Raw genomic sequence first — 72,089 nt, 5'->3', positions numbered from 1 at the left:
CCAGACGACCCCCGCACGCACGAATCCGCGCCGGTTCTTCCACTCCCCACGACGCCACGCACACCTTGCAACCGCGCAGGCAGTTGCCGCCCTCGCTTCAGAGCAGAAGAGAGCGGACTGGGCGAGAGAGAGCGGGGCATGGGGGAGAAATAGGAGCGGGGGCGTGCGCCGGTTACTCCAGCACGAGGGCAGGGGACAGGGGCGGAGAAATCGGGGGGAGTTGGAGGCGAGGAAGGCAGCAAAGCGACGGAGAGGGGGGAGAGAGCGAGCGACAAGGGGAGAGGAGTTTTCTGACAGGTGGTGGCGAGGGAGATGGTCACTTAATGCCTCTCTGTCATGGGACTTGCAGCGCCACTGAATTTACAGTTTTACCCCCCAACAGCTAAGATAGTAAATACATGTGTAGATAAATAAATGCACCATTTGAATGCATCTATTATAATGAGATAAGATCACAAAACAGCACAGCTGATATCCTCAAAACCAAAAATAGATGGCAAATACACTACTAAAGGAAGAAACATACATACATAAATATGCCCCTAAAAACAAGAGAAAAGAAGTTCGAAAAATAAAGAACAGAAGTTCAAGTACTCTAATAAAAGAAGTAAAGGAATAAGAATAAATAAACCATAAAGAAACAAAAAGAAGAAGTTCAAGTACAAAAACAGATGAAGTTCATATCTAACCCTAAAAACCCTAAGATAGATAGTGGGGTCACGGATGTGACGGACTCGCCTCCGCATGTGACGACGCGGCACGCCGCGTCGTCGCCTGCTCCGGATCGTTCCTGTCTCGGCCTCGCAGGGGGAGGGGAGGGAGGTCCCGACCCCCTCCCCCCTGCTCGGCCTCGCGCTACCGCATTGCTGCGCGCTAGGATTTGACAGGATGCAATGCGGTTATTCTGTTTCCACCCCCACCGCACGCACCCTAAACCCTAAAAACCCTAAGATAGATAGTGGGGTCACGGATGTGACGGACTCGCCTCCGCATGCGACGACGCGGCATGCCGCGTCGTCGCCTGCTTCGGCTCGTTCCTGTCTCGGCCCATACTTGGGCTAATCCCATGATTTCTCACGAGACAAAAGTCTAAAAAACATCTGGAATATTAAAATTACAAAGAAAACCAAACAAAGAAAATATAGAGCATCATGCACCTTCGCCTTCCAATGTGGAGTGAAATCTACAAAACCAGAAGTTCAACCATTAATAAAAAAGAAGTCCAGATCCTATTGAAGATAGTGCCTGTGGTCCAGCTCCACACTTACACACTAGTTACAACAAATTGCAGAAGAAATCTACTAAGGGTTTTTGATTTCTGGAATGTAATATGTCTTGGAATATCAATGTCAAAAAGATGAACCCGCATTCAAGAAAAGTTTTGCTGTGACATAAAAAACCAAGAAAGAAGCACCTGAGGAATAATAATGTTTAGTGTCGAAGAAACAAAATGCACAAGCTGTAAGTTAACTAATCAAATGTTCTAAATAAAGGTAAGTTCAAGTTGTAAAAACACAGAAGTTCGGCGTTTTCAAAAAACATCAAATGAACATGTAGAAAGACAAATTACACAGAAGCAAAAATCTTGTAAGTTTACGTTAAACACAAACTGAAGTTCTACCACTGTTTGAAGTATGCAAACATGTTACAAAAAAATAAGTAAGGTATGCATGCATATTTGGGAATAATCCCATAATTGCCACGGAACAAACTAAAACCCAAATTAGAAAATTGAAAATTACAAAAAAAGAAAAAAAATAGAGCGCAATGTTGCACCACCTTGCAATGTGGAAATCAGGAAGTTCAATCACTGGTACCATAGAAGTCCAATTACTACCACAGAATGTGGATGGTCCAAAAAACTAGTCCCCAAGAAAGAATAAATATAAAAAGGATGATTTGTGTATCTATGGACCAGCTCCACATTTACGTATATGAGTACTCTGAAAAACAAAAAAACGTACACAAAATTTTTATAACAACACCAACCGAACAGATCGTATTGCAGCATCACCCAAAAAACATGCATTAAAACGAGGGAAGTTCAAGCACAAAAGGTGCAGAAGTCCAACTCTGTAACATAGACAGTAGAATCACTGAAAAAACGCATTATCGAATTTGCTTTTCAGATTTAATCACTTGGGTGACTACACCTTCTCAGTCCGCGACCTCGAACGATATCCTATTGCACCCTGACATCAAAACGATAAATCAACCAAGCTGGCTCATTGAAGAACCGAAAACCAGCACGGGTCGACACAAGATCCAATCACCCAATTTCAGGGGTGTATTTGCCTTCCCGATCGAATTAACAACGCATGAACGGTCCAATCTCACTACTGCAATCAAATCCGCCCTCTATATTCAAATAAAAATAACAAATCCACAGAAGCCGCGGAACCACTCCCGCGGACGAAGAACACAGAGCCTGAAATTAAATCCATTGAAATTAACGATAAATTGCCCATGAAACTCGTACTTAAACCAAATTACCATCATGTTAGAGGTTCCAGAACTTCCAGTGAATGCATTAAACTTATAAACAGACACGAGTTCATCCGCCCCGAGAGTGAATCCGCGAAAATGCAAAATTATGAATCAAAACGAGCATTTAGATGCAGGTATGAGTATCTGATTACAGTCACATCCCAGACAACACTACCGACCGAAATAATTCGCGGGGGAAGCCACGGTTGCGAAGATAGCCCGAAGGTCGGGTTCGTACACAGGGAAGTTCAGGCGCGTTATATGGGAAGTTCAGGTTGTGATCAGAATATTTTTCATTAAACAATACTTATGGTACGTTTATATTTTTATTAGATATAATAGCCCGCGTGTGTGTATATTTTCATTAGGTCTAATACATCAACATAATATTTGGAAATGGATTATTGCTAGGAAATCAACATAATATATAGTGTTACTATTCATCACTCAGGGTGTAGAATAATTTATTCTTCACCCGAGGTAATCTTACGATCATTTCATAATTAAATTACGTTTGGAATTCAAATAGTTACATTTCTATTGATTCACTACGTAAAATTTGACATAACAAAATAAAAATATAGGTCATAAGACAAGAAAATTTACAGTTATGTGTATTTTAGACTATGTTTTACGTTTGTAATTTTACATAACATAAAATATTTTGTACGGCGATTATATATTTTCTTACGGTCTCTTTTTGCGTCGGAAATAAGACAAAACTTATGGAACGTAAAATTACGGTGTATTGATGGTAAAATAGAGGGGGTGAAGAATAACTATTCCTCACCCAGGGTGACGAATAGCGCGACCCTTATATATATAGCCGGTCTATTCTGATAATATTATCAGAATAGTTATTCTGATAACACTTCCGCACTGCATGCTTAGTGCAAGTGCACGTCATTGTTTGAACCAAGTGTGCTGCAGTACTCACACGAGTGAACTTCGTGCCAAAAAAAACTGCACGCAGTGTTTTTCCGGTGCTGTTTTCGCTCTAATTTTTTAACCGTTTATCGGAACAAGGTGTATAATATACCATTGAAAAGCTATTGATTAGGCGCAACTTCGCCATGTTGAACACTTTCGAGATTTCTCTCGGTTTAAGAGCAGTTTCAAAAATGGTGCGGCGGATGACAAGTGGCAGCAAGTGTTTTTTCGTGATTTTTTCTAAACCGCTCATCGGAATAAGGCAAATGATACGCCGTTGGAAAGATATCGTCGAGGCGCATCTTTTTCATATCTATTATTTTCTCTAATTCGTTACGGTTTAGGAGCAGTTTCGAATTTACTAAATCGCGGAATTCTGTTTTTTTGAAATTTTTGCAATTTTTGGTACTGTTTTTGCTCTAGTTTTTGAATCGTTTGTTGAAACGAGGCGTGTAATACGTCGTTGGAAATCTATGGACAAGGCGCAATTTTCATATGTAGAAATGGTTTTGAGATACCTTACAGTTTTAAGTTAATTTTGAAAATCGTGCGACGGGCGACGAGTGGCAGCGGCCGTTTTTCGCGAAAATTGTCCAAACCGGTTGTCGAAATCATTCAAATGATATGTCGTTGGAAAGATATCGACGAAACGCAACTTTTTCATGTAGAACAATCTCTCTAATTCCTTACAGTTTAAGAGCAATTTTAAAATTAATGAAATGCGGACACTCTGCTTTCGCGACACCTAAATCGACGTGGGTACGTCATCCGACTGAAAACCGCACTACATCGGACAAAAAGCCGCACTGCATCAGACAGGTAAGAGAACTACATGGTTTTTTTATTCAAATATAATTTTTTTAAGGACGAGAAAGTAGAGTGCACTTCACATCGGGTGTAAATGAAACACAACACTATCAAGAAGTGAACCGCATTACTTTTTTTAGCTTCTGTAACAATTTTTTGCACTTACGAGATGAACAACATCACACGGCCGACCGCACTGCTTCAGAATGAAGACCGCACTGCATCGGACGGGTAAGCGAGCTGCATAATTTCTTTTGTTGGACGTTATTTTTCTCATATGAGTTTTTGTTGTATTTTTTTACCTTTTTATGAACGAGAGTGTACCGCAGAGATGGGCAAGTGAACCGTGACATATATCGAAGTGACCCGCATTATTATCTTGTTGATTCGCTAAATTTTTTCGCACTTTCATGTTGGGAGCAAGTGAACAGCATCACTCTCAAAAGTAAACCACATCTGAGGACAAAAGGCATTGCAAGTGATGTTAATAGAGCTCAAATTAAACTTTTCTATTTAGTAGTCTAGGCTGCATGAAAGGTGCGAGTGGACTGCATTCAACAATTTTTCCCACGGCCGATGCCACGCCAAGAAACTTGGCCCATTCTTTTTATTCGAGAGTGAACTAAGTAAACAAGTTAGTGAGCTTAAAAAAATCTAATGAACCACAACAGTTGACTGCATATCCAAAATCCAAAATCTGACGAGTAGTGAACCACATGATGAGGAAGTAAACCGCTTGTGGCTCGCCTAGGGTAAAACGAACCTTTAGACACAAACAATAGAACTTCAAAAAAGAAGTACATCCAGCAACCACACATCACATGGCACATCAAAATCGGAAGAAGAAAAATGCAACCCCCACAAAATTTACATGCCAAGCTGCACTCACACATGTGTCGAACTGCACGGGACATGATCGGAGTACTGCATGGTCAACGCCACTCGCCATCGTTCTCGTCGAGCACTGCAGGTCCTCCTAGCGGGGCTTCGGTGCACACGGGCAAAACCGCACGCCGGCAGCAGCCGGACTGCATCGGCGTGCCCCGTACCTGGGAACCGCACGCCAGCAGCAGCTGGGCTGCATCGCCGTGCCCCACGCCTGGGAACCGCACGCACGCAGCAGCCGGAGTACATCCCGTCCGACAAGGAATGAATCCCGCAGTATTGTGAGGCAAACCTTTTCCTGCCCCATTCTGGACTACAAAACAACAAATATGAGGGAATGAAGCAAACTACAATCTTACAAAAAAAAAGAGAAAATAAACAACAAAGATGAGGGCACGCAAACGCTGCATGCCGCGCTACCGAGAGCCTCCAACACAGAGAACAAAATGTGATTCACACAATCATGTCCGGCTTACTGTGGGGACATCTCTAGACATGAGGTTGAGAATACAGTGTTTTTTAAGAAGTATGCTTAGTCTAAACAAAAGAGCGGGGTTTGGCCACAACCAAGTTAGCCAACACATTCACGTGCCCACCCCATGGCCCCAGAAGTCCAATTGACTAGCAGCATAGCAGTGCATGCACGTGACCATTATATAGGCTAGGGTTCAACATCTTTTTGTGAGAATTTTATTTGAATCGTTGATGTGGCTGTAACTGAATCAATATTATAAACTGAGCAACTACCCATCATGTTCGTTTTTAGTCTGAACTTCCCCCCGCAAAAAAAGTATTTAGTCTGAACTCCCATCGCCTTTTCTCAGGTGAAAACACTACCCGGTCTAATGAACTTGTATTATTACCTCTTTCCGGCAATAAGATGCAATCGGTTCCATTATTTCTAGTCTAGCTGTAGAAAACATATTATGATTTTTTTGGATGATGGCGTTAACATAGTATGTTAGCATCAAATCTGACCAAACTAAAGATAGTAATTCAGGCAAGGAACGAAACAGGGGAAATGTCCAAGGAGCTTACCGGAGACCAAGCTTTTGCTGCCGTCGTTGCCGAATACACTTGATAACTACTGGAGACACAAGCACCGGGTGTGGCCGTGTACTGCTTCCCGCGCTAAAGGAACCGCGTGTAATGAGCTAGCGAGCTGCATGTTCAAACCCATCTTTAGAACTTCTTAATCTCCAGATAACCAAAAGCCATCAATTAGTACTACTTTGTACAACATATACTAAAAAAGTGTCAATGTCATCAACTAACAGACATATATCTCATTTTTTTCACATCACAAATGCCTGAACCACTTTGTACATAACATTTACTAGTAGCACAACTTTGCAGAATTAAATATCCTAATAATTGTTTAACAGGGTAGCCATTTTCTTTGTAACTGAAACAAAAACAAAGCTGAACCAAAGCTGGCCATGTTAGCGAATCCTAGTTTGTGCTAATACAAGTTAATGACTGCAAAAGAAAAGGCACTGTGTCCTCGGCCGAGACCATGTCAAAAGACAAACAAAAAAGGAAATAGTGGACTGCATGCCCTTGCTGCTCCAACCGCTAGCGGATTGTCGGCGAACTGCAAGTCCACACTGGTGCATAAATCTTTGCCGCCGAGCAGTAGTGAACGCTGCGGCTGCCTCGTCGTCAGCCTCCTGGTGGCCCTCAACCCTCCGCCGACTGAACTGCAAGTGGGTGTGCTGCAGAAACGTCTTGGTGTGGTCCTCCTGTCGGGAACGGGTGAGCATGTCTGAAAAATAAAATCAAACACCACGCATCACAGTAGCGAACTGCATGACATCAGTAGAGAGTAAGAGATGGCTGAATCCCCGAACTGCGTTAAGGAATCTACTGCACTGAGTACACCGAAATCGAAAGCAAAAAATGCACCATTGTTCTAAACTGTAAAGCGCCGCTACTGTTCTTCCGTGGGGTATCGGTGCCCCCATTTGACTCCCCTCGCATGCATCCAGGGAATGCGCCGGCAAACTGCACATCGCCTCCAACGCAAACGCCGCCGATGCGTCCCCCGTCGCTGACAAGCTCCCTTTTCTTGCCGTAGCGCACTGCACTGCAACGCACATGCGCATTGCACGGGAGCTTCGAAAGAGACGCACTGGACGTGCGGGACGAACTTCATGGTTTTCTTTCAGCGCGCTTTGGGATGCCGTCGGTGTGGGAACCCCTCGTCTATGGAGGGATCATAGGTGAGGTGGAGGCCGGAGGCCAGCTCGTCTTCCACGGTGACCAGATAAGAGGGAGAGAAGGCCTGGTGGTTGGTCGGGGGTGGTCCGAGTCCCACGCGAGGCAGAGCTCGCCATGTAAGGGGACAGTGGATCTCCCCGGCAGCTGAGGTTGGTGCTGGCGCGATCTGCGACCAACCACCGAGGGCGTTTCCGGCGGTGAGGCCTCCGCCGGCTGCGAGACAAAGGTTCCGGCGCGGAGGCGGGGTGGGAAGGAGGATCTGACCGCCGTGGATGCAAATCCGGGTTGGGGAGGGGAAGGCAGAGGATCAACTACACCGGGACCGGGTGTGGTGGCACCATGAACAAGGGGAGGAAGAGAAGCTGGGCGCGGGAAGGCCGTGGCCGGGCAGCGGCGACACCAGCGGGGGAAGAAGCGGGATGGGGGTGGGGCGGCGCCGGCGGGGGAAGAAGCGGGTTGGGGTGGGGCGGCGTCGGTGGGGGGAACTCAGTTGGGATGGGGCGGCGCGCCCTGGCAGAGCAGAAGGTGGATCGGGGGAGGGGAATCGTGGCAGAGGAGGAGGGAGGTGGGGGTGCGTGGGTGGGTTCGGTTTTAGGAGTCTGGCCAGGTGTTAGCAGAATAAGACTTAAAGAGGTGTTATTAGAATAGACCCACTATATATATATATATAAAATTTATTTTCTATATTTTTAAGAGTATGTATTTTCATCTTCAATATACCTCGTCTATGCATTGATTATACCCCTTATCATTCTCAATATACTTCATTAAATATTCTAAGATACCTTAATACAAGTTTTGTTGAAAAAATATCATTTACGACCAACTTTTCACAATATACCTTTTTCACGTACAAACAAATCAGTATATACGTAAACCTTTGAAAATATGAGGCACACATGATTTTTTTCATGAAATCCATTTTAGGGTATCTAGTAATTATTAATGAAGTATATTAAAAATAATAATAAGCTGTAAAAGATTCATCTATGTGGTATATGAGGAGCGAGAGTACGTACTCCCAGGAGTATATAACCATATACCTACTATTAAAGCAAGGTGTGTTTCGTTGATTTTTTCATCGGTTCACCCATAGTATTTTTGAAGACTTTTCTTCTATCCAAGGTGGTACTATTTTTTTCATCCGTCCATCCAATTTAACGAAACAAATTTTGTTGTGCTACGTCGTGCACCTGGGCCTTAGCCTGCCACGGCCCGACTGCAGCGGCGGCCCTGGCAATGAAAAATAAAAATTGCCAATGAGGGAATCGAACTCCCGACCTACCTTGCAGAAGCGTAGGAGTCGTTCCACCGAGCAAAGTCATCAATGAGTCCAGAAGAAAGGGTTCGTTTATTTGTTTAATAGTCCCTCCTCGCTCCGTTACAATCCATTGCACCAGTTTATATTCGTCTTTGGTTTTAAATCTGCAAGCCACCTCAAATTTGAATTGCGTTGCATGAGTGGCACAAGTGGAAGGTGAGTAAATTTCGGAAGATTTAATTGCGTGGCATGGGTGAGAGCAGTGGTAGGTGAGCAAATTACGGACTCGCAGCTCTGCATGCTGCATCAGATTGGGGAATGACAAATGTGGAGGTTGAATCGGATTGTCAAGTTCTGGTAAAGCCGCTACGAGGTATTGAATCGGACCGTGCACCTGAAGGTTTGCTATTTAAGGAGATTCGTCAGTTTGCCTATCTAAATTTTACTAGTATTTCTTTCGTTTTTGCCCCACGGGCATGTAATAATCTTGCGCACGCTCTAGCGGGCTACGGTGCTAGTCATTAGCCTGTCTCGCATGTGTGGTCTGAGGACCTACCTGGCGATGTAAATGTTCGACGGGCCAGCAGATTAGCTGAGCCAGTTTAAGTATGGAATCGATGTGTTCCATTTCAAAAAAAAAAATTACGGAAGAATTAACCGCGGGAATAATTAACAATGTTGCATGTGTGACAAAAGTGGAAGGTGAGTAAATAAATTATGGACGCATGGGAATCAGTTTGTGCTAATTAAACGGGGATTATGTTAATGAACAGAAAAGGTGTACCTTCGTTGACCTTGTTAACAATAATAGCAAAAAAATTAATAGCATGAGTGATGGCTTATATATGACCACAGCAATGTCATTAAAAAAAGTGCTACAGCCAGTTTGTAGAGAGCACCATGTTCACATACAAACAAACTTTGGATTGAGTAGTGTGTTATAATTACTGTAGCTTATTTAGGATCTCTTTTTGCCGCTTTGTCTCATAATTTCTAGGCAAGAGGGTAGAAATGATCTCTCTATATATCTCTTTGTATGCCAAGTGTTTGCTCTTATGTCTGAATGGTTTTTTTTCAAGATGCCCTCTTCAAGTCATCACTACCACTGTCAGTGCAATCGTTGGTTGTGTCGACCAGCTGCTTGGCTCCACCAATTAGCAGCAAACATATTTTTTACAAGAAAAATATGAATTTATGCCTCAATAACAGTATGCTAATACAAACTCAAATACACTGCTTGGAACCTGACTCAGCTAACAAGTGATGCTACCTCTAGAACAATCAATATTAGCTAGACTATGACCAACTCTGTTTTGATTATGATCAATTTTTCAATGAAACATACCCATGCAGATCGAGGAGCATCTTCGTCTCCACAGTAAGATGTCCATAACGGAACAAACATATGTTTCCTAACCCCGGTTGCTCTTTTGCTTGTGAGCTTTTGGAGGCCCCCTATGACATGGATGTAGGTGATCAAGCGGAGTTCAGGGAAGCCATCTCAGGTTCTTTCAGAAAATTAAATGTAATTTTGCCACCTGAAACTTGGTTAGGGAACATACAATGCGGGCACAAGGTATAAAATTCTGGCAATTGTCACATCGTCTCTGCTATTTTCACGGCGTCTACAAATAACCTAGAGTCAGACACTATAAAATTCTGGCAATTGTCGCATCGTCTCTGCTATTTGCCTAGGATTCTATACACTCTTGCATTGGATCCCGTCTTAGAGTGACATTTTTAATCGTGTCATATGCTTGCCAGGAAATAACCTAGGTCGTTAGCTATTAATTATATCCATGTGTGTGTCACGCCTGATGGCATGGACCCCAGCAACAGTACTAGAGGGCGGCCCATTGACAGCGAGCCAGAGAAAAGTGGCTAGGGAGGAGCCAATCTGAGACGTGCAAGAGGGTCGTGTGCGTGTGTGATGGTGAGAATTATATAGTAGGTGGCGTGGTGTGGGGAGAAACTATCATGTATTACCTGAATAATTCTGGACGGTGAGGAGCTGATCTCCCACGACTCTTTCCCCTTCCTCTTACCAACTCCCTCCCAGATCTCGTTGATTTCCCATCTCCGTCTCCTTCCTTCCCAAATTATCAGAGTAGATCGGGGTACGTAACAATCTGGTATCAGAGGTCAGCGACCTGGAGACTGCCTACCCAAAACCGCGGTACCAAACCAAGCAGGCGAAGCAGGCGGCGGCGATGGAAGAGCAGCTTGCAGCGCTAGCAAAGGCCATCAGCGATGGGCAAGTCGCCAACGAGGCGAGGTTGGAGGCCATCCAGACCTCTCTGGAGCTCTGGCGTCCCGCCGTCACGCACATCCAGCAGCAGGTGGATGAGCTGCGTAGCCAAGTCGGCCGCATCGCTCTGCACCCGGCGCTGGCGGCGCCCGCGGATCCAGATCCGGGTTCCAGCGAAGAGGGCGCGGTGGGGCACAAGGCGCCGGCGACGTCCAAAGACGCCCTGGTGCACCACGGGCCAAGTGGCCACGGCGAGCTCTACGATTCCGGGGGTCTGGCACGCGGGGTGGTCACCACCCTGGCGCCGCCTCCGGTCAACGGTGCGTGCCCATCTACTTCTGCAGTTCCACCACGTCGTAGTGTCGATTGGGGAGGATATGATCACGGGGGTGAGTCGAGGCCACATCATTTTGCTCACTGGGCTTTACCGAAGGTGGATTTCCCACTGTTCGATGGGGACAACCCACAATTTTGGAAGATGAGATGTCAGAAGTACTTTGATGTTTATAATGTTCCACGAGAGTTATGGGTTCGGTTAGCTACGTTGCATTTCACGGGTAATGCTGCACGGTGGCTGCAAATGTTGGAGTCTCAAAACACCACCCTCACATGGGATCAGTTATGCACAAGCCTGTGTGACAAATTCGGGCGTGAGCAGTACCAGGCTCACATCCGTCAGTTTCATACCTTGCGACAGACGAGCACTGTATATGAATACATGTCTAGGTTTGAGGAGTTGATGCATCAGATTTTAGCACATAACTCAGGGTTTGATCCAGTTTACTTTACCACACAATTCCTAGAAGGGTTGAAGCATGAAATTCGTGCTGGTGTGATGCTCCATCAACCAAAAACATTGTACTCTGCGTTTTCCTTGGCTTTGATGCAGGAGGAATTGTTGGAAGCGCTTCCGCGGCGAGAGCACCGGCGTCAGGACGGGGCATACCAACGGGCGCCCCCTCGGCCTCTTCTGGCACAAGGCGTGCCCCCACCGCGACAAGTGCTGCCCGGACCGCCGGCTGCGGCGGATGATCGGCGCGGACTGGATGCAGCCAGGGCACCAGACCGGGGCGCGCGGGCTGATGGTCGCGTCGCGGCCTTGCGTAACTATCGACGTGCCCGCGGCCTGTGTTTCACCTGTGGTGAGCGCTGGGGGGCGGGCCATCAGTGCGCCGCTACTGTTCAACTCCATGTGGTTGAAGAACTACTGGAACTTCTTCAAGCAGAACAATATGAGCAACCGTTGCAGCAAGATGGCGCGGACGAGGAAGTGCTGATGTCGATCTCCAAGCTGGCCACCACGGGACAAACAACACCGCGCACGGTGCGCTTGATTGGCAAAGTAGCAGATGTGGAAGTGCTTATCCTGGTGGATTCAGGGAGTTCACATAGTTTCGTCAGTGAAGCCATTGCAGGCAGACTAACTGATCAAGTGCAACAAGTACCTCCAACTTCGGTCAAGATTGCTGATGGTGGGGTATTGATATGCTCAGGGGTCATTCCAGCTTGTGCTTGGCAGAGCCAAGGACACACATTCTTAACTGATTTGCGAGTGCTTCCACTTGGTTGTTATGATATGGTGGTCGGGATGGATTGGTTGGAGCAATGCGGTCCTATGTGGATTGATTGGGCAGCTAAGCGATTGCAGTTTCAGCATCAAGGGCAGACTATCTTACTCACTGGAGTTCAGAGTGTTACATCCAAAGTGGATCCAATCTCCTTTGACCAGTTGCAAATGTTGGAACAGAACAACTCTGTGGCCCATGTGGTAGTCCTGAGTGTCTTGGAGGACAGGGAAGGTGACCAAACAGAACAGACTGGAGTTCCAGTGGAGGTTGAGGAGTTGCTGAGTCGTTTTCACTTGGTGTTTGAAGAACCGCAGGGGTTGCCCCCACACAGACCTTGGGACCATAAAATTCCCTTGATTCCAGGAGCCAAGCCAGTGAACATTAGACCTTACCGTTACACTCCGGAGCAAAAATCTGAAATTGAGCAGCAAGTGAAAGAAATGTTGCGAGCAGGGCTCATTGTGCCCAGCATTAGCCCATTCTCATCACCGGTCTTACTCATCAAGAAGAAAGACCAGACTTGGCGGTTTTGCGTTGATTTCCGCCACTTGAATGCCATTACAATCAAGAACACATATCCCCTGCCTGTCATTGAGGAGTTGCTGGACGAATTGAGTGGTTCCACTTGGTTTTCAAAACTTGATCTAAAGGCCGGGTACCATCAGATACGGTTGGTGGAAGAGGACGAGGAGAAAACAGCCTTTAAGACCCACCAAGGGCACTTCCAGTTCCGGGTTTTGCCGTACGGAGTAACAGGAGGTCCACCAACATTCCAAGGGGGAATGAACACCGTGTTAGTGCCTCTCCTTCGGCACGGAGTTCTCGTCTTCATGGATGATATCTTGGTGCACTCGAGCTCGTATCCCAGCCATCTCAGTTTGTTGGAGCAGTTACTCCAGTTACTTCAGGACAATCAGTTGCATGCAAAGCAATCGAAGTGCTCATTTGCACAATGACACATCAGTTACTTGGGCCATCGCATCAGTGACAAAGGTGTGGCCACGCTGGATGAACACATCCAGACGATCAAAACTTGGAAGCAACCTCAGACGGTGAAACAACTGCGAGGTTTTTTGGGGCTGGCGGGATACTATCGCAAGTTTGTGCGCAATTTCAGCACCATTTCTAGACCATTGAATGATCTTTTGAGAAAGAATACGCTGTTTGTTTGGACACCCACCACCGAGGCAGCATTCCAGTCGCTCAAGCAAGCTCTCATGGAAGCCCCAGTGCTCGCGTTGCCTAACTTCAAGAAACAATTTGTTGTTGAGACCGACGCAAGTGCCACCGGTGTCGGGGCGGTACTGATGCAAGATTCCCACCCTGTTGCTTACCTCAGCAAGGCGTTGGCACCAAAGAACTTGGGACTGTCGGCGTACGAAAAGGAGTGTTTAGCACTGCTTCTTGCGGTAGATCATTGGCGTCCGTATCTTCAACACTCTGAATTTGTGATTCATACGGATCAGCGGAGTCTACTCAATTTAACAGATCAGCGACTCAATACCCCCATCCAACAGCGCGCTTTTACCAAATTGGTGGGTCTCCAGTTTCAAATACAGTATAAGGCAGGCACGGCAAATAGAGCAGCGGATGCTCTGTCCAGGCGAGCACATGAACAAGGCGGAGAGCTCGGGGCAGTTCCGGTCTGTCGCCCGATGTGGCTGGAGGCAATCCTCAGGAGCTATCAAGAAGATGCAGCAGCACAGCAGCGAATCGCCAAACTGGCGCTCGCCCCTGACAGTGAGGAAGGCTATACCTTACAAGATGGGGTTGTACGCTTTCAGGGGCGCATTTGGATCGGACAAGATGAAGACACCCAGCATGCGTTAATCAAGGCGTTGCACGATAGCGCGACGGGGGGGCACTCCGAATTCCATGCGACTTACAACCGGGTCCGTCGCCTATTTGCTTGGAAGGGCCTTAAGGAAATGGTGTTGCAATTTGTTCGGACCTGTCAAGTTTGTCAGTGGGCAAAGACGGAGAGGATCTCACCGGCCGGGCTCCTCCAGCCATTGCCAGTTCCAAAAAAACCTTGGGCTGTGGTCTCGCTCGACTTCATCGAGGGGTTGCCGAAATCTGGAGGATATGATGTTATCTTGGTGGTGGTGGATAAGTTCTCCAAATACGCTCATTTCATACCGATGAAACACCCGTTCACAGCTCTGACGGTAGCCACAGTGTTCATGCAAAATATCTTCAGACTCCACGGCCTGCCAGCGGCCTTAATTTCGGACCGCGATCACATTTTCATGAGTGCCTTGTGGCAAGAGCTGTTTAGACTTTCCAAGACAGAAATGCGCATGAGCTCCTCTTACCATCCCCAGACGGACGGCCAGATGGAACGAGTGAATCAGTGCCTTGAGACTTATCTCCGATGTTCAGTTCATGCTTGCCCCGGGAATTGGTTCAAGTGGCTTTTCTTGGCAGAATACTGGTATAACACCACCTCCCACTCCACTTCAGGAAGAACTCCGTATGAAGTCATCTATGGTACCCTGCCCAGAGAGTTTGGCGTGCTTCAAGTGGATGAGTGTTCTGTACCCGACCTGATGGCATGGCTCAAGGAACGTGAAGTAATGCGTGAACTGCTGCAACAACAACTGAAGAAAGCGCAGGATCGGATGAAACACCAAGCAGACAAGCATCGGACAGACAGAGAATTTCAGGTGGGCGACCTTGTCTTTCTCCGGTTGCAACCGTTCATTCAGACCTCTGTTGCTCAGCGCCCCTACCAAAAGTTGGCTTTCCGCTACTACGGGCCATACAAGATCGAGGCACGAGTCGGTAAGGTCGCGTACAAGTTGCAGCTGCCGGTGACAAGCAAAATCCATCCAGTTGTGCATGTGTCTCAGTTGAAAAAGGCCCTCGGAGTAGACACACCAGTGGAAGAAGCGCTACCACCAGCTAATGCAGTTTTGCAGGCAATGCAGGTACCTCTCTACACTCTCAACAGTCGGCAAGTGATGGTCAAGGGCGCTCCTGTAGAACGTCTCTTGATCCAGTGGCGCGACTGGCCGCCATCTCTGGATACCTGGGAGGATCCTGAAGACCTGCAACTTCGCTTTCCAACCACGCCGGCTTGGGGTCAAGCCAGACTCCAAGGAAGGGAGAATGTCACGCCTGATGGCATGGACCCCAGCAACAGTACTAGAGGGCGGCCCATTGACAGCGAGCCAGAGCAAAGTGGCTAGGGAGGAGCCAATCTGAGACGTGCAAGAGGGTCGTGTGCGTGTGTGATGGTGAGAATTATATAGTAGGTGGCGTGGTGTGGGGAGAAACTATCATGTATTACCTGAATAATTCTGGACCGTGAGGAGCTGATCTCCCACGACTCTTTCCCCTTCCTCTTACCAACTCCCTCCCAGATCTCGCTGATTTCCCATCTCCGTCTCCTTCCTTCCCAAATTATCAGAGTAGATTGGGGTACGTAACAGTGTGGTCACTAATTCCACATGAGCTTTCTAGGCAATGCTAGCTTACATTAATAGTGTGTTATGTGCTAGATCAACTCATCATTTTGGGATTGATCACATTTTTGTGCATTGCGATCACCCAGACATCACAACTATCGTGGGCAAGTGTGGGGAACACAATAAACAACAAATTGGCTAGGCGTGTGATATTGATTTTAACCCGTTGTAACGCATTATTCTGTTTCGTGTAACAGAATATTATTCTGTTACCCTACTTGAACTGATGGTTTCAGGCGGTTGTACTGATGATTTTTATCTTGTCGAACTGATCGTCCTGTCATCGGAATGGAGTGTGTAATATATCGTTGGAAAGCTCTTGACAACTACATTACAAATGTATAAGATTTTTTACAAAACTATCACGGTTTAAGAGCAGTTTTGAAAAAACCGTTTTTTTCAAAACCGAAAACGCGAATCGTATTCCGGACTCAATTTTCAAACGGTTTCTCGGAATTGAGCAAATAAGATGGCATTGGAAAGCTGGTCAAAATCCTCTTCTTTCATATATCTATTCTTTTTTCAAATTCTATACAATTTAAAAGTAATTTGAAAACGGTAAAATTTTGGGCGAAATGTATTTTTGTGCTTTTTTGAAAACGGTTTGTCGGATTGACGCAAATGATACAGCGTTGGAAATATATGGAAAATGCACAACTTTTTCATATAAAAATGTTTTTCTAATTCCTTACGGTTTAAACTCGAATTCGAATACGGTCAAATTTGATTTGGAACGCGATTTTTCTAAAAAAATTGTCGAAATGGGGCAAATAATATACCGTTGGATAGCTATCGAAAAAGCGAAACTTAGTCATGTTGAACGTTTTTTCTACTTCACAACCGTTTAAGAGTAATTTTGAATAAGGTGAAACCCATCGTGTTGTTTTTACCTGTCTAAAAAACAGAGTACTCGTTGTTTTTACCTGTCTAAAAAACAGAGTACTCGTATTGATGTATGACTATGTTTGTACTGAGGTATTTTTCACAGAGTAGTTTTGAATACGGTGATGCCGGTTGTGCTTTTTTTTCTGTTTCGGAAACATAGTACTCGAACTGATCTCCGTATGAGTTTGTAGTTTGTGTTGAACGTGTGCTTTCACAGACTCGACTTTACTATGTTTTTGTTAGAGTTTTGCTCGTAACTTCTCAACGGTTACTATATGATCGTCCCCGAACTTGCATGGTTTATAACGTTGAACTGAATGATATTTTTAGTCATCAGTTTACTGCCCATTTTTTCATCACTGTCCATTTTTTTCATCACTTGAGAGTCATTAATAGTTTACTTACTGGGCAATAACACATGAACTCCTCACGCAGTAATACATGTACTACTAGGAACATAAATTTTCAACAAGCACTTAAAAACATAAAACATTACACAAAGAGAAGCACTGAACAGTGAATGTAAAAATAACTCCCACATCCATCATATACTAGGAGCTTCCACTTGAATAGGAAATTTGTTTAGCTCTCACAAATCAATAACACTTGGCCACCAAAAACGCTTGCTTTAAAAAGTACTAAAAATGCTTGCTTTTACAAATGGACCATACTTGCTTTAAAAAGTACTAAAAAGATTCATTTAGAAACAATACTACAAGATTTGTGAACAAAAGGTCGTACAGAAGTTGTATTGATCCACGGAAATATTTGCTACTTGGAAGAAAATAAATATGAACTCTATCTTGGAGATTTGACATATGTTCCATGTATTACATTCAACTCATGTATGTACTGAAGAAACAAAATGCAAGTCCACCATTTAGTAGTTCATGGCTGAGTAGCTAAACTTCACAAAATGGCATATTTCAAACTTAGCCGAGTAATAACTTTTCTCAAATTAATGTTTGAAATTGTAGAAGCAACAACACACTTTGTCTGCCCCGTAGACTCCCATCCCAATCTTCTCAGAAGAAGGATGAGAGAAATTATTCTCTTTTTTCAGTTGAAAAATTAAACACAACAAAAAATCAGTTATTTGGGCTCACAACCTCCTTTATATATTTTTCGAGCTGATGTTCTTTTCTCACTGAACTGATGTATCTTTTGTATCTGAAACGTTGTCATATACGTAGTTGCACTTTTCTCTGTAATTGAAGGGGAAAACCACATAAGCAAACACAACCATGTTTTTAAACCTCTTTTAGTGCTTTTTTTGGGAGGAACTCGATTCAACAAAACATATGCAAACATTTTGGCTTCAAACACCTCTATTTTGCTTTGAGCTTACCTCTCTCAAGATTTATAATGATTTGTGTTAGAAGTACACGAACAACTCCCGAATGAGCTGATGTTAGTACATGTGAAAAAGATGACCAAGTTCATGTATATTAACCGGAGAAGTTCAAAAAGGAACTTCATCTTCACCATACTGACTAGTCCAATACTGAAAAACTGAAGTACGAGAGGGAGACCAGCCTAAGTTCAAACTACACAAAATATAAGCTGCAAGGAGTGAAAGAACCTAGGTGGAAGAAAGTTGAAGCTTACAACCATGTACTGCTGCTCGCGACGAACTCGACCTCCCTAATGCCATGGGGTTGGACTGAACAAATCTCGGCTGTGCATGCAGAGACTACAATATACACACCCATTCCTCGGATTGCAATAAATAGTTCCATATTACATCTAGGTGATATCTCTGCACTTACAAAGTTATTGAAGGTGAACTATAGCAAATTTTTATAGTGCACATGTCTATATAGATATTATCTCTATACTTACAAAGTTATTGCAGGTGAGTTATAGCAAATGTTTACATCTAGGTGATATCTCTGTACTTACAAAGTTTTTGAAGGTGAACTATAGCAAATGTTTACATCTAGGTCATATCTCTGTACTTACAAAGTTTTTGAAGGTGAACTATAGCAAATGTTTATAGTCCACATAAAAGTTTAAATAATGTACTGCTCCACAACAAATGTTTATAGTCCACATGTCCATAAAAATTAGCTTTTACTTAACAACAAAGAAACATCACAAAAGATTATTTCAGTTCTTCTAGGCATATCAACAAACATCTTGCGAGCAACAGGAATAGAATAAGTTCTCCCGTGCAAACTGAACAAGTTCTCCAAGCATAAGAATAAACAACTAAACTCCCGTCGTGGACCCTTAAAGATGAAATACACATATGCATGCTTTTACTGGAATGATATGTTACCGTAGGTCCCCATTTACTGGAATCAAGCTATAAAAAACATTATGCTTTTACTGGAATGAAGTGATCCACAATTTTGCATACTGACACCTCACTTCTATGTTTTTGCACAAATTTTGTGTAATATAAAAATATGAATGAAAATTACTGGAATGATTGTTATGCTACCTTAGTTCCTCTTCAGACTTGTCCTCGTAGCCACAACCTATGACATGGAGAGCTTTTTTCAAAAGAGATGCTAGAGTGAAGTACCGAGGAACACCACCATATTCCATCAGAGTGAAGGCAACAAATGTTGCTGACTGGCTAAATCTCTTCTCTAAAATCATTTGGGTCTATTCTAATAACACCTTTTAAAACCTTATTCTAATAACACTATTGCCTTATTTTGATAACACCTCTCCAACAAAACGAACTGAGCGCAGACCCACCGCCCCTCTTGCCCACCTTCTTCCCCACCACCACCACCCGGCGCCCCACCAACCATCCCTCCAGCGCCGCACTGCCCCCAATTCCCGCGGCCCCCACCATCCCCACCACCCCGGCGCGCCACCACCTCCCACCCCCGCGTCGCCCAACCAACCCACCCCTCCGACGCGTCGCCGGCGTCGGATCCGCGCGTCGCCGTTCCTGCCAACCACCGGGTCGAGGGGTGCTGGATCTGCCCCATCGCCGTCCTCCCGCGTCTTCCCGACGACGGATGCGCCTAGCGGGGCCGGTGAGCTCGGGGGTCGCCGGTGGCTCTCTCCTCCTCGTTCCTCTACCTCCTCCCTCCCATCCCGCTGCATCCAGCCCGGGCTTCTTCCTCTCCGACCACGGCCCAAAGTCCCTGATCCCGCCTCTGCTCCTCTCCCCCGCTCAGCCACAGCCCCCCCTCGTCTTCTCCGGTTGCCGTGGAAGACGAGCTGACAGTCGGGGCCTAGCACGCGACCACGATGTGCCGGAGCTCACCCCCGTGAACAGGCCCCAAAGAGGTAGGGAGAAGAGCTTCGACGCGTGAGGTCGCTGGCGCCCCCTTCTCAAAGTGCAGTATGTCATGGTCGCGCGTGCAGTTCGCCTCTGCACTGATGCACTTGCTCCCCGACGCAGGTCGTCTCGTTCATCTATGCAGTCCGCCGACACACAATTTTGTTTGTGCGGCCAAGAGGTCCTGGGAGGGCCGCCCCCAGCACAAGCAACCAAAAATATGGGGAGAGGGAGGCGCTTCCGCTTGGACGTTGGCGACCTCCAGCTTGCGGGGAAGCTCCGGCTAGCGCGGCCAACATGGCTCCTATGGAGATGCCGACTGCCATGGCTCCACTCGGCCGGAGTTTGCTGCAGCCCACATCTTCAACGGGGGCAGCTCACGGCCCACCGGCGTGCAGTTTCGACAGCGGTTGTTTGCATATTGTTTCTGCTATTTTATTTTCCAGAGATCCCATTTGTTGTCTGGACCCCTTTTCATCTTGCAGTTAGCTTCGTCGGTGGCATGCAGTGTCGACCCACAGCTCCCTCACCTCCCCATTCGTCCTCTTCTGCATGGATCCAGTGGTTGCGCACCTCCCCAGCGAGCCCTGCTTCCTCGCGACAAGCTCCGGTGTCATCCCGTCCGTGCTCCTGCCCCCTCCCCCTCCCATTCCATCGAGCTGGGCAGCGCTTTCCGCGTTCATGTGGGATCCGGCGAGTTCCGTATCACTTGCAGCTCTCTTCGCCAATCCGTGCAGTTGGCATGTTTCGCCTGATGGAGTTCCCGCCGCCGAGTCAGCCAAGGCGACCGTCCCTGCAGGTGCCTCTACCTCGCACCGTCGAGGCCGTCCCCCGCCTTTCACTACTTCGGCGATGACGCGGACCTGTTGGTCACGCTGCGGTTCACTCATGGTCAGTTAGAGGTCCACTTGCCGCCCCTGCTCGCGTTTCACTTCCTTGCTTAAAAGAGCCAACTTCGATCTCCCACGTTTGTTCATGTTTTCTAGACGAGAGGACAACAACGCCAGCATGGGGTCTGCACTGCATGGGTGTGGCCGGAGGGGGAATGGACGTGCTATCCATGGCGTGTTGTAGTACATTATTTCAGAATTTGATGTGCCTTTTTCAGTGCGGTGCAGTGCACTTCAGGTGCAGCTCACTGATTTTCTGGTGTGCAGTTACTCAAGGTCGTCCGCATCAGCTGAGGTGGGGCCTCCCACGAGAAGCTCCCATGGTGGATCTGAATTATGGTGTGTCGTGTGCAGTTGCTGGTTACCTGTAGCGCGATTCAGTAGTGAGAGCGTTGCAAACTTGCATTACTGTATCCCTTTAGGAAAAGAGTTTCTGCAGTTAGTCGGTTCCTGTATGTGCAGCCTTTTGCATCATTTGTTGTCTCATGCAGTGCGTGCAGGGGTCATAGAGCAGTTCGGTCGTGAAAACTTTGTGCATAAAATATGCATATACAAAAAATGTTGGCTGCAAAAATATTAAAATCTGTTCATTTTTTAAATGTGTGTCGTTCACTTGTTCATCGGCCCCCTGTCTTTTTCTTTCCGGAAGTGCACTATCTTGTCACGTGCAAAACTAACATTGACCATGAAGTCCATAAATGTTTGTATTTTTTGTTTGTAAAAAGAGAAAAAACTTTCATGAGGTTCATTTTGATTCCAAGCTAATTAATAAATGTAGTTCGTTTGCCGCAACTATGTGGTACACCCCGTAAAATAAGAAAAAAAATGTGGCTCATTGCTCAAGTAGTTATCTGAAAAGAAGCTCATTTCTTATTAGATGCAGTTCACTCGGCCAGTCCATGCGGTCCACTTTCCCAGTATATGCGCATGAAAAATAATAAGTATGGAAAAAGCAATAAAAATCTCATGCGGTTTACTTTTCGTAGTGTCGAGGTTCATTTTCGGTAGTGTTGCGGTTCACTTATGCCCGGGCTCTACGGTTCACTTATGCCCAGGCGTGAAGCACGGTCCACTTCCTCGTCTTGGAAAAATTATGTCCGACAAAATAAGTTATGCAAGACGCTTGCACGTCCAATGCAGTGCGGTTTTCAGTATGAAGCAGTGCGGTCGGCCGTATGATGTTGTTCATCTCGTAAGTGAAAAAAAATTGTTACGGAAGCGAAGAAAAGTAATGTGGTTCACTTATTGATAGTGTTGTGGTTCATTTACACCCGATGTGAAGTGCACTCTACTTTCTCGTCCTTGAAAAAATTACGTTTGAATAATAGATACCATGAAGTTCTCTTACCCGTTCGATGCAGTGCGGTTTTCAGTCGGATGAAGTACCCACGTCAATTTGGGTGTCGCGAAAAACAGAGTGTCCACATTTCGGTAAATTTAAAATTGCTCTTAAACCGTAAGGAATTAGAGAGAGTGTTCTACATGAAGAAGTTGCGTCTCATCGATATCTTTCCAGCGGCATATTATTTGAATCATTTCGACAATCAATTTGTAAAAATTTCGCGAAAAACGGCCGTTGTCACTCGTCATCCATCGTACGATTTTTAAAATTAACTTAAAATCATGAGGAATCTCAAAAACATTTCAACATATGAAAGTTGTGCCTCGTCCATAGTTTTTCAACGGTATATTACACGCCTCGTTTCGACAAACGGTTGAAAAACTGGAGCGAAAACAGTACCGAAAATTTTAAAAAAAATTAAAAACAGAATTCCGCGATTTAGTAAATTTGAAACTGCTCTTAAACCATAACGAATTAGAGAAAACAATAGTTATGAAAAAGATGCGCTTCGACGATATATATCCAACGGTGTATCATTTGCCTCATTCCGACGAGCGGTTTAGAAAAAAACGCGAAATAACGCTCGCTGCCACTCTTTGTGGGCCGCATCGTTTTTGAAACTGCTCTTAAACCGCGGGGAATCTCGAAAAATGTTCAACATGGCGAAGTTGCGCCTAATCCGTAGCTTTCCAACGGTATATTACACGCCTCGTTCCGATGAACGGTTAAAAAATTAGAGCAAAAACAGTACCGAAAAAACACTACGCGCAATTTTTCCCAACGCGAAGTTCACTAGTCTCTGTAATGCAGTGCTCTTGCTAAAGAAAAAGTGCAGTGCCCTCGCGTTGAGCATGCAGTGTGGAAGTGTTATCAGAATAACTATTCTGATATATATATCACCCAGGGTGCAGAATAAGTTATTCTTCATCCGAGGTAATCTTACGATCGCTTCCCAAATAAATTACGTTTAGAATATAAATAGTTACATATATATTGATTCAATATGTAAAATTTGGTATAAAAAAACAAAAATATAGGTTGTAATACTATATATATATATATGCATAACGTATACAATATGTAGTATCGTAAAATACCAGTAAACAAAAAAGAATTAAATGGAAAACACAAAATTAAAGGAAAAAAGCATGAACCCCAAACCCCCCAAACCTTTTAGTACCGGTTGGTGTTACCAACCGGTACTAAAGGGCTCCCCGTCCTCGGCGCTGGCTCATGCCACGTGGTGGCCCTTTAGCGGCGGTTCGTGCAGAACCGGTACTCCCTTTAGTGCCGGTTACAGAGCCGGTACTAAAGGGCCTTACGAACCGGTGCTATAGCTCGGTTCTGCACTAGTGATTGCTGCCATCTGTTGGGGGATTTGGTGCCTCCGCAATAAAGTTACTTTTGACAAATATGTTGCTCGTACTCCACTGGAGGTTGTTTTCACTACTTGCTCGTTTATGTTGTATTGGGCAGGGTTGCTTAAAGAGGAGGACAAGGTGAAGTTCCAGACTGGGTTGAAGAGGTTGGCTCACGCGGTTGCTGCTCTGACGGACAGATCTTACCCTCGTGGCAGACTTCTCCTGGAAGATAGGGACGGGATTCATATCGGCTAGCTAGGGTGGTCATTGCTAGTTTTAGTTTCCTGTTTTCACTGGGGTTTGATGCTCGCTGGACTAGTTTGAGGCTCTCGAGTAGCATTTTGCTTGGCATCTGTATGCCACTAGTTTCATCCTTTGAACTTTTAGGTTGGGCAATGGCTTGTAAGTGTCGTCAGGTTTTTGCCCCATAGCAGATGATCCGTTTCAGGGTCGTCCTGCGGTGGGGCCAACTCGTCTCCTTTTGCTTGCAGTTGGTTTTATTGGGGTCTATCTCCCTTGAGTAAGTGGTTGAATAAGACTTGAAACAGACTGATGTATTTTCGTTAATTGCAAAATTAATGGAAAGGGGTGTGAGCCCAGTTGGAAAAAAAGAACCAAGATGCTCGTCGCCACAGCACAACTGCCTCTTCTTGGCTCCCAGCCTCACTGGCGAGATCCGTCGCAGCCACCGAAAGCACTCGCCGCCATACTATGCTCACGCGTCATCGCCTGCCTCCGCGCGCAAGAGCAAGGAAAAAGGTCGGCTTCACCCGGTTCGTGCTGCTCGCCACCTATTCGGCACTTGGCCTCACCGGAGCAGAGGCCAAGGATTGGCTGACCCTTTTGTTCTTGGCTCTCCCTTGCAGCCGCGGGTCGGCGATGCAGGCAGCCCACGCGGCCGTTCGTGGGGGCGTCTCCGTGGTGTGTAGTTGCCGGTGCACTCGTTGGTTTTGTTGGTTTTGCCGGTGCACCCTTCTTTGACATTTGGGTTGAGTCTCTGGCATTACGTCATAGACTTTTGCATCATTGCCTATTACATATATGGCTTGTCAGCTAACAGCTAACTGCTTTATAGCATCAAGCCTGGTCACTTTCAACATAATCTTAAAAACGTGATAACCATAGTTTTACAGCCTTTACATCTGAACTTTCAAACTTATCGTGTCAGTGCGGCAATGCGCCACTGTTTTTTTAAGTAACAGTGTAATGCTCACAATTTACTACTCCATCAAAGCTGCCCCTCACAACCCAGTTATGCTAACTATAAGCAACAGTATTAAGTTGCTAATGATAGTATGATACGTTCTGATCTTTCTGCACTCTGTACTTAGGTTGGTACAGTCCTAAATGCTGACGATGCAAGGAAAGCCATTAGAGCTGGTGCACAGTTTCTCATGAGCGGGCCTGGCTGAGGTTCCTCTGCAAGCTCTAAATTTACCCAAGAACCCTGGCACAATCATGGTAAGAGTCAGTACTATTGCATTTGCAACGATGTTTATTGTACTAGAAATGAACATCTTTCTATAGTCTGTGGTCACTAGGGACATTCCCTATACACTTTGTCAATGTAACATATTTGATATCAGAGATCCTTATAAGCTTGCATTTTAGGCTTTAGGGTGTCAATAATTTGATTTGCAAATTCGATCACTTCTCTTCCAATTACTTCAACATATCTAATAGAAATTTGATTTAGTGATTGTACTGTTTGTATCCTATACAGCATATAAATGTTAATTAATTCTTTCAATCTTATTGTTTAAAGAAATACTTCATGATCTTGACGGAAGTGAAGTTCTATATATTCCAGGATTGCTGACACCAACTGAGGTATGTGCCACATGCCACATACGATACGAACTTGCATGAAAATTCATTTCTGCAATTCAGAGTAGCATGACCTAATTTTTATTCCCACATGTTTGCTATATTTGGTGTTTGCAGGTTATATCTGCTTGCAATGCTGGTGCTAAAGTCGTTAAGGTTTCAGGACTTATACCCCTCCTCTTGTAGTTATCGTAGTAGTAGTAGTAGTAGAGGCAGATCAGAGCATTTACAATATATTTAAATGATTACTTCTGTCAGACATTGTTAAACAGTGTACTTTTCTATGACCATTCTGGTTGCATACTAACTAGCAAAATGTGTCTCTTTATATTGTGATGAATAATGTGTTAGTTTTGTGTTCTGCTTATGGGCATCTGACACTTAGGTTGTTTGTGTGGTCTACTTTAATTAGGTTTACCCAGTTTCAGTGATGGGTGGAGAGATGTACATGTCTGCTCTAAAGAAACCATTTCCTCTTATACCAATGGTTGCTTCGCAAGGAATTACCATAGGTAAGTGCCCTTGTGTAGCATCCATCGTCCCTAATTCCTTGACCATTTTTTTTCGAATATGGTCCCTATGCTCTGTTTGTGTCTAAGTAGCAACCTCCAAGTGTTTGTTTCATAACATTGAGACTCTTTAAAAGAAACAGAGTAATCACGCAACTTATTCACTCTGATGCTATGGGCACTGTCATATATAGGTTCAATCAAGTCGTACATGGAGGCAGAGGCATCTGCAGTGGTGCTGTCCGATGCTATCTTCGTCAAAGAGTTGATGAGAGGAAGGAATTTCATTGGGATTTCTGCGCTCGCAAGTCAGGCCACTTTGCAGGCATCACTGTGTGGAAGATGAGGCAAAACCAAAAACTGAGTACTGTGCAAGCATTGCAGTTCAGAAACATGGGACAGAGTGCTTGCCTAATTCTGCTTGGCTTGGGATTAACAATACCATCCATTCACATTCCCTGCTCTGGATGACAACTGAAATTTCATCAAGTGGTAGAGTAGGAATGGCACTCCACAAGTCTACATTCATTGACTCTCATCAACTTTATTATGTCTAATTGACTCTCATCCTGAAGAAATCTCTGAACCTCACTCACAGTGCACTGCTACGGGGGGTAACTCTGAACTAGACCAGCATCACCACCAGCACAAGGAGGCTGGACAGCGCAATCGGCCACACAGCAGCGGCGGCGGCGGCGGCATGTCCGGCACCAATTGTGTAGACAGAGACGCAGAAGGAGCAGCGGCAGCCTCTGTCGCAACAATCGTAGTCGTCGCCGAGCCGCACTTGCAGGCCGCCGCTGGTCGTCGAGTTGTTGGACAGCCTGCACATCCAATCGCAGCTGGGCTTGTCGATTGGTCCCGGGCGGGCGTACACCGTGCAGACCCACATTCCGAGCCCGTCGGCGTAGTGCTGAACATCGACCTCTGCCGCCGTCGGAGTAGCCATGCCTGAAATTCAGATGGTTTCGTGTGTGAGCTACGTACTATTGTGGGTAGGCCGCAGTTGGCCGTGGGTTGGCGATCAAGTGGGTGGGGTTACGTTCCATACCGGAGGGGGGCAGCAGCAGCAAAAGGGCAGCGAGGCTGAAGATGGTGATGGCGCGTCCTGTCTTCATCTCTGTTCGTCGTCACAAGTTCATAGTAGAAGAACACCATGTCATATGAAATCATATATCAGTAAAAAGGTGGTCAAAAGAAGAAATAATCCTTGTAAATCAAGCAGAAACGAAACAAAGTACACTAGTAGTAAAATGATTCTTGGAGATGTGACGTTGGTGCGGCGAAACCACGCAGGAACTGCTACTAACCTGCACGAGAAGGCAACGCGCGCACTGGCAGGCAACCTTGCACCAGAAGCCGGCACCGAATCGCTTGCGGAATGGAGGGGTTGGACGATGATGAATTCAACAGCGAGATGAGCTCAATTTTCGAGAAACAAAAAAAAGAAATCTTCTTGTTGTTAGTTAGTTGAAGAGTACGGATCTCAAAGTAAGGGTGGAGGGTTGAGGATAAGAAGTTTCATGTAGCCTGAGCTACAAAGGAACTTTGACTGTAGAGCCCAACTAACTCCATGGGCGGAACGAAGCTCCCCCTCCTCCTCCTCCTCCTGTGGTGGTGTGCTGTGCATGCCACGGGCCAGCCCATCGCAGCTTGACACGTACGCGCACTGACTGCAGAGATGAGCACGAGGCCGGCCGGTAGCCAGTGCCGATTTGGGAACCCTCATCTTCTTGTAACTGCATGGCCAAGATGGGTTGGTACTTGGTAAATTCGTCTCAGAAAAAGGAGAAGGCGATGAGATTGGCAAATGGCACAGGCCCGATGTAGGTGCATTGCTTGCTTCAGTTCGGAAAAGATGGGGCTCTGCTTGCATTGATTCAGCACTGTATCAGCACAGATATCTATGTTTGTCGAGTGGGTCACTGCATGGAGTGCAAGCACCACAAGGACAAGGCGCCGTGAGGATGATCATCATGTGCCCTACTGCTCTTCTTCGTCTCTCTTCTCTTCACAAGAACTCAGGACTAACTGTAACCTGAATGTGAATTTTGGGGGCTGAGCAACCCTCTGTTTTCTGCTCCTCTCGTCACCACAGCGTCGCCAATCTTGTGTACGCCTCTGTGGTGACCCCCTGTACTTTCTAACTTTTTCCCCTATCAATGCAATGATATGCCATCTAGGCGTATTCGAGAAAAAACCTCCTAACACAACATTATTACTACGTCATAGTATCGGCAAACAAGGAACGTCAAAAGACACAAGGAAGAATCATTGATGATAAAACTGCAACAAAAGCATGTATATATGTTTAGCGTAGAAATCCTTTGCGAGGCAAATCCACAGATGGTGACGAGCAAACTTCCACTATAATCAAGTACAAAGGTACGAATTGAGGAGTAGAAGTCGACAAGAGAGATTCCAATTCTTCAACTTTAACATCCAAATTTAGGTGGACTTGTAAATCGAACAACCACAATTTTCTCCTTACTCTAGAACTCTCCAAATAACAGAAAAGGAACTCAACTCTCTATGTATTTCGAGTTTGGAGAGAGAGATATATATTGACAGCTTTGTAGAAAACCATTTCAGCTTGCTTACTAACTCAAACCACTTCTGTATTAGCGTGTGGCATGCATATGCAATGTTTTAAATGATAAAAGAGCAAAAATATCTTTCAAATGGTGAAACAGAAGATGCACTATGTCACAATATAGGTAAGATGTTTCCATGTCATGACCTGCATGCTACAATCGGATCCCATCGCAGACTGAGCAAACGCCACGGTTTTTGACCCCATTCGCCTCCCACATTGAAGCTTGGCCACTCCGCCTATAGCATTCATGGTTGGACAGCCGATGATTCGCCTGAGGAGCCTAGTCTGGCTTTTAAATGGTGTCCGGCGAACCCAACCCTAGCCCGCATCACATTTCTCTCATTTCCACTCATCCACATTGTCGACCGTAATAGAGCACTAGTAGAAAAAGGGTCAAACGTGAAGCACATTAGTGCCGGTTTGAATTTGAGCCGGCACTAATGTGTACATTAGTGCCGGTTTTAACGGCTAGCCGGGCCGCTCTCATTAGTACCGGTTCGTGGCGAACCTTTAGCACCGGTTCATGCCACGAACCGGTACTAAAGTGAGTGGTGGCAGGATGTTGTGAGTCCGGGGTCCCTCCAGCACCTTTAGTACCGGGTCGTATCACGAACCGGTACTAAAGGTCGTCCTACATAGACCCTTTGTCCACCCGAGCTCGCTCTGTTCTTCCCCTTTCCCCTCTCCTCTCTATTCTTTTCCCTCTTCCTCTTAAGCTCATCACACATTTTGCCCAAGATTTGAAGGCCCCCATCCATTCAAATGATCACAAAGGTTAGCAACTCTTTCCTTTCATCTCTCATTGCTAGATTAGCTCGTGCAATGCTTTATATAGTGATTGATTTTTGAGTTTAGTAATTTGGGAGGAATTATATATATGTGCTAGTATTTGATTTATATGCAATTTGAGGTCAAAAATAACACTTAGTTTTGCATATGTAGGTGTGGTTTACTTAGTACCTTCTAAATCTCCGTCGTAACCACCGTCGATCACTCGCAACGTCCCGTTGCCGGCACCACCTTGTGGTGAGCCTCTTGTTCATGAAGTTTTATATAAAAAAAATGATGTTTGTGTGATTTGGATATATAGTTACTCGTATAATTATCTTACCCATACGTTGTTTGTTATGCGTAGTGCCATGGTTTTGATATCCGTCCCCGTCGGCCCTCGTCCGGGTTATGATTCGGATGTGGTATATTCTCTTTTAAAACTATTCATTGCATTTCGTGTTTATGACAAATTATGCCCATCAAGTTGACATAGATATTTGTATGTAGGAGGTAGTTGAACCCGAAATTCCAACCGACCCTATTGTCGAAAGGTTAAATTTAGTTGAAAGAGAAAACGAGGATTTGAAGAAAAAATTGAAAAGAATTGAGGGGGAGAAGATGGAATTGGAGTTGCATGTTGCCGATGTCGTCGATGATCACAAGATTAAGATGGAGAAAATGCGCTTGAAGATTAGAAAGATTAGAAAATATGCCATTCATAGTAAGGCTTGGTATCATTATGTTGTTGGATCAATTGTTACCTTAGTTGCGATCTTGATCGCATTTGTTGTTGCATTTAAATTTTTTAGCTAGAGAGTTATTTGTTTGTTGCATTGAAGTGTTGTATGCTCTTTATGTATGAACTTTATGTATGAACTTTATGTATTGTATTAATTTGATGTTTTCGGTGCTGTGTATTGAAGATGAGCCGACAATGGATGTACGATGATCAATGCTCTCCCGAGTTCATTAATGGCGTGCGTACTTTTCTGCTTGCGGCTGAGGCAAACAAGCGAGCGGATGGTTTTATGCATTGTCCATGTGCTGGCTGTAAGAATGGTCGCAATTACTCTACGTCAAGAACCATTCACGTCCACCTGTTTGAGTCCGGTTTCATGCCCCACTATAATGTTTGGACCAAGCATGGAGAAAGAGGGGTTATGATGGAAGACAATGAAGAAGAAGAGGACGACGACAGCTATCTTGGCCATGGGTTCCCTGAATACGATGATACAACAATAAGGGAAGAAGCTGAGCCGGTAATGCGGGAAGAAGCTGAGCCGGCAATGCGGGAAGAAGCTGAAGAAGAGGCATCGGATGAGCCCGTTGATGATCTAGGTCGGGCCATTGCCGATGCAAAAAGAAACTGCGCAAGTGATTTGGAGAATAAGAAGTTGCAGCGCATGTTAGAGGATCACAAAAAATTGTTGTACCCGAATTGCGTAGGTGACAAGAAAAAGCTGGGCACCACACTGGAATTGCTGTAATGGAAGACAGAGAATGGTGTATCTGACAAGGGATTTGGAAAGTTGCTGGTAATGATAAAGGATATGCTTCCAAAGGACAACGAATTGTCCGAGAGTACGTACCAAGCAAAGAAGGCTGTCTGCCCTCTAGGGTTAGAGGTGCATAAGATACATGCATGCCCTAATGATTGCATCCTCTACCGCGGTGAGTACGAGGATTTGAACGCTTTCCCGGTATGCGGTGCATTGCGCTATAAGATCAGCCGCGATGACCCTGGTGATGTCGAGGGCGAGCGCCCCAGGAAGAAGATTCCTGCCAAGGTGATGTGGTATGCTCCTATAATACCACGGTTGAAACGTTTGTTCCAAAACAAAGAGCATGCCAAGGCGATGCGATGGCACAGAGAAGACCGTAAGAAAGACGGAAAGTTGAGAGTACCCGCTGACGGGTCGCAGTGGAGAAAAATCGAAAGAAAGTACGGGAAGGAGTTTGCAGATGACGCAAGGAACGTATGGTTTGGTCTAAGCGCAGATGTCATTAATCCTTTTGGGGAGCAGAGCAGCAACCATAGCACATGGTCTGTGACTCTATGTTTGTATAACCTTCCTCCTTGGTTGTGCATGAACCGGAAGTTCATTATGATGCCAGTGCTCATCCAAGGCCCTAAGCAACCCGGCAACGACATTGATGTGTACCTAAGGCCATTAGTTGAAGAACTCTTACAAGTGTGGAATGGAATAGGAGTACGTGCGTGGGATGAGCACATGGGGGAAGAATTTGATCTAAAGGCGTTGCTGTTCGTGACCATCAATGATTGGCCTGCTCTCAGTAACCTTTCAGGACAGACAAACAAGGGATACTGCGCATGCACGCACTGTTTGGACAATACCGACAGTATATATTTGGCTAATTGTAAGAAGAATGTGTACCTGGGACATCATCGATTTCTTCCGAGCAGGCATCCCGTAAGAAAGTAAGGCAAGCATTTCAAAGGTGAGGCGGATCACCGGACGAAGCCTCGCCACCGTACTGGTGCTGATGTACATGATATGGTCAAGGATTTGAATGTGGTCTTTGGAAAGGGTCCTGGTGGACAACCTGTTCCGAATGACGCTGACGGACGCGCACCCATGTGGAAGAAGAAATCTATATTTTAGGACCTGCCCTATTGGAAAGACCTAGAGGTCCGCTCCGCAATCGACGTGATGCACGTGACGAAGAATCTTTGTGTAACCCTGCTTGGCTTCTTGGGCGTGTATGGGAAGACAAAAGATACACCTGAGGCACGGGAGGACTAGCAATGTATGCACGGAAAAGACGGCATACATCAGGGTCATGCAAGCTACGCTCTTACCAAAGAAGAGAAGGAAATCTTCTTTGAATGCCTGCTTAGTATTAAGGTACCGTCTGGCTTCTCGTCGAATATAAAGGGAATAATAAACATGGAAGAGAAAAAAATTCCAGAACCTAAAGTCTCATGACTGCCACGTGATTATGACGCAACTGCTTCCGGTTGCATTGAGGGGGCTTCTACCAGAAAACGTTCGATTAGCCATTGTGAAGCTATGTGCATTTCTCAATGCAATCTCTCAGAAAGTAATTGATCCAGAAATCATACCAAGGTTAGAGAATGATTTGGTGCAATGTCTTGTCAGTTTCGAGTTGGTGTTCCCACCATCCTTCTTCAACATCACGCATGTCCTAGTTCACCTATGCGAAGAGATTAACGTTTTGGGTCCTGTATTTCTACACAATATGTTCCCCTTTGAGAGGTTCATGGGAGTCTTAAAGAAATATGTTCATAACCGTGCTAGGCCATAAGGAAGCATCTCCAAGGGCCATGAAAATGAGGAGGTCATTGAGTTTTGTATTGACTTTATTCCTGACCTTAAGCTGATTGGTGTTCCTGAATCGCGGCATAAGGGCAGACTGGATGGAAAAGGCACGCTAGGAGGGGAACAAATAATATGTATGGACGAACATTCTCTCACTGAAGCACACTACACAGTTCTACAGAATTCCGCCTTGGTGGCTCCGTATATGGATGAACACAAAAATTTGCTACGCTCCAAACACCCGGAGCGGTCTGATGACTGGATTACACGTGAACAAACCAAGAGTTTCGCCAGCTGATTGCAGACACGTACCATGCATGACACCTCTATTGAAGATGACCTATACTTGTTGTCCTAGTTACCATCTTCGAATATAATGACTTTAAAAGGGTACGAGATAAATGGTAATACATTTTACACGATCGCCCAAGATAAGAAGAGCACCAACCAAAACAGTGGTGTTCGCTTTGATGCAGAAACCAAGACAGAAAAGGAAACATATTATGATTATATACAGGACATATGGGAACTTGACTATCGACGTGGTTTGAAGGTCCCTTTGTTTCGGTGCAAATGGGTCAATATGACACGAGGCGGGGTAATGGAAGACCCGCAGTACGGAATGACAACAGTGGGTCTCAACAATCTTGCGTATGCAGACGAACCATTCGTCCTAGCCAATGATGTGGCACAGGTTTTCTATGTGAAGGACATGTCTACCAAGCCAAGAAAAAAAAAAATAAGGAAGCAAATGCATCGTACGATGAGCCAAAGCGGCACATAGTTTTTTCTGGGAAGAGAAACATCGTGGGAGTGGATGACAAGACAGACATGTCAGAAGATTACGAAAAATTTGATGAAATTGCTCCATTCACAGTGAATATTGACCCGAGCATCCCGTTAAATGATGAAGATTTTCCATGGTTACAGCGCAAAGGGACACACGCGAAGAAAAAGTTTCACACCCAAATATCTGGGATGTGATCGGCTTCACTATCATCACTTTCTTCTGTGTTTCACACCCAGGAGGGAATCTCTGTAATAGTTAGGGTAGTTATGTGTTTTGGCATTTAAAACGCGAAGAAATTTTATGTGCAAACAAATTCTTTCATGCGTTTACTAATTTTTTTAAGCTAAATGACCCTGAAATTGAAAAGCATTTCAAATGAACTCAGAAAAGGTTAAAAGTTGGCATGGTATCATAATTTCACCCATATAGCATGTGCAAAAAAGTAGAGAGGGTTACCGCAAAAACTGAATGCACTTTGTGTACAAAATGGACAATCTCTTTCGAAGTATCAGGGTTTTGGACGAAAACTCATCCATTACAAAAGACATTTCATTTTTTAAATAACCTAAGCATTACCAAATTGAATATAATGATAAAACACACTAATATTAAACATAAAAAAGAATCACTGAAAAATCTATTCTCAAAGTTAAGTTATTCACAAACTAGTGATTCACACAAATTTCAAATAAATCAAAATTTAAACTATTCAAATTTGTAAACTACCGGTACTAACAGAAAGTTTGTAATTTTTTGTATCTAAAGCAAAAATATTCACAAAGAAACTCTAAATACAGCAAAAAAACAACTTAAAAATAAATAAAACAAAAATAAATAAAGCAAAAAATAAGAAAAAAAAGCCCACCTACTGCGCCACAGCGGCCTGCATACGACTAGAAACCCAACCTGTTGTTGGGCCAGGATGCAGGCCCGCAAAGGCCCAGTAGGTCCACAGGGCAGCACAGAACATTTAGGCCCAGTAGGCCTGCTTTGGAGAGGAGCTCGAGGGAGCTATCGCACTGGGGCTTATAAACCAGTGCGGACGCCCCTCGGCTAGCGAGGTGGGACTAAACATTTCGCACCGCACCTGCGCCAGCGCACCCCCTTTAGTACCGGGTGGTGGCTCAAACCGGTACTAAAGGGGGTGGTCTTTAGTACCGATTGGAGCCACCACCCGGTACTAAAGGGGTGCGGTTCCTGCCGCTTGGCCTGGCCAAAACAGGCCTTTAGTACCGGTTGGTGGCTCCAACCGGTACTAAAGGTCCATCCTACATAACTAAACACTTCAAAAATTTTAGTTTCTCATCTGCTTCTTCTCCTCTGCCCCGTCGCCCGCCGCCCCCGTCTCCATATCCCTCGTCGCCGCCCCGTCCCCGTCGTCGCCGCCCCGTCGTCCCCGTCCCCGTCGTCCCCGTCGTCACCGCCGCGCCGTCCCGGCCCGTCCCGCGCGTCGTCCCCGTCCCCGTCATCGCCGCCCCGTCCCCATCGTCGCCGCCCCGGCCCGTCCTCGTCGTCGCCGCCCCGGCCCGTCCCCGTCGTTGCCGCCCCGTCCCTGTCCCCGTCGTCGCCATCCCCGTCGTCGCCGCGCCCGTCGCCGTCCCCGTCGCCGCCCCCGTCGCCTCTCGCCTCGCCGGTGAGCACACACACACATACATTTTTTAGTTTTTTAGTTATAGAAATAGTTATAAAAATGTTAGAAATTTTTCTTTTTTTAGTTATAGAAATAGTTAGTTATATAGCATTGTTAGAAATGTTATAGAAAAGTTAGAATTGTTAGGAATTTTTCTGTTTTTTAGTTATAGAAATAGTTATAAAAAAGTTAGAAATTTTTCTTTTTTTAGTTATAGAAATAGTTAGTTATATAGCATTGTTAGAAATGTTATAGAAAAGTTAGAATTGTTAGGAATTTTTCTGTTTTTTAGTTATAGAAATAGTTATAAAAAAGTTATAAATTTTTCTTTTTTTAGTTACAGAAATATTAGAAATGTTATACAAATGTTAGTTATATATATATATAAATGTTATAATTTTTTTTTCTGTTTTTTAGTTATAGAAGTATTAGAAATGTTAGTTATATAGCATTGTTAGAAATGTTATAGGAATGTTAGTTATATAGAAATGTTAGAAATTTTAGTTATCAAAATCCAATCATTAAAAAAATGTTACTTTTGCGGGCATATAGCTAGTATTTGTTCTCGACGATGCCCGACCCGCATCCTCGCCGTCGACCCGTCCGCGACGACGTCCGGGTGACCCATGTCCGGGACTGGGCTCCGCCGGGCTGGCACTGGGAGGTGCTGCCTGGAGGGGTGCGCCGCTTGATGAGGAACCCGGCTCCGGTCGTCGACCCTGATCTCGTTTGGTGGCGTTCGCGTGGGCCAGTTTTGGTGCGGAGGGAGCCGGCCCCGCCGGAGGTGGTACGTCGTCGTGTCAGGGAGGAGGACGAGCACGTCCATCGCTACATGGTTGCGTTAGAGGGCGGCAGGTTCTCCAATACCTGGCAGTTCTTCAGGGATCTCACTTCAGCTATAATCATGTGAGGGTTCCTTCTCTTTGGGTGTCCACCGCCCGCGCCGCATGATCCGACGATGTATTCGAGATTATATCTATTATTCGAGACGATGTATTCGAGATTATATCTATTATTCGAGACGATGTATTCGAGATTATATCTATTATTCGAGACGACGTATTCGAGATTATATTCGATGATGCTTATTATGTACTATGATTGATTCAGTTTTTCCTTATTAATTGATTGCACCCATGCATTGTAATTTGAATATATTTCTTTTGGATTAGTTAAACAAAACCTATGGCGGACAATACCGACAGAGAGGGAGAAGAGGCCCTATTCAATATCATACGCAATCCTCGCGGGCCAGATGATGATCAGAATGAAGAAGATTATGACGGCTCCGAATATCTAAACAACACCGGGGAGGGTGATATGATATTCGATCGCGACGACCGAATTGATGAAGTCATGAACTATGAACATGACGAAGAAAATGTTGATCTTGAAACAACAAAGACCGGCGAGGTATATATATTTATATAAGCAGACATCTGGTGATCATCACATGTTTTAAATGACTTGAAGATATATTAACGAATCGATCTTTCTTCTTTCAGCCATCTGGATCGAGCAAATCTTCAGGCAACAGGACGAAATGAGGCCCGAACAAAAAGTTGAAGGAGGGCGTAAAGTACAATATCGAGGCAATCAGACCTAATGGCGAACCATTCGCGCCTAAGAAGATTGCGGACAAGTTTGTTCGTCAGTGCGGAGTTCTTGTGAAGGACCAACTCCCGATCTCCCTTCAAGAATGGAGAGAGCCAGCAAAGCCATGTCGAGGAGTTACTTTTGTCGACGATAGACAAAAACATTTGCTTTGGGAAACGCTCATGGAACATTTCACCCTACCAGATCATTTCACAGATGCAAATGTGGAGAAAGTCAAGGACGCTGCTCTTAGGAAGATCGCGGTTGCATTCAATAACCACAAGATTCGTGAATGGGCCAAGTACGTCAACGGAGGAAGGAAGACTCCAGTATTCGAGGGAACACTAGAGAACCAAAGTGCTCATTGGGACGATTTCGTGAAATTCAAGGATTTAGAATTATCTAAGGAACGGTCGAGAATAAACAAGACCAATGCCGCAAAAAATGATAAGTTCCATAAGCTGGGGCCAGGTGGCTGTGCAGTGGGAATGCCTAAGTGGGATAAGTCTGAGAAAGAGATGCTGGTTGCAGGTGTCACTCCAGAAACATTGAGCTGGCCCCCCAGGTGCAGGACTTGGTTCTATGCGCATGGGGGGGAGTTGGACCCGAAGACAGGCAAAGTTTCGAAGAAGACATGTCTGGACGGAGCCGAAGATAAGCTACTTGTTGCAATAGAAGAGGCTCGATCCGGGTTGTTCGAGCCCAACAGAGAGAACGACGAGTTTACGCGTGCCCTAGGAAATCCTGAACACCCGGGAAGAACACGAGGCATGGGCGCTATTCCGTGGTATGAGGGGTTTTCGGACTGGAACGCCGACTATAGAACCCGTGCGAGAAAGAAGATTGCGGAGGAGAAGAAGAGGAAGATGGAGGAGGAGCAGAGGAAGCTAGACTATGAACGCCTTCAAGGCCTAGAATCAGCGCACACGGACTTGGCAATCAAATTCCAGCGGCAGCAGGAGCAGATCGACTCACTTAGCCAGCAAAGAGGGTCTCAGCAGCTAGCGGATGATCCACCAATGGATAGCACCGTCCCATCCATGCCGAGAAGTAGCGTGGGTTCCGCCCCGGGCGACGCATTGCTCGATAGCTACCCAGTGGATGACATCATGGAGAACACTAACTGCGAGCTACACTTCAAAATGAAGAACATATCCATGAAGGTGGCGGACGCCCTTGCTTTTACAAATCCCCCCGAGGCAACCTTCCATTGCAACCCGATTCCAGCGGGCTATGCTCATGTCTTGGTTGATGAGGTGGTGGACCAATATTCAGGGCTAGAGCTTGACATTCCTGGAGGTGACGATGAGCACACACTAGGAGAGGCCAACCATCGTATCATCCTATGGAGAAAGGATTGCATCATCTTTCAAAGGCCACCGACACCGCGTCATCCGACTCCTCGTCGCAGTCCGCCACCGAGTCAGCAGACTCCCGCTCCTCCAAGTCCACCAACGCGTCAGGCCACTCCTCCTCCAAGTCCGGCACAGCTTCAGGTCACTCCTCCTCCAAGTCCGGCAAAGCGTCAGGCCACTCCTTCTCCAAGTCCGGCACAGCTTCAGGCCACTCCTCCTCCAAGTCCGGCACAGCTTCAGGCCACTCCCCCTCCTTCAACTCAGCCACGTCAGCCGTCTTCGCCGCCTCAGCAATCACGGAAGAGAGCCGCCTCAGCTATGGTGCGTAGCGGTACAAGTCGAGGTAGTACTGCAGGTACAGGCGGAGGCAAGCGATTTTAATATGGTCCAAGCCTCGCGCCTCTTCCGCAGAGGCCTTACGACAAGTCCAAGGAGGAAAACGTAGCCATATCAAAGGCCGAGGTGGAAGCCCATTTTGCACCGAAACCGCCACCGCCGTCAAGGGAGAAAGTGCTTGTGGAAAAGATTGACCACTTCATTCGTATGGCTAGACCACCAGCTCCCAAGACTGTTGACACAGACTATGAGCGCCACCTCAGGAAGTTAAATCGAGCACGTCTACAGAAAGAGGCGAGCTCGAGCTCGAGCAAATCAGCTGGCAAAAAATGCGGTAAAACCGTTCCCCAGCTGGGAGAATAGGGGGCGCAATCAATCCCCCCACTTGTTGTGCCAACAACACATGAGAGTAGGCGCGCCCAATATTATTGTGGGCAAACCGTTAACGTTCCCGGGCTGGGCGATGTGGTAATAACCGAAGAGCATATTGCGCAGGCTGAATCGATCGGGATCACTGTTGGACAACTCCTCGATATCGAGCCCATGTCTCCGACTAGAGAGGAGGAAATAAAACGGAAATATGCCCGAGGCCAACCTTTGGTCGAGCCAGAGGAGGTCAATAAGCTCCCAACGAGAATGTATGAATTGCATCAATGGTACATGGACATTACCAAGATTTTCAATCGAGAGTCCCTCATGGTGAATGTCAACGAGGAGCATTACTACCATAAGAAAGCTGTGACCGTTGAGTATTCAGAACTTTTTCAGCTATACAATAAAGACGCACTCGACAAATCTATCGTCAGTTGCTATTGTCTGTAAGTGATTTCTTTCTGTAATTTAAGTCTCAAGCTAGCTGATCATTTTGATCAATCATTACCTGTAATTATCCTCACTATATTCTTTTCTGTGGTATTATGCAGGATGAAGATTTATGAAATGAAAAAAGGTGGACGCTATGGCATTGGGTTCGTTGACCCAAATACCATTAATGAATACACATGGAAAATAGATCCATATCACGCAAAATGTGTAGAGGAAAACATGCTACAGTTCTTTAAGGAACTCAAATACAATGAAGATATACTATTTCCTTACAACTTCCAGTGAGTCACACCGTCTTGTACTACAAATTCTGTTTTTCCCTACTAGCTATAGCTACATGTTTTTGCTTACATATGCACGCTTAATTAAGACATGCAAACGTGTGTGCATGCAGATTTTACTGGATCTTGTTAATCATTAAAGTTGATGAAGGAACAGTTAAAGTACTAGACTCGCTACTTAAGAAAGCAAGTGACTACACCATCGTGAAGGGGATAGTCAACATGTAATTTCAATCATTTTTAACTATATTTCAGCCTATTTAATTAGTTCGTCATTTCCTGATAACAACTATTTAATAACCCATTTATTCATTTTCTTTGTCGGCGGGCAGGGCTTGGGCAAAGTTCATCAGGGCCACTCCAGGCCCATGGAAACAACGTCTGAAATGGTATCGACCCAAGGTAAGTAATTAAGTAGTACTAACTAGCTGCCATCTCTTTAATTATCATGCTTGATTAATTATTATCTGATCAAAATTCCATTCTCGTAAAGGCCCTGAAGCAGGCGCCAGGAAATGATCTATGTGCATACTACGTTTGCGAGAACATTCGCATGATGACGTCCGAAAGGAGCAAATCTCAAAGACAGGAGTGGGTACGATATTGATTGTCAGAATACTATTCACAATTTTTACACTATTATCGATATCTAGTCACACAACTAATACACATGCATATTGATCTCCTTCTTAACAGTTCAAAGAGGTGCGGGACAAGCTCCTAGCACAGGACCGCATAGAAGCAATTTAAGAGGAAATAGCGGGATTTTTGCTCGACCAGGTCATATATCCCAAAGGAGAATAGTATTACCCGCTACCGCCCCCATGAACCACTTCCAATTGTTATCGTGCTCCGAAGGCACCAATTAGCTAGGCTAATGCCACTGGCTCCGAAGGCACCAATTAAGAGAAATTGTGTGTGTGTATATATATATATACACATGTGTGTATATATGTGTGAATTAATTAATGGTGGTTGTGAGACATTCGATGATATATATATATATAATGATCGATTCTACTAGAAATTCTATTTATATATATATGCATAACGTGTACAATATGTAGTATCGTAAAATACCAGCGAACGAAAAAGAATTAAATGAAAAACACAAAATTAAATGAAAAAGAAATCATAAACCCAAACCACCCCCCCAACATTTTAATACCGATTAGTGACACCAACCGGTACTAAAGGGTTCCCTGCCCCCGAAGCTGGCTCGTGCCACGTGGTTGCCCTTTAGCACCGGTTCGTGCTGAACCGGTACTAAAGGGGGGGGCCTTTAGTGCCTACATTTTAGCGTCAGTTACCAAACCGGCACTAAAGGGCCTTAGGAACCGGTGCTATTGCCCGGTTCTGCACTAGTGGAGCCCCCCTCCTCATCCACCTTCCCATCAGTCGTCGTCACCATGGTTCGCTCCAAGTTCACGTGGTATAAGATGTTGATGCCGCAGCGCCGCGCCGAAAACACGACGGAGCCCCCATGCCAGGCCCGCGTTGAGGCAGGCCAACCTCCAAGCTCTCCGAAGCCGAGCTCGGGAGGATGAGGAGGAGAAGGAGGAGGTCGAGGATGAGGATGATCCCATGGCACTGGTGAAGGAGGAGGAGAAGGATGATTCCATGGCGATGACGGAGAAGGAGGCGCCGGGGAGGAGGAGGAGGAGGCGATGGCAGGTGACGCCGCGACTACAAGGGCAGACAACCTCTTCTCCATGACGGAGGTGAAGTAGCAAGTCTGTCTCGCGCTACTGGAGGAGCACTGCGCAACAGAGGCCCAATTGGAGGCGAAGCGTGAGTATGATGCAGGCGTGGCGAAGCTTCTTATGGATCCGGACCCCATCGACGAGAACCAAGCAGTGTACTCGTCCGTGCAGAGCACACAGAAGGTCGACCTCAAGTGATGCCAGCTCCACATCAATGACATGTGACACGATGCCCTATCGCGGTGCTAGAGGGCGAGGACAACTAGGTGCCGGAGCAACATGACGAGGATTCCAAAGAGGCACATATCGGCGGCTCCAACGGGTTCGCTCCAGCCGCCAACGACGATGAGGCCAACGGGACTGGCACGGTAGTCATTAACCTCTAGGCATTTTATGAACTGTTTTGGCCGGTCGGGTGTTTGTGGACATTTGAGGATGTCTGTTTTGACAAACGCAGATGCCCTAAGGCTTGTAAAAACAACTTGCAAATTCAAATGTGAAACCACACAATTGGTGTACCTACATCATGGGGTGTGTGGGCGTCGTGGGAGGCGGATGAGGTAGCCAACTTCCGTTGGGGAGAAGTTACAATATTTACCATGGAAACATTATGATACCAAAAATTATGAAATATTGATAAGAAAAAAAGTAGAACATATGTTTTTTTTAAACTAGAACATATGGTTTCGTGAGAGGTTATATTTTTTCTTATCTCACAATTTTTGGGAACAAGTAAAAATAGGGGTGATATGGCACAAACGTAGCTGCCACGTCACATGACATGGCGTACACGTAGGTGCCACATAATCATATTCCCGTTTTGACGTCCATCGTTGGCTCCGTGGCCGGCCAGCGTGGGACACCGACCGGTTCAATCAGCTGCAGGTAGCAAACAAAATGCTCCCCGTCAGTCGGCCGGCCGCGCCGGAATTTGCCGTTCCGTTCTCGCTCGCTCGCCGCCGCAGCCGCCGACCCCGTCCGGTCCAGCGGGCCTTGTCCTCTCCACCAACCATGGGGATCCGCTCCAAGCCATCCCGACGTGGCGCTCGCCCGTACGGCTGCCTGCCAGCCGCGTCCACATCCACACCGCGGCGCGCGGCAGCTGTTCGACGGAATGCCAGCCGCGCCGTTAGACGCCATCTCTTCTCCTGGACCACGCGCGCGCGCACGCTGCTAACCACGACTATGCCGCGTGGGCATCTTCTTCCACGGCATTACCCCGGCCGCCGCGACGCAATGGCGTTCCCAAGGTGCGCGAATGTCCTCCTTCTCCTTTCTGCTCTGCCTCGTCGCTGCGATTGGCATACAACTCTCCTGATCGGTCCTGAAAAGACTTGATTGTTTTAATGAAATATGCCAATGCAAGTGCGACGATGCTGATCGACCTTTTCTCATGTCTTCGTCGGCAAAAATAACTTTTCTTGTCTGGAAAAAGATGCTGAGCGAACAAGGTGGGCCTTACTCTAGCTCGGGTCACGATCCTCCTTCCTGATGGGCCGTATTTGTTTGAGTGGAGGTGAGCTCCCAGGGACTTGTTGATGTTTGTGGATCGTGTATAGGTGTTCACAAGCTAAGCTTTTGCTGCATGATAGGGTAGAGCCAGAACGCAGCTTCCTGCTTCATCGTTGTCATCGTGTCATTTGTGTGTCATTACATTATATATATCAAAATTTTGAATGTTGTGAAGATATATAATGGAACAGTTAGACCCTGGATAAGTTAATCAAGTTGCTCGTTAGTTTAGAGCCATATTTTTATCTGTGCTAGTACAGTGGATAGGACATAGATGCTTGCAGCTGGCATTTGTTTTAGGCATCCTAAACAAGTTGCTTTTGTTTTGTATGTACAGTCATAGTGGAGTAATGGTAGAGTTGGCTGGATATGACAGGAGGACCTGGCATAGGATAGCAAGTCTTGGTATCTGATACCTTGTTTAATTTGTGTTTTGAGACGTACGAATGCCCTGATGTCATGTGTTAGAGTTGACCTGTATGTTAAGAAAGATTGCCGTTAGGCGAAGGAGCTTATACACTAGCAGAATCCTTATTTCTTTCATGATGGTGTAAAGCTGCGACGGATTAAGGTACTGAAAACCGCCATAAAACTTTTCTTGTGAGGTTTCCTGACGCATTACTTGACACAGATCCTTATCCAGGGAGAGCTATTATTCCTGGACTGGCATGGAAAGCTTCCCTGACGGTTACCGGTGATGGTTAGCCTGCCAGTATTGTACAGTTCCTGGGAGATACATGCCCTGTCAGTATGACACATGGATCAGCAATTTGAGCTATACCAAACAATATGTCCTTCACTAATTTTATGTCTCATGTGTGCAAGTCCGCACCTAGACCCAAAGTGGTCGGACCCTCCCCCAGACCCTGCGCAAGCGGGAGCTACATGCACTGGGGCTGCCCTTTTTGTGCAAGTCCGCACCTTGATCTCAGGGATAATCAGCATTCTGGTATTGATACGCCATCTTGGTCAACTCATCATATTAGTATTACGGAGTAGCTGATGAGATCTTTTCTACAAAGCGCTGCAGGACTTGCAAGTATTATATTGATATAGTAGTGTGTGTATACTTACACAGGGAGGTGCATGTACAAATGGAAGGAAGAAAGCCCACCAAGTTTCAGAGCTAGCTGCAGCGCATGCCCAGCCTCATCAGTTTGTTGCTACCAATCCTAACAAAACCAAGAATTTTTCGGTAGAAACTAGTGAGGAGCAGCATGGGTGTCATTTCATGAGTGAAAAGAAAACCTGGCCGCCAATCTACATATGCATTCTCTCTGATGAGATTTGTAAGCTCTTTCGGAAATATTGAAACAATGCAGAGCGAAAGCTCTGATTAATCTATGATCTGTAGAAATGTGCATGGTCAAGTCTTCACTGGCTTGCACATGGAAATGAGCATGGCTATTTTCTGCGGTGGGTTTGGCGTGGATCTAGATGATTAATCTAAGTTAATTAACTATGAACTGCATTCATGCAGCCTCGTTAACATTAGGCAGGGTGAATCTAGAGTACAACTATAGTTAATAATATCCTGCCAATTGTTGGCCCTAGCGTGAACGTAGAGGTGATCCAGTCTCTATTAGTAGCTCGCAAGGAAAAAAGAAAGTATAAAATGGAAAGCAACTGGGAACTAACTCTGTAGGGTAAGTTCAGTGCAGGCCCATCCTGTGAGAGAGACCTGTTGGAATGCGTGTCTCGTGTTGGGTTAAGTATTGCACATGCTTAATTTTTTAGACTCCATTATTGCAGAGGGCCGGTATCTTGTTAAGTTATTCACTTCTTTCTTTCGTCTACCTCACTTGCAGCTGCAATTCAATGCCATCTTCTCCATAACCAGTAGGTGCGAACTATTCCATTTTTCTCACAGACCAGATCTTGATAGACTGTTGAACCAGCCGGCATTCGGTGCTGCTTGCTTTGGCCATGGAATAGTCCAAGCACACGCTGCAAATTTCAGGTAACTAAATCTCTCCAAACTCAAGCTCATTTGCTGTGAAATTGCTTTCAAATCATCAAACTGTATTGCTTTCTATTGGATTGGTTGGTATCGTCATTCCCTCTGGTTATCATGCTCTGGAGTCCCAATGAGGGTCATCTAGGAAGAAAACTATTCTGAAGTTCTGACCCATGCAATTCCCATTCTGCAGGAGTATAGTTAACCTGGGGCCAAGATAAGCTGTTCATCAAGAGATGGCTGGAATAATGGTGAGTGCTTCTACTGGTGTGATGAACTATTTGTTGGGTAAGCTGACAACCCTCGTGGGAAAGGAGTTTACGAGGCTGAAGAACCTGCGAAAAGAAGTGAGGTTCATTAATAATGAGCTTATCAGCATGAAGTATGCTCTTGATGGGCTTTCAGATCTAGATGAGCTAGATCCACAAACCAAGAGGTGGAGAGACATGGTGAGGGAGATGTCTTATGAGATCGAGGACATCATCGATGACTTCATGCAAAGCATTGGTGAAAATGATAGAACTACTGGGCTTGTTAGCAATACTGTTCGACGCCTCAAAACTTTGAGGGATCGTCATCGGATTGCTGGACAAATCGAAGAGGTCAAACAACTTGTGCTAGAGACAAGTGAACGTCAAAGAAGGTATGAGCTTCGTATACCCCCATCAAGTAATGTTGACATTGACCCACGAGTCACTGCACTCTACACAGAAGTGGCTGACCTTGTCGGTATAGAAGGACCAGCGAATGAGCTTGTCAGTTGGTTAATGGATGAGGAGAAGAAGTTGAAGGCTGTATCAATTGTGGGATTTGGAGGTCTGGGAAAAACAACAGGTATACCGTAGGGTCAAGGGAGAATTTGACACTCATGCTCTCGTGACGGTGTCTCAAAAGCCTAACATTCAAAAAATTCTCCACACTTTACTATCCAAACTTGGCACAGAGACATCTATTCACACTTGCGAGTCACGTCTTATCGAAATGCTCAGAGAACATCTCCAAACTAAGAGGTACAAGTTCTTGCTTCATGTATTGAGATTTGTTATTGTGTCCAATAATAGGATTTCTCAAAGATACATTTATAGTGTATATGCATAATTTAGTCTAAAAATTTAAAACATGGGAGGAAATCATTAGATGACGTAAGAAACACAAAGAAGAAATATTGTTTAAAATGCATTAGTTAGTTGCATTTAATAAACTTGTACCAGATTATCAACTTAGTTTTATACTTCTAATTGGTTGCTACATTTCTTATGGGTGAAGAACATTTCTTAAACAAAACGTGTTTAATAGTTTTCACTTCTAGATATTATGATGCTTCCATAAATTTACTTTACCAAGAACCATGATCTAAGTAAAGATCTATTTTGTTATTCAATCACAACTAATATTTGAATGAACAAAGTTGAGTTTTTCTAGTTCGACCTTTATACATTATTTGATAAATTTCTGCTACTTGACCTAACATTATGTTGAATGTTTGGCAGATATTTGATCATAATTGATGATATATGGGATATATCAGCATGGAATATTATTAAATGTGTTTTTAGTAAAAATGATCTTGCTAGCAGAGTAGTAGTAACTACAAGAAAGCAAGATGCGGCTATGACATGTTGCTCCCGTGATTGCATTTTACAAATGAAGCCCCTCACCAACGAAGACTCAACAAGGCTGTTTTTTGGTAGGGTATTTGGCTCGAAAGAAGCTTGCCCTCCCCAGCTTAGAGATATTTCGGTTGAAATTCTCAAAAAATGTGGTGGTTTACCTCTTGCAGTTATTAGTATATCTAGTATGCTAGCAAATAAAAATTGCAACCAAAAGGAAAGGTGGGAATATGTACAAGATTCTATGGGCTCGGAAAGCAATCACATGCTTGACGGGATGAGGCAAATCTTAAACCTCAGCTACAAAGATCTTCCTCCTTATCTGAAGACATGCTTGTTGTATCTTGGTATGTATCCGGAGGACTACCAAATAGAGAGGTCTAATCTGGAACGCCAGTGGATGGCTGAAGGTTTCATCAGTATAGAAATGGACAAGATGTGGAGAAGGTTGCAAGAAATTATTTCAATGAGCTTGTGAATAGAAGCCTTATTCAACCTGTAGAATTCGATAAGAGAGGGTCGGTGACAAAATGCAAGGTTCATGATATGTTGCTTAATCTTATCTTGATTAAGTCAGCACAGGAGAATTTTCTCACTATAGTGGATGACCCACATGCCTTTACAAGACTGCAATGCAAGGTCCGTCGGCTGTCTATCCGCTTGGATGGTGCAAGTAATGGCCGAGAAATAGTATCGACAAATAATAGTATGTCGCAGGTTCGGTCGATTATGTTCTTTGGGAGCTCTCAGATTACACCTCCTTTGTCAGAGTTCAAGTTCCTCCGAGTTGTTCATATTGACCTTGATGATGCTGAAGTTGACCTCACTGGATTGTGTAAACTTTATCAGCTGAGGTATTTATGCATTAGTGATGGTTGTTCATACCAGCTACCAACACAGATTAGAGTGCTTCAACACTTGGAGACACTTGAGCTGTTTAGTTGTGACAGGGTTCCGTCAGATATAATTCATCTACCCCGTTTGATGTTTCTGAAAGCTTGGACGAGGCTCCCTGATGGGATTGGCAATATGAAATCCCTGCGTCATCTATTTGGATTTGATTTTACGTTGTACAAGCTAGATAATATCAGGGGCCTTGGAGAGCTTACCAATCTGAAATTTCTATATCTCACGTGCGGCATTCGTAAGGATGACTGGGAGAGACGCATGGATGCTCTATGCTCTTCTCTGGGAAACCTATGTCACCTAGAGAACCTGTTTGTCGATCTCATCGGCTGCATAGATGGCTTCATGCCATTGTTTCCTCCCCCAACTCATTACCGCCTTGAGAGACTTATCATGCAATGGAGGTGCTGGTTTTCCAGGGTCCCTAGCTGGATGGGGGAACTCCATAACCTCTGCCAGTTAAAATTCAAAGTTGGTCAGCTGCTAACTGATGGTGTTGGTATCCTTGCTGAGCTGCCCGCCCTCACTCACCTCGATGTAGAGACCGGAAAAACCACAAACAAAGTGATTTCCATCGAGAGAGGAGCATTCCCTGCTCTAAAGAGTTTTAAGCTTCTATTAAGTAGTGCTTTGCACTTGACCTTCCAGGCCGGAGCAATGCCCAGGCTCCAAAGGCTGAAGCTAAAATTCAATGTACATGGATCGGAGCAGATTGGGGCTGCACCTGCCGGCCTCGAGCAATTGTTAGCACTTGAAGAGCTGACTGCAAAAATCTGCTGCCACCGTGCTTCAGAGTCCGACAAGAGAAGTGCGGACTCTGACTTGAGGAGTGCCATCGACATGTTTCCAAGCCATCTTCTAGTCAAAGTCAGCTATGAAGAGGTTTGGAATTTTGGTTTTTCTGATGACTAGTATGGTGGCTACGACTCGGCGGCAAGCAAGCTGGTATGTATGTGCAAATTTACGCTTCCAATTTCTGATGGGATTTAAAGTTTGTTTTTCATTTGCGTTCCTTAGCCAAAAGACAAGTATGATGCTGCGTTGTGATACTCTCAGGCCGTTCCAAATTTAACTTTGCTACTATGACACGTTGTTTCACTCATTCTTTGGACATTTTTGTACAGTTTAGCTAGATTTCAGTCAGCTGACTTTTCGAGTTCGGGTCAGTCGATTTTTGAATCATGGAAGGAGAAGGAAGAAGGAAGGGCCTTGCCAGAGAGAAGGAATGGGCTCGCCGCCATCATCCCATTATCTATCTTAGGGTTCAGGGTGGGGGCGGTGGCCGGAGAAAAAGCTCGGTGGGGGGGGGGGGGGGGGGCTAGAGGGATGGCCGGGGCGACGGAAGACCGGCGGTGGGGGGTGGGATGGCGGGGCGGTTGCGGGGAGCGCCGCCGGCCGCAGGAGGCGGCGTGCGGGAGGAAGAAGAAACTGTTGGGAGGAGGAAGAAACAATCTGAGCCGTTCGTTTTCTATCCAACGCTTCAAATTCATCCAGGCCAAATCGACTGATTCAAAACGAGATTCAGTCGACTGGTTGAGCAAGACGTTCCCTTTTTTATATCTCAGTTGTCCGGAGACGATCTTTGTAGCAAGCTCATAATAGGTTAGTGTCATTGTAGACGACGACGATGACAGAAACTGAATTGCATCGTGGGGCAGCTAGCTGATGCGACCCTCTTCAGTGCTTGTCCCTGGCTGCGCTCCTATTCATATATCCTCGGTTCATTTTTCATGTGTCGTGCTATCATTCACCTACCCGTGGTGTGACCGAAATTAATGGTTCCCATCCCACCCTGACAAGATGATTAGAGCTGACTTGTACACACTGGTAGTACTACGTACTATTTTTGGTGACGCGACCTTGTGTGTTTGTCCATGGCTGCGCAGCGCTTCTTTCTTTTTCTCTTTGGTCATTATCTCTCATGACTCATGAGAGCCATCACAGGGCACATGAATTTGACATTCACCTACCGGAGATGTGATAGAAAGTCTCTCTAAAAAAAAAAGAAGATGTGTTCCGACGAGTCGTTCGGTTGGTCACCACTCTTTGGCGAAGTGCGATGAGCCAAAAATGCAACTCAAAGCAACAACTTTATCCAAGTTATTTATTTCTTTATTTTGAAAAGTCAAAGGATCATATATACTCCCTCCATCCCGAATTACATGTCGAAGAAATGGATATAAATGAAAGTATTTAGAACTACAAGCACGTTTAGATATATCAAATAATTCCGGGCGGCGCAGTATTAAGTAAGTAGCATAGGCATGTACAAAAACACCTTCACTAATATCGAAAAACACACCCGAGTTTTTAGGATGTCGAAGTCTTCTTCCTTCTGCATACATGAGTTGCCCACACACACACACATCATTCCAGTCGAGTTTTTTTTTTATTTGTCGTTATAAGATGATGAAAGAGTATCATTGATTAAACCTTTAGCTAGCTGGTTGGTTCCGGTCATTGTTGCAAGGACCATTCAGTTTTCCACGGTAGTCAGGAAGGAACAACGTGGTATCCTCTTTCCTAACGAATAATTTTGTTTTCTTCTTTCCCTGAAGAAGTGGTCTATTCTCACAGGATTGACCAAACACGTTTCCACACCGTTTGTAAGTATCTCCGTCACGTCAACAGAGCAGCTTGCTAGGCAGGCACAGAAGGACGTGACACTCTTGACCGGTGCCCTGTCCACGGAAGGCCAGCAGCAACAGCTCTTTAATTCTAGGGTGCATGTTTAAGATGACACCAATCATCGGTCGGCGTCTTGGACTTTGTCTAACCGTCTGATTTTACGCGAGAGTTTATGTCCATTCTTTCGGTTAGTCTATGTCTATGTCAAGCAATACTACAACTATGTAATTTATTTACGTAATGTTATGCAGAGGCTGATTTGGAGGACTATCATTAGTTATTAGGGGCGCACGGGCCCACCCTGAAATCAGGGGGAAGTTTTGATTGGTAGAGAAAGGAAAGTGTGTAAGATTAAGTAGGATTCATAGGTATTCTCTTTTTTTTTGAAGTTGATTCATAGGTATTCTTTGAACGTGGGTATATATGGAGAGTGGGGAACGGTCAGAATATTGATATTTGGGTGGACGCCTGGATTCCAAAGTGTGCGGATAGAAAAGTCAGCACGCCAAGAGGGAACCATCTAATCTCTTGGGTTGCTGATTTTATTGATCCTATTTCTAATGAGTGGGATGTGGAACTGGTGAGACAAACTCTTTGGCCCACTGACACACGGCGAGTACTTGCTATCCCTCTCTCTCCACATGATATGCCGGATTTTGTTGCATGAAGCTATACAAAAAATGGTATGTTCTCAGTTTGGTCAGCGTATTTCATGGAATGGGAACATCAACACGGTAAAAAACTACGACATGTGAATGGTCGAGGAAGAACAAATGCAAATCTTATTTGGCATAAGATTTGGAAGCTCTCGTGTCCGGCTAAGGTGAAAATTTTCATTTGGCGTACACTGCATGGGACGCTTTCGTGTCGTGTTACGCTTGCCAATAGACATATCAAGGTATCGCCTCAATGTCCTACCTGCTCTTCTAATCCAGAATATACAAAGCATGCCTTATTTCTCTGCCACAAAGCAAGAGAGGTTTGGAGAAGGCTGGGTTTGAACGAAATCATTACGAGAGCCTGTGAAATTGATCGAGCAGGTGAGGCGGTTCTGGAGTTCTTACTTCTTATGCCAGAACAGGATTTGACCTCAGTGGCAACTAGGAATGTTCGAGATACGATTGCCATTACTACCTGGTACCTCTGGTGGGAAAGACATAAATTGGTCCGTGAGGAAATAACCCAGAGCGTCTCTCAGATATCACAGGGGATCCGTGCAATTACAACCAATTTTGTTACTGCTTGCTCTCCAAAAGCGACGATAAAAAAGGGGGGTTGGACCAGACCTTCTATGGGTTTTGTAAAACTTAATGTTGATGCTTCGTTTAATCATGATGAGCTCAGGGGCACTGTTGGGGCAGTACTCAGGGATGACAGAGGTAAATTTATTGCAGGGGCGAATGAAAAAATAGACTGGTGCGCAGACATCCTGGCAGCTGAAGCTTTGGCACTCCGATATGGGTTGTCCCTGGCGCAAAGAATAGGGTGCAACCGTCTAGTTATCAATTCTGACAATCTAGAGGTCATCGAGACAATGAACAATGGAGGAGGTCATGCGATTGCAGCAGCGGTGATTTTTGATGATTGTTATTATCTCGCTTGTGATTTTCCTATTTCTAGGTTTGAACATTGTAATAGAGAAGCAAATAAGGTAGCTCACGAACTAGCTAGGTTAGCGAGATTTTCTGCGACTTATGATTGGTTTGAGGAAGTGTTGAATGAAATTGTGAATTTCCTCACAGACGATGTATCTATTTTATCTAATGAATAAAGTGGGTGGTGTTTTGTTTAGAAAAGAAAGGGTAGGATTCATACGTAGGTGACTAGGTGTAGCATTTTTGGTCTATGTGTATGGTTTGCTTTGGATTTGCAACTTTGAAAGGTCCAAAACGTTGTAGAGCTAGGCATCACAATTTACTTCCCAAGAAAAACCGAGGCAAAAAGGGAAAATGTGAAATGAAAAATAAACTCAACTAAAGGGTTTATAGTTGTTTTTTTTTTGCTTTTAACACGTGTTTTACATCTGTGAATAGTTGAGCCCGAGTGGCTGAGTCATTCACCCACTCCCCTAACAAAGCGTAAGGCTTGAAAAAATTCACACGGAGAGAAAAAACGTAAAAGGCTTGCTTAGAAAGCAATAGAAGGAAGAGATTAGACCGATCCACCTGGCCGTTGGTTTGACACTTGTCGGGTGTCGATCCAACCGTCCTTCGACATGCTGCTATATATGTTTCTCGCAAAAAAAAAAGACATGCTGCTATGTTGCTTCACTCGTCTCCTGGCATGCTCCTAGACAATTCTTTCTTACTACATGCATATGTTTGAAATGTTTCAAAAATCTTTTGCATGTTTTCCAACGAGCCGTGAGGAAAATGTTGGTACGATGATGTGCATGCATAAAAGTAAAGTAGCTGCTTTGCACGCGATGTTTAACCTTCCGATCCTTGTACGGTTGATGATCCAAAGGTCCAGCCCCGCGACGCGATGAAAGGCCACGGTAAATCGTCCTACAAAAGTCATACAAAGAGTATCATATGTGTAGCATTGCTCTAAAACAATGCTGCGAGTCTGTCTCAAACACCACTCTGGTGGCTCCCAGGTCGGCGGCCGTTGCCACCATATTTTGCGCGCCTTTCGTTTGTTTTGATGCGATTAGACGCTATAAAATTGCAATTTTAAGTGAGATGAGCAGGGAGGAGAATATCCGGCAGCTTTGGCGCCCCATAATGCAGGTGGCGCGCCGGACCCTACGCGTGGATAACGTGAGGTGCGGTCCTCCGGCTGCTCACTAACGGTGGTGGCGGCCGGCCGGCCGGTCCCGGTTGAACAGTCGGATGGGATCATACTCATACGGAGACGGACAGTTTTCCATGCCAATTGATGTGTTGGACGCCTACATGGTGCGCACTGTCCACCACACACTGCATGCACTACTGGTCACCCGGCCGGCCGGTGTCGCCCGTCCGCCGTCAGCCGTCGCTCACCAGCCAGTCACCCGGCATCATGGAAAGGCGCCGCTCATCACGCGCGCTCGTGCGATCATCTTTCCACGGTTCCCGCACGACGAAAAGGCGCCGAGGGAAGCGAGTGAGTGTTGTCCGCTTTTGGCGCACAACGGCTGCATACATATATTTTTCGGCCGGTGGACCGCCATGATCGATCTCTGCCGTTCGCCGGGCAATGCGCATGGTCACCGCCGCACCGGCGAATATACTAATCTTGGCGGGGCGAGAAACGAGGAACTCGATTGTTTTGTTTCCCTTCAGGCCTCCACGAGCACGAGCGTGGCCTTGGCGCGCCGCCCGCATGCACGGCATGCATGCATGCATGGAACCTGGTACGTGACATTCTTTTCCGGCCGTGGATCGCCGTGGTGCGCACCGGCCGGTCGCGCACCCACGCGGGCGGCAACTAGCCAGTGGCCACCCACTCACACACACGGTTGTTCCCTGGCTCTTTTTGTCACATCACGCGCACGTACGTACCAGCGGCGATGGAATGGCGCCACACAGGCGAAAACACTACTCTCTTTTTTTTTGAGAAAGGAGGATATGTCCCCGACCTCTGCATTTGGACGATGCATATATCTATTTTATTAATTATTCATAAAGACACCATCATCTTGGAAACACCTGTCACTACTCCTATCCCCTTGATGAAGGGGTGCCGAATGTCCGAGCCATACCAAACAGACAACGCACCAAAGGCTAGCATCTAAAACCGGATGCCCCATCCAAGCCACAATGCCGGGACTGAGTCATACATCGGCCCGACGCATTCTCAGAGGCCGCCGCCGCCATCTTCCACTGATCCATCTCCAGAGTAGGTACTGACACACCAACCTTGTCAAGCCTGCCGTCAACGCCACCACGGCGTCAGACAACGCCATTGTTCTGCGTATATCCATCCATACGCGCCCGTTGCTGAAACTCCACCGCACCATGCCGTCAGGATCCGCCGCCAGCCTTGCAATAGATGTAACACCCCTCCTCCTCTTGTCATCTTCAACCAGCACTTGCTCCAAAATGATGCCCCTAGAAGAGAGAACAACACCGAAGGCGCCGTATTGTCCAATCCGGTAGACCCAGATCTAGGGTTTCTCCCGAAACATCCTGATCGAGTTGACGTGACCTGCAACAATGATGCCTCGAGAAGAAAACGACGCCGGAGACGCCGCCATCGTCCACCAAAACCACAGTCAGGCACAGTTTTCACCGGAAGCCGCATCGTCCTGATCTCGCGGCTGGCTGGAAGCCTAGAAACACCCGAAGCTTCGCAATGAAGACGTATGGCGCCACCGGTTCTCTAGCGGAGATCCTCCATCCCCTTACCGGAGCCCTCACCGCGCCGCCGACCATCCACATGAAGAGTTGAGTTAACGACTGATCTGGATGGGATCCAGATTCGCGGCTGCCGCCATGCCCACCATTGCCCGCGGATCATCAAGGGTAGTGTGGCTGCCGCGCGCCCTGGCTGCTGTGCGCCACGCTCCAGCCGCACCAAGAGATTGCCGCCGCGACCATATCCCGGTTCCTTCGACGCTGGGCCCGCCGCCGCCGCGCAAGGGTCTCTGGCGGCGCCCCTGGGTAGACGACGCGAGGGTCGGGATGTGCCTTGTCATGTGTTTGTGCGAGGGTCGGGATGTGCGTTATCGTGTGTTTGTCCAAAACAGTGAAACACTACCACCACTCCATCCACTGGAGCGCACGAATAGAATGCCACGACCGCACGAGCGGCTACCTAGCTTAGCTAGCTAGTGGAGTCTTCCCCGCATAGTATTCCACTCGAGAATTTCATCGACGCCGGAGTCCAATCCGCGTTCGTGCGATGCGTCCACGCCACGGTAGTCGGTAGGTGAAGAAAGCTGCCTCCCTCCCGGCCACTCACCCACCAACTCTCCCTCCGGTCAGCCACGCCTCCGTGCTTATAAGTAGCGCCACGCCCGTGCCGAGTTAGGCAGCGACCGAGAACCACCACCGCCACCTCGCCTCGCCTCGCCCACAAGCAATCCCACCATCACCGGCTCCATTTTTCAACTTCGCCGCCCGCCCACGCAACAAGAAGAAACCAAGGCAGCCAGCATGTGGGTGACGTCGATGCCGCAGGTGTGGGACGAGGAGGCGAGGAGCCGCAAGGGCGACGACATGATGTCGCCGGCGCCCGCGGCCGCCATGCTGGGGTCGCTGGCCGGCTGGCTGTCCCGCGCCGCCGACCCGCCCGCGCCCAAGCTCTGCGGCTCGCCGGGCGGGCCCCCGGTGACCGCGCCCCGGGTCTCCCTGCGCGACGGGCGGCACCTGGCCTACTGCGAGAGCGGCGTTCCCAAGGAGCAGGCCCGCTTCAGGGTCGTCTTCTCCCACGGCTTCACCGGTTCCCGCGAGGACAGCGTCCGCGCCACCCAGGTACCGTTCACCTTCTGTGCCTCTAGCTAGCTAGCTCCGGCTAGCCGTCCGGCGTCGCATGTCTAGTTTAATCTCTCTCCGGCGCCGGCCGATTACTTACTATAATAATGCATTAGTCTCCGTTTGATCGGGTCAGGAACCCAATCCAACTGTGCTGTCATTCACAGCTAGCTACTACTAGCATCCAACTGATTAAAGTACGGTTATCTGTGGCCGAACTGTACGAATGATTGGCAGCTCACTTGGCCGCGATGATAGATATGATTTAGCGCGTACGCTAGCTAATGCTTAGCTGACGGGAAACCGGCCGTGTCCGCGGTGATGGAGACGGTCGCCGTCGGTGCATAAAGCTGAAGAATCAAATGAAGCTGGACGCACGTTGGGTTGGGTGGGAGATCGAATCGAATCAATTCTCTTGTTGGCTCGTTCGTTGGGTGAGCCAGCGCGGTCGCCGATGGCAACGGGCGGGCACGTATGCGCCCAACTCCCCGGGAAAAAGTCGTTGATGTTTGGTGGGACTTTGTTCCTTAGGCAGGTCGAAGTCATTTCTCAATTTGAAAGCGAGGCCAGAAGAAAGAAAGAAAGGGCTTAGCCACCTTAAGCATCCCGTCATCTGCAGCACAGTGATGAACCGATGATAAACATTTTGGTTCAACAAACACAAGAAAAGGACGTGCTCGGTGGCCGACTAATACGTGTTCCAAACTGCCACTGGCCAGAGGCAGGGCACGTCCCTGTTGAGCCAGATAGGTGCAGCGTGTTCCTCTTTGCGTCCCAGCACAGCACAGCACAGTACATCTTCTAGTCTAGTACAGTAGTAGGAGTATATCACTGTCCGTATCCGCACACGTTGCCGTCTGCATGAACGGGCAGAGAGGCAAGCTGTTGAGCCTTAGCTTTCCGAGCTGAGCAGAGCCCCACGTAACCTTCTTCCGTGTCTTTGGCCGGACTGTTCAAAGATGGAGAAGTAGCAGTTCTATTCTGGACGGAGTCTCAAGGATTCGAACCGGCCGGTCTGACTCAACCTGTTCGGTGCGGTGTGGTAGGAGCACAGATTTGTCTGTCGGCGTGTGGTTGGAGGAGGAGCAGCCGGCGACGACCAGGGAAAATAAAGATGCCAGCTTTGCTCCCCACCTCCCCCAGCTTCATCTCCTAGACACGACGGTGACCTGTGAAATCCCGTGGAACGCGTGGAGGAGCAACAATTAATGGCGGCCGCTTCACCGCGACCGAGGGTGGATCTCATCTCCCCTCACACGTGACCGTTTTTGAGTTCAGGAGAGCCGATACTACGTCATACTCCTCCCTCCCTCCCTCCCTCCTAGTAGTGCCCAATTAGGAGGGGAGGCGGCCGGCAGCAGGGAGGTCCACTCCACCCCATCCACCGCGCCAGCCCGGCAATGGAGCTGCTGTGCAAGGCGCCGGTGCTGAGCTGCGGCGCCAGGAGGGTCCGGGGGGGCGGAACGGGATCGCCCATGGGCCCGCTGGCGGGCGCGCTGGGGAGGTGGATCTACGGGGCAGTGAAGCCGCCGCCGCCGCCGCCGCGGATCTGCGGGACGCCCGGCGGGCCCCCGGTGACGGCGCCCAGGGTCCGGCTCAGCGACGGCCGCCACCTCGCCTACGCCGAGTCCGGGGCGCGCAAGGAGGACGCGCGCTACAAGGTCGTCTTCTCCCACGGCTTCACCGGCTCCCGCCACGACACCATCCGCCCCTCGCTGGTCAGTACACGTCGGTCCGCGCTTCCCCTGCGCTCCGCTAAGCTACCCTGTAGAGCGACTTCAGCTTTAGCCGCCGCGACAATGGCGAGCATCAGAGCACGTGTAGGCTTCCAAACCGGGAGATTTTGTTTCCAGCGGATTGGATTGCCGAATTGGGGATCGTCCGCTGGAGAAGATCATACTAGCTTTTTTTTTGGATGTTCTTAGAAATTGTCATGTTGCTATTCAAGGATGCATAAATTTTGCAATCTGGCTGGTCAGAGGATTCAGAGCAAACATTTAGGCTTCACAAACTGCATTGCAATGCTGGAATTTCGTAGTTGATTAGTAGCACTTGAGTAGTACTTTTCTGCAGAACTCAATCCTACTATTTCAATGGCATTATTTAAATTCGGATTAGTTGGTGCCCATCTGTTGGTTCCTCTGTTTTTTCAGCTTGACAAATACTCCTACTACCAATGCCATTGTTCTCTACTTGACCATGACCATGTCATATATAGGCTGAACGTTTCCTCTGAAGACCTTTTCTTTCTGACGAAACAACACGTGTCCTTATTAGTTGCCGACAAGAATGAAGATTTCCTCATGTTATGCAAGTGCTGACTAATTCTTTGTATGGAAAGTTCCAACTAGATAATGAGCATATTTACACTCTGATGCTTACTTTCCAGATGTCATATGCTGCTCATTCACTTCGCATTTTGTCTCGGATGCTAACGTGTGAACCTAAATGTTGGTTTTCAGGAAGTGGCTGAAGAGCTAGGCGTGTACATGGTGGGTTTCGACCGTGCCGGATATGGCGAGAGTGACCCGAACCCTAACCGATCTGTGAAAAGCGCAGCGCTCGACGTCGAGGAGCTTGCTGACGCACTAGGATTAGGCCCTAAATTCTACGTGATCGGCATCTCCCTTGGCTGCCATGCTGTCTGGGGCGCCCTCAAGTACATCCCTGAAAGGTAAACAGCGCAGTGCCAGTCATGCCAGAGAACTCTGCTCAAGACCAAGCAGCTAATAACTTGTTTGTGGCAACATCAGTGTTTGATAAACGGTGATCACTCTGTGATGCAGGATTGCTGGAGCTGCAATGATGGCTCCGGTGGTGAACTACTGGTGGCCGGGCTTCCCTGCGGATCTCGCCGCGGAGGTGTACAACAAGCAGGAGGTGGGCGACCAGTGGGCGCTGCGTGTGTCACATTACGCCCCTGGCATCCTCCACTGGTGGATGGATCAGAGCTGGCTGCCCACCTCCACCGTCGTGGCCGGCACCACGCCGCTCCCCAATAAGCGCGACGCCGAGATCCGCGCCAAGCTCAAGGCCGATGGCACGTTCCAGCAGGTCTACCTCAGCTCCACCATTGTCATCACTACTGAACAGCAGTGCTTATGATCTTACCACCTAACAAGATTTCTTTGATCTTGCAGAAGATGGAACTGGCAACACAGCAGGGCATCCACGAGTCGTACTACCGCGACATGATGGTGATGTTCGGCAAGTGGGAGTTCGACCCGATGAGCCTGCCGAAGCCGCCTTGCCCCGTGCACATCTGGCAGGGCGACGAGGATGGCCTGGTGCCCGTGGTGCTGCAGAGGCACATCGCCAGCCGGCTCAGCTGGGTGAACTACCATGAGCTCCCCGCGACCGGGCATTTCCTGTCGCCGGTCCCCGGGCTAGGTGACACCGTTCTCCAGACCCTTTTCGGCAATGCTAAGCAATGATCAGCAGCAACAGCAGCTCTGAACATACTACGTTGCTGAAGTATAGCGTTCTTCGGGTGCATTGTTTTATTCTAAGGTGGTCAGGTTATCGCTGATTAGCGACGATGTTATAGGTGAAATGGTGGTGTAACATCAAGTGTTTTTTGTGGTGGAAATCGCGCGGCCAGGATGTGCGCGCAAAATATGTAATTGAACCTTGGAAACGAGAAAGTAGTGGAACTACTATACCATGATGATCTTACCTTTTACTCCGTTACTTATTTCTTGGATATATCTTGCCTTCCTGTTTCTGGTCTACCAAGTGTCCACAGGTTATCCTCCCTGGATCAAGAGGAGGCGCGAATTGAGGGACACAAAGAGTTGATTACTCATATTACCAACTTTTTATAAAAACTTTGGACATCCTGATATCACTTCTATATCTTTATATCTAGAGGATCCCAGAACTATACCTTCTGAAGCTGTAGAGAAATTAACTGCAGAGTTTTTCATGGAAGAAATAAGATGTGTTGTCGTTAGTATGGCACATAATAAATCTTCTGGACCCAATGGTTCTACTGTTGAATTCTATCAACATTTTTGGGAACTGGTCAAATTTGATCTTAAAGCTCTTTTTGATGATTTCCAGAGGTGATTTGGATATATCTAGGGTTAGTTATGTGATTATCATCCTAATTCCTAAAACTAAGGACGCTAATCAAAAAAAATAAAATTAGGCCTACCAGCCTGTTAAATGTGAATTAATTTTTTCACTAAAGTTCTTATGAATAGGCTAAATGGGGTTATTGGAGAGATAATTTCTCCCATGCAAACTGTCTTTGTCAAGGGGAGATATATTATGGATGGAGTGCAAATTTTACATGAAGCTGTGAACAATATTCATGTGAAGAAACAAAGCGCTCTGATTTTTCAAGGTTGACTTTAAAAAAGCCTATGACAAAATCAAATGGGTCATTGTCATGCAAATGCTTAAAATTAAAGGTTTCCTTGGTAAATGGATTTACAGGGTCATGCACACTATTAGAAGTTGGGATGTTGGCATCAAAATCAATAATAAATGTAGGTTATTTTTTCCCTACTCATAAAGGTCCGAGGCAGGGGGATTCTTTGTCCCCTCTGATGTTTGATCTGGTTGCTGATGCTTTGGCCATGTTATTAGACATGGACAAAAAAAGTGGGTTGGTGAAAGTGTTGATGATGGGACTAATGTGTTGCAATATGCGGATAATACCATCATCCTTTTATAGATGATTTTGAGAGTGCTCATAATCTAAAATTCATTCTATGTGTTGTTTAAACTGTGTTTATAACATCCTCTCCCTCGGCCATTTACCTTTTTTTAATTGACTTAACTTGATTCTTCTACTTATTCTTTTATTCTTCTATTTTGAATCCAAAGAAAGAGTATACAATTCATTAAATAGTTTTTAAATTCTTCAATTAAGCAATAAAAAATGGAGATTTTTTTAAAGAATACAATCCTTGTTGAATTAGAGAATATTTTGCTTCGAAATCTTTTCATTTAATTAGCCAACCCCACCTTCTTTCTATGCTCTGAGTTTTTAGGCCTGGTTTAGCTTGGGTACCCCTTTAAATTGAATGTATGTTTTAATAGATGAAATCTATGCTGAACTATTCACTTGTCCTAGGGGCTCCATGCAATGAGATATCTAGGGCTACCAGTGGATGACAAAAGAATCAGAAATAAGCATTGAAAATACCCCGAAGATAAAATTGAAAACAGGTGTACTAGCTGGTCATTTAAATATTATTCTTGATGCAAAAAAATTGAACATCTAAATATTTGCCATGTTAAAAAGTCCTATATTAAGAAAGAAAAGGGGAAAAACTTATACCAAGGTAAGAACAAAAAATATTAGGCCTCGAGCTATGGCCCTGCGTGTTGAGGCCCAGCTCCGGCCCTCCGGCTCTGTAGAAGGATTGTTGACATAATTTTTGCTAAGGTGGATCTGATGGTATATCCTATTGGACAAGCATTGCGTCAAATTGTCATGGTTTCGCTCAGAGCTCACATAGCAATTCATTTTAGTTAGCAGGGGGCGGTTTTGCGACCTTCTAGAAGTTTTGTTCGGTTTTTGCTAGATTGGGAACCTTCTTGTGTAGGTTTTTCCTTTTTTTTGTCTGTTTGTTTTCTTCATGATTATTTCTTGTTTTTACTTTTTCGTTTTATTTTCTATTTTCTGGTTTATTTTAAAAAAATAAAAATATTTAGAAAGTTCAAATTTTATTTTGAATTTTCCTAAAATTTTCAAAAAAAAAACTATTTGAAAATTTCCAATTTGTTTGGAATTTGTTAAAAACGTCCATGTTTATAAAAAAATGCTTGCAAATTTGGGAAAAATGTATTTCCAAAAATTGTTCACTATTTTGAAAAAAATGTTTAGAAATTTGGAAAAATATGTTTGGAAATTATGCAAAATGTGCTTTCAGGAAATGTTTAAATTTTTTTATAATTGTTTGCGTTTTCAAAGAATGTACACTTTCTTAAAAAAGATTGTTAATTTTGATGCTTTTTAAAAAATGTTCATATTTTTCGAAAATTGTTCATCTTTCATTTTTGAAGTTTTTAATAAATAGACATTGTTAAATTTCACTTTTCGGAAAACGTTCTCGATAATTTAAAAAAATGATCATTTTGTTTTTCAAAAATCAACCCAAAAACAGCTAGGACAAGAAGTTGCACATTTTTGCTCGATAGAGGCATGTTTGGCCACTTGCACCTTTTTTCCTCTATCCATCAATGGCTTAGTTTAGCTTGGTTGAGGTAATACACACAAAAAACTATGCTGTGCACTTAGTTTGATTGCCCGCGTTTGTAGTTTTTGGACTGGGCTGATGCACTACACGACATTTGGTTCACACATTCGGCCCAACGTAGTATCCTTGTACCCTATGTGGTGAGCTTACCATCCATGACCTAATCAGTGCTCTCATTGCATATTACATATGGCCACGGGATAAAACAACACTGCAATGACGACAAACTGGACGAAGATTATCAAGTTCTCCAGCCCACACAACCCAATCTGACCTACACTGTTGTCTATTTCATGATTTCTCTTCTTTTAGCAGGAACTTGAAGTAATCATCATCTGCCTCATGCCTAGTTTTAAACCCTCTGTAGCAGCTGTCTTTCTAATCGTTTAGTTGTTTATGACTTGTCTGCTATGAACGGTATACTCTTGGAATCCTCCCAAAGAACAACACATAGTACTTTATCTACCAAGATAGAAAACAATTCAACCAGCAGCCAAAGCAACACAACATATGGAACACAATTAACATATCCATGCATGACCATATATCCAAAAGGCTGCATAAGTTCGTACTGACTACTATGGTGTCTTCCTACCACCATATCCAAAAGAGCGTGTAATCCTACCACCACAAGTTCACCATCAATATGTGGAGTTAGTACATACCACCTCATCAAAATATACAGGTCAACAAGTGTTTTAAAAGCCCTAGGTACCACAAAATTTACATCATTGTCATTATTATCACCATGCACGCTGTCACCAGCACCGGAGCTTAACATTACAAGCCATACTTGCTCATCTAGGTCCAAAGTCGGGGGATCCTATGTTGTAGTTCCATCCCGGTGAACCCAAGCAGTGACTAAGAGCCACCACCAAAGACTCCTAACTAAAGCCACACATGTCCATAGCAGCGTTGTAGAAGGAAGGATGGACGTCGACATGCTTGCTCTCACTGATGGCGGATGTCACCTACTTTGTGACACCGATCATGTTGCTAAAAACGTTGCGCTCCTTGTCCATAAAGTCACCCCTCTCCCTCTCCCTCTCACGAGCAACGTGATAAGGAGCACCAACCATGTTAGGGCCATCAAGGATGATGATGTCTGAATCCTGGGTGTCAGGATACTCAGGCATATGCAAACCGAGAGGCTCACTGGAGCCCATGGCATGCTTGCCGGCCGGTAGCCAGAACCGAGGCGAATATGGTCTATATCTGAGAGTACTTATGTATGCAAGTGTTGAGAAACTCAGCATCCTTGGGGTGATCCTAAGGAGTAAAAACAACGTTGTTAGTTGTGATGGGCATGTTAGACAAGCGAAAAACAAGTCGTATGTTAGCTAACCGCGATGTGGCCTAGGTAGCGCTTTGCCAACATTGTCGTGAAGGTGCCCTGATCCTATTGTGCTAGACTCAGGTACCTGAGCTTGGAAACTTTGATCCATCTGGCTCTCCACTTCCTAAGGTGGTTGTAGTGGGTTGAAGTCACCTTAGTGCCACAGAATTCAAAGACCTTGGTAACAACGTTGAGTGCACCTCCTTGAAGCCCTTTTCAGTTCTCACCCCATTGGATATGACGTCACATATCTTATTAAGCATGAATGTGGATAGGAAAGGATGCCATTTCATTGTGTTCAACTTCCCAAATGCCCTCACCGCGGCCTTTCTAGCCTTGATGGCCGCCTAAGCAGCAATCGTAGGAGCAGCATGCATTGCGACCAAGGATGGTTTCACAACCGACTTCTCGAAGACATATGAATCAGGAGGCATCTTCCCGGATAGTGGCCGGGAGACCTCAACAAGTGAAGGACAAAACTGATTATCAAACATAATTATGATCTTACAAAGGTCTTATGTGTTCGTGTCCTACCATGATTAGCATCAGGACTACTGAACGAACACAATTCATACGACCCATGGATTGATCTTCAAGCACAACACACTAGCACATGTAGCAAACTAGCATTCGACCACACTAGCATATCTAGGAAACCAGCATTCAACACACTGCCGAAATAAACATGGTCTGATCAATGCATGAACTCATCAATGCCGACAACTAAAACCTAGCATGAACACATCTAATCTACTACGTCATCACGTGCTCACAGATGTAAGGTCTACCATAACAAAAACAACGTCACTTACCATACTACATGTAGATCTACTCCTACCACATGCTCACAGATCAATGGTAGAACAAGTAGGGAGTGATTAAACTTACAGTCATCGGTGGATCAAGGAGAAGGCGTGGAAAAACTCAAAGAAAAGGAGGAAGAAGGGTCACCACCGACCACAGAAGATGTGTCGGTTACCTGCTCATCGTTGAAGAACACTCTGATACGTCTCCAACGTATCTATAATTTTTGATTGTTCCATGCAATTATATTATTCATCTAGGATGTTTTATATGATATTTTATATGATTTTTGGGACTAACCTATTAACCTAGGGCCCAGTGCCAGTTTCTGTTTTTTCGTTGTTTTTGAGTATCGTAGAAAAGGAAAACCAAACGGAGTCCAATTGACATGAAACTTGATGGAGATTATTTTTGGACCAGAAGAAGGCCAAGAAGTAAAAGAGCTGGGCCATAAGAGTCTCGGGCTGCCCACGAGGGTGGGGGGCGTGCCCACCCCCTGGGCGTGCCCCCTGCCTCGTGGATAGCCTGGAGACCCCTCCTTCCTTGTTCCCGACTCCAACACCTCTTATATAACCCAAAACTTCCAGAAAGAATAGATCGGGAGTTCCGTCGCCAGAAGCCTTCGTAGCCACCGAAAACCAATCTAGACCCGTTCCGGCACCCTGCTGGAGGGGGGAATCCCTATCCGGTGGCCATCTTCATCATCCCGACGCTCTCCATGACGAGGAGGGAGTAGTTCACCCTCAGGGCTGAGGGTATGTACCAGTAGCTATGTGTTTGATCTCTCTCTCTCTCATGTTCTTGAGTCGGCATGATCTTGATGTATCGCGAGCTTTGTTATTATATTTGGATCTTATGATGTTTCTCCCCCTCTACTCTCTTGTGATGAATTGAGTTTTCCCTTTGAAGTTATCTTATCGGATTGAGTCTTGAAGGATTTGAGAACACTTGATGTATGTCTTGCATGTGCTTATCTGTGGTGACAATGGGATATCACGTGATCCATTTGATGTATGTTTTGGTGATCAACTTGCGAGTTTCATGACCTCGTGAACTTATGCATAGGGGTTGGCACACGTTTTCGTCTTGACTCTCCGGTAGAAACTTTGGGGCACTCTTTGAAGTTCTTTGTGTTGGTTGAATAGATGAATCTGAGATTGTGCGATTCATATCATATAATCATACCCATGGATACTTGAGGTGACATTGGAGTATCTAGGTGACATTAGGGTTTTGGTTGATTTGTGTCTTAAGGTGTTATTCTAGTACGAACTCTAGGATAGATCGAACGGAAAGAATAGCTTCATGTTATTTTACTACGCTCTTGAATAGATCAATCAGAAAGGATAACTTTGAGGTGGTTTCGTGCCCTACAATAATCTCTTCGTTTGTTCTCCGCTATTAGTGACCTTGGAGTGACTCTTTGTTGCATGTTGAGGGATAGTTATATGATCCAATTATGTTATTTTTGTTGAGAGAACTTGCACTAGTGAAAGTATGAACCCTAGGCCTTGTTTCCTAGCATTGCAATACCATTTACGCTCACTTTTATCATTAGTTACCTTGCTGTTTTTATATTTTCAGATTACAAAAACCTATATCTACCATCAATATTGCACTTGTATCACCATCTCTTCGCCGAACTAGTGCGCCTATACAATTTCCCATTGTATTGGGTGTGTTGGGGACACAAGAGACCCTTTGTTATTTGGTTGCAGGGTTGTTTGAGAGAGACCATCTTCATCCTATGCCTCCAACGGATTGATAAACCTTAGGTCATCCACTTGAGGGAAATTTGCTACTGTCCTACAAACCTATGCACTTGGAGGCCCAAAAACGTCTACAAGAAGAAGGTTGTGTAGTAGACATCAAGCTCTTTTCTGGCGCCGTTGCGAGGGAGGTTAGCGCTTGAAGGTATATCTTTAGATCTTGCAATAGAATCTTTTTGTTTCTTGTTTTAGCACTAGTTTAGTTTATAAAAGAAAATTACAAAAAAATGGAATTGAGTTTGCCTCATACGCTTCATCTTTTTAATATTTTTCGTGAGAATGATGAAAAGGAAAATTGTGCTCAAGTGCTAGAAGAAGAAGTCTATAAAATGTTTGGCACTAAATCTTTGAATGATGAGCATATTGCAATGTTGTTAGTATGAACTCCTTGAATATCCATAGTACTAATGATGATTGCACTAGTCATAATGAAAATGTCTCTTATAAGCATGTCAATTTTTTGGAGTGCATAGAGTTTGCAAGTACACACCAAATAGGGAAGATAGATTTTGCAAGAGGCATAAGTATTTGGAAACTAAATGGTTGCAAGAAAGGCTAGATGTTTCTGCTGAAAATTTAAAATTTCTTCACCATACTTGTGAACTTTGCAATGAACATGGTCATTTAAGTCTCAAATGCAAATTGTTTCATGATCGTATCATGTCCAAAAATTGTGATGGTTTGATTTCCCTTGCACATCATAATGAACTTAGTTTGCTTTTGGGTTATGAAGAAATGAAACGTATAACTAAGCATATTCCAGAATATAACCTTGAGAAATTCCTCGATATTGATCTAGAAAAATTCTTATGTATTGTGCGGTGAATTGCATTGAAAATCCTTGTATTGCCAATTACATAAAGAAAACAAAACAAATAGAGTATGAAGAGAATACTAATGAAAGGGAATAGGCTTCCCAATATCCTCCTATTATTTCTTATGATGAATCAGGTAACGAGGAGGAGCTTTCTATTCAACCAATCTCATCAATAAGGAGCTCCGAAAAGAGGATTAAACCCACACATGATGTGAAGAAGAAAAAGAAAAGACGGAGAAGTAAAGGTAAAAAGGTATCCCTCCCAAATGATGTTGCCTCTATTACTCATTGTTATGATGATAATTGCTATACTATTGGTGCTATCCATACTATTAATGATGAGAGTGATTATGCTTATGATATGACAAGGCCCAAGCTTGGGGATGCTATGTTTGATGAGAATGACATGTTTGAGAATATATTTGCTGCAATTACTGTTTGTCCCAAGCTTGGGGATGCTATGTTTAATGAAGATGATATTTCTAGCCTCCCAAGTTTTGATATGCAAATTTGTTATGATGATAGCATGCCTCCTAATTATGATGATTATATTGATGCAAGTGGATTTGGAGAGGTCATGACTTTATTTAGTAATGATTCCACTATCTTGGAAGAGGTTTCAATTGTATTATGAGAACAAAGTTGCTACTTATGATGATTATTGTGATGATACTTATGCTATAAAAAGTAACGATGATTATATTTATAAAACTTGTCATGATTACGACTACTCCTTTTCTAAACATTAATCTTTTAATATGGAAACAATGGGAAGATATCACATGATACCATGATACCATGTTTAAAAACTCAACTTTTGGTATTTCAAAAAATTCCGAGAAAAATCATGTATGTGTAGAAGACATGTTCCTACAAACCCTAAAAATTTCAGATCCAAAATCGAAATATACATGGAGAAACAAAAAAGACAAATCCAAATGTGAATAGTGACATTTCTGGTTTTGTCTTTTTGTGATACTATTCATGCTGAATTTTTCTTTTTTATTTCTCAATGTGTATTTTGAATTTGAATCTGAATTTTTTAGGGCTAGTAGACATATGTCTTGTGAACATTCACAATTTTTCTTAGAATTTTTTGAAGGATGAAAATTTGATTTTTGTGACACGGTATCATAGTATCATGTGATGGTTGGTATCATGAGATATTTTCCCTGGAAACAATTTATAGTATTCGAGTTTCTTATGATACTCCCACTATTCCAAATGAGAAGAATTTTGCTTATGTGGAGAGTAATAAAATGTCTATGCTTGTAGATCATGAAAAGAATGCTTTATGTGATATTTATATTGTTGAATTCATTCATGAAGCTACTGAAAATTATTATGAGGGAGGAATATATGCTTGTAGGAATTGCAATAATATCAAGTTTCCTCTCTATGTGCTTAAAGTTTTGAAGTTATGCTTGTTTTTCCTTTCTATGCTAGTTGATTATTGTTCCCATAAGTTGTTTGCTCACAAAATACCTATGCATAGGAAGTGGGTTAGACTTAAATGTGCTAGTCATATTCTTCATGATGCTCTCTTTATATTACAATTCTTATCTTTTATGTGAGCATCATTGAAATCATAATGCCTAGCTAGGGGCGTTAAACGATAGCGCTTGTTGGGAGGTGAGGGAGTCCTGGATTAGGGGTTCTCCGGACAGCCGGACTATATCCTTTGGCCGGACTGTTGGACTATGAAGATACAAGATTGAAGACTTCGTCCCATGTCCGGATGGGACTCTACTTGGCGTGGAAGGCAAGCTAGGCAATACTGATATGTATATCTCCTCCTTTGTAACCGACCTTGTGTAACCCTAGCCCCCTCCGGTGTCTATATAAACCGGAGGGTTTTAGTCCGTAGGACAATATACAATCATACCATAGGATAGCTTCTAGGGTTTAGCCTCTCCGATCTCGTGGTAGATCAACTCTTGTACTATTCATATTATCAAGAATAATCAAGTAGGATGTAGGGTTTTACCTCCATCAAGAGGGCCCGAACCTGGGTAAAACATCGTGTCCCCTGCCTCCTGTTACCATCCGCCTTAGACGCACAGTTCGGGACCCCCTACCCGAGATCCGCCGGTTTTGACATCGACATTGGTGCTTTCATTGAGAGTTCCTCTGTGTCGTCGCTGTTAGGCTTGATGGCTCCTTTGATCATCGATAGCGATGCAGTCTAGGGTGAGACTTTTCTCCCTGGACAGATCTTTGTATTCGGCGGCTTCGCACTGCGGGCCAATTCGCTTGGCCATCTGGAGCAGATCGAGAGTTACGCCCCTGGCCATCAGGTCAGGTTTGGAAGCTTAAACTACACGACCAATATCCGTGGAGACATGATCTTCGACGGATTCGAGCCCCTGCCTAGTGCGCCACACTACCACGATGAGCATGATTTAGCTCTGCCATCGGATAGCGTCCAGGAGATCGCGCCGGCAACCGCTCTGACCCTCAATTCGGAGCCAGCTGCGCCATCCATGGATGGGTGGATAGACCCCGCCACGGAGGCCGCACTCTCATTGGCGATCGAGCCGAGTATCGACCTTACCCGTCACGGGAGCCGTGATGCCGAACTACTGGATTCCTCCCCGGCCATGGACTCCCAACCGCCTGCGCCCATGCCTATCGAATCCGATTGGGCGCCAATCATGGAGTTTACCTCCGCAGATATCTTTCAGCACTCGCCCTTCGGCGACATACTGAACTCATTAAGGTCTCTCTCCTTGTCAGGAGAGTCCTGTCCGAACTATGTCCAGCAGGATTGGGATGCGGATGACGAAGAAATTCGCCGCCCAGCCACCACCCACTTAGTAGCCACTGTCGACGACTTAACCGACATGCTCGACTTCGACTCCGAAGACATCGACGGCATGGACGACGATGCGGGAGGCGAAGAGGAACCACTGCCCACCGGGCACTGGACAACCACCTCATCATATGATATATACATGGTGGACACACCCAAAGAAGGCAATGGCGACGAGACAGTGGAGGATGACCCCTCCAAGAAGCAACCCAAGCGCCGGCGTCAGCGGCGCCGCTCTAAGTCTCGCCAAAGCAAAAGCGGTGACCCCGGCACAGGAGATAATAGCACTCCGGACAGTGCCGAAGACAACAACAATCCCATCCAGCAAGATCTAGGGCAGGAGGATGGAGAAGTTAGCCCTCCAGAGAGAGCGGCAGATGGAGAGGCGGAGGATGATAATTACATGCCTCCCTCCGAAGACAAGGCAAGCCTCGACGATGACGAATTCGTCGTGCTTGAGGATCCCGTCGAACAAGAGCGCTTCAAGCGCCGGCTTATAGCCCCGACAAATAGCCTTAAAAAAAGCAATGACAGCTTCAAGCTGATCAAGATTTTCTAGCTGACAGATGGACTGAAGTCCTTGCGGACGAGGAATATAAACTCGAACGCCCTCCAAGAGTTACCCAAAGCGTAGGTTGCTACCCCGACTGGAGGAGGAAGAACTCAAACCTACATCTCCAGCATATGATGCGGCTGACCGGCCACCTCGTGGCCGCGATAGAGAGGCATTTCAGCCAAAAGCTCAGCCCGCACCCCGCCGCCACTCAAATAAAAATGACAAAGCATGGGGAAACATGCTTGACCTGCGAGACATATTGGAGGACAAAGCAAAACATGCAAGATCGATCTACGGATCACGAGGGCGCGCCACTACGCGAGACGATAACCGTCACACCGGATACAGTAAAAGTAAATCCGGCCGGGCCGAACACAGCGGGCAAGATTCATTTGAGCTGCGTCGCGATATAGCCCAGTACAGAGGCACCACACACCCCCTATGATTCACAAACGAAGTAATGGATCACCAAATCCCAGAGGGTTTCAAACCCGTAAATATCGAATCATATGACGGCACAACAGATCCTGCGGTATGGATCGAGGATTTCCTCCTGCACATCAACATGGCCCGCGGTGATGACCTACACGCCATCAAATACCTCCCACTCAAGCTCAAAGGACCAGCTCAGCATTGGCTCAACAGCTTCCCAGCAGAGTCCATTGGCTGTTGGGAAGATCTGGAAGCCGCATTCCTCGACAACTTCCAGGGCACTTATGTGCGACCGCCAGATGCCGATGACTTGAGCCACATAATTCAGCAGCCAGAGGAATCGGCCAGGCAATTCTGGACACGGTTCCTAACAAAGAAGAATCAAATCGTCGACTGTCCGGATGCAGAGGCCCTAGCAGCTTTTAAGCATAACATCCGCGACGAGTGGCTCGCCCGGCACCTTGGCCAGGAAAAGCCGAAATCTATGGCAGCCCTCACGACACTCATGACCCGCTTTTGTGCGGGATAAGACAGCTGGCTGGCTCGTAGCAATAACATATCAAAGAACCATGGTACTTCGGATACCAAGGATGGCAATGGCAGGTCACGTTGCAACAAACACAAGCGCCGCATTAACAGCGACAATACCGAGGATACGGCAGTCAATGCCGGATTCAAAGGCTCTAAACCCGGTCAGCGGAAAAAGCCATTTAAAAGAAGCACCCCGGGCCCATCCAGTCTGGACCGTATACTCGATCGCTCGTGTCAAATACACGGCATCCCCGACAAGCCAGCCAACCACACCAACAGGGATTGTTGGGTGTTCAAGCAGGCCGGCAAGTTAAATGCCGAAAACAAAGATAAGGGGTCGCATAGCGATGATGAGGAGGAGCCCCGGTAGCCGAACACTGGAGGACAGAAGAGGTTCCCTCCACAAGTGCGGACGGTGAACATGATATACGCAACCCACATCCCCAAGAGGGAGCGGAAGCGTGCTCTAAGGGACGTATATGCGTTGGAGCCAGTCGCCCCAAAGTTCAACCCATGGTCCTCTTGCCCGATCACCTTCGATCGCAGGGACCACCCCACTAGTATCCGTCATGGCGGATTCGCCGCACTGGTTCTAGACCCAATCATTGACGGATTTCACCTCACTCGAGTCCTTATGGATGGCGGCAGCAGCCTGAACCTGCTTTACCAGGACACAGTGCGCAAAATGGGTATAGACCCCTCAAGGATCAAACCCACAAAAACGACCTTCAAAGGCGTCATACCAGGTGTAGAGGCCCATTGCACAGGCTCAGTCACACTAGAAGTGGTCTTCGGATCCCCGGATAACTTCCGAAGCGAGGAGTTAATCTTTGATATAGTCCCGTTCCGCAGTGGCTATCATGCACTGCTCGGGCGAACCGCATTTGCGAGAATCAATGCGGTACCGCATTATGCATACCTCAAGCTCAAGATGCCAGGACCTCGGGGGGTCATCACAGTTAATGGAAACACAGAGCACTCTCTCCACACGGAGGAGCACACTGCGGCCGTCGCAGCAGAAGCACAAAGCAGCCTCTTAAGGCAATCCACTAGTTCGGCGATTAAGGACCCGGACACCTTTAAGCGTGCCCGGAGTAATCGGCAACAAGACTTCTTGGCACGTTTCGAGCTCGCATAGCAATGCGCCCCCCACCCCAGTCCCAGCCAAATGGCGAAATCCGTGCCGTGCGTACATAATTACGCATTGAAAATACCATGGGCATAGGTGGGGAGGGGGCACGACTACGGCACGCCCCAAGACGCGGCTCAACCGCACTAGGGGCTTCCCGCTTTGTTATTTTTCTCTCTTTTAGGACTTTAATCTCTGGAAACCCTGTCCGGCAGTATGATTGCCGAACACATGATGCAGCAACCAAGGAGGCAGAAAGCTACGTCGCACCACGGAACTCCCAGTGGATTATGATAACGAGTGAAATACTTGCTTTAATGCCATTCCTCAGCTTGCCCTTGGAGGGGACATATCAAATAGTCCTAATTTTTGCTTATCGCACTACTTGTATCATTTTGCTTTAACGCACCTTTTTGAATAAACAATGCATAGCACTAGACTATTATCTCATTCTTTATTCTTCCTTTTTATATATATATGTTCATTTCATGACATCCAGCACCCGTACACTCTGGTACGGCTAATACGCTAGGGGCTTAAGCATACCCCATAATACAGCG

General features: G+C 45.8%; 1 protein-coding gene, 2 long non-coding RNA genes and 2 pseudogenes across 7 annotated transcripts; 4 read left to right on the top strand and 1 right to left on the bottom strand.

The window, feature by feature from the left end:
- Positions 1-4,977: 4,977 nt before the first annotated feature.
- On the bottom strand, positions 4,978-7,891 carry LOC125511483. 3 transcript variants are annotated; one of them, XR_007285015.1, is made up of 3 exons: positions 7,015-7,891; positions 6,148-6,874; positions 4,978-5,422 (listed from the first exon to the last, which is right to left on the bottom strand). It is a non-coding gene; the product is annotated as an uncharacterized LOC125511483 (long non-coding RNA). The 3 variants fall into 3 exon arrangements; XR_007285017.1 differs by having other exon boundaries at positions 6,148-7,891; XR_007285018.1 differs by having other exon boundaries at positions 4,978-5,417; positions 6,148-7,891.
- Positions 7,892-19,475: 11,584 nt separating this feature from the next.
- On the top strand, positions 19,476-21,494 carry LOC125511482. 2 transcript variants are annotated; one of them, XR_007285013.1, is made up of 2 exons: positions 19,476-20,896; positions 20,992-21,494. It is a non-coding gene; the product is annotated as an uncharacterized LOC125511482 (long non-coding RNA). The 2 variants fall into 2 exon arrangements; XR_007285014.1 differs by having other exon boundaries at positions 19,476-20,907.
- A 2,604-nt stretch (positions 21,495-24,098) lies between these two features.
- Positions 24,099-26,280, top strand: LOC125506416 (annotated as a pseudogene).
- Positions 26,281-44,274: 17,994 nt separating this feature from the next.
- LOC125511480 lies at positions 44,275-48,206 on the top strand (annotated as a pseudogene).
- Positions 48,207-54,671: 6,465 nt separating this feature from the next.
- LOC125511481 lies at positions 54,672-58,813 on the top strand. Of its 2 annotated transcripts, none has more exons than XM_048676866.1 (4): positions 54,672-55,131; positions 57,594-57,805; positions 57,918-58,185; positions 58,272-58,813. In XM_048676866.1, the coding sequence occupies exons 1-4, from the start codon at positions 54,814-54,816 to the stop codon at positions 58,563-58,565; spliced, it is 1,092 nt and encodes a 363-aa protein (XP_048532823.1). In that variant the 5' UTR covers positions 54,672-54,813; the 3' UTR covers positions 58,566-58,813. The 2 variants fall into 2 exon arrangements, with proteins under 2 accessions (XP_048532823.1, XP_048532824.1); XM_048676867.1 differs by lacking the exon at positions 54,672-55,131 and adding an exon at positions 55,227-56,849.
- Positions 58,814-72,089: the final 13,276 nt, after the last annotated feature.

The sequence above is a fragment of the Triticum urartu genome, chromosome 5, assembly GCF_003073215.2.
Source record: "Triticum urartu cultivar G1812 chromosome 5, Tu2.1, whole genome shotgun sequence".
NCBI classification, from domain to species: Eukaryota; Viridiplantae; Streptophyta; class Magnoliopsida; order Poales; family Poaceae; genus Triticum; species Triticum urartu.
This window is presented reverse-complemented; position numbering and strand designations above follow the sequence as displayed.

Excerpts from the sequence above, each read along its gene's own strand:
- LOC125511481 (XM_048676866.1), top strand. The coding sequence starts at position 54,814 with ATGTGGGTGACGTCGATGCCGCAGGTGTGGGACGAGGAGGCGAGGAGC. Across the intron at positions 57,806-57,917 it reads CTCAAGTACATCCCTGAAAG|GATTGCTGGAGCTGCAATGA; the intron begins GTAAACAGCGCA and ends TCTGTGATGCAG. Across the intron at positions 58,186-58,271 it reads CCGATGGCACGTTCCAGCAG|AAGATGGAACTGGCAACACA; the intron begins GTCTACCTCAGC and ends TTGATCTTGCAG.